At 48.0% G+C, this 72089-nt stretch overlaps 1 long non-coding RNA gene across 1 annotated transcript; it reads right to left on the bottom strand.

Moving 5' to 3' along the window:
• Positions 1–36444: 36444 nt before the first annotated feature.
• Positions 36445–44299, bottom strand: LOC134480634 (uncharacterized). Its single transcript, XR_015631894.1, has 3 exons — positions 44001–44299; positions 38367–38522; positions 36445–37731 (listed from the first exon to the last, which is right to left on the bottom strand). It is a non-coding gene; the product is annotated as an uncharacterized LOC134480634 (long non-coding RNA).
• Positions 44300–72089: the final 27790 nt, after the last annotated feature.

The raw sequence follows: 72089 nt of genomic DNA, 5'->3' as shown, positions 1-72089 counted from the left end.
TTTTGTGTGGGGATTGTAAATGTTATAGATCCCCCATGATGGAAGGCCGAGGGGTCAGGGGGCGCTGGGCTGCCCAGTGGGGGTGGCAGTCAGAGGGAGGAAGACTGTGGGCCTTGCTGTTCTGAGACAGCTCCCCAGTTGGAGATGGGGCGAGGGGGTAGAGGAAGTTTCAGTCACCCAAAGATTCATTCTAGGAGAAAGACCGAATCAGCTGTACTCAGGATAAGGGTAGGCTGGATGGGGATGTGGGAGCCCAACTCAGTCTGAAGGGGGGACATGTTTTTAGGGAGCTAGCCCCTAAGGGGTGTATTCTTGGAAATAGCTAACTTCATAACATTCACTACCCACTGGTTTTGGGCAGCCCCAGTCACATGAAAGAAACACAGTTTCCATACTAGGAGAACTTATATTCAGGTGAGAGTGACCAGCTCTGGCCTGGGAGAACTTTCCAGACTAATAAAAGAAACTAGATCCAGTCCTGGAGAGTATAGATTTTTAAAAGACAAAGTATCATCTGCAGGCAGAAAGCCACTCGTGGCTTGAGGGAATGAATGTGGTTTGAGTCTTATTTGTTTTCCAGGATTCAGAACATTGAAAACCCCAGCTCGCTGTTATTGACCTGTTAGAACCTAGACCTCTGGCCCCTAGGCCAGGAACTGCTTCCTCAAGTATGGTAACCATGGCTTCTCCCAGGCAGAGTTGAGATCAAGGTGGGGAGAAGGGCAAGCCCCCTGTTCTGCTGTGTGGCTCTGCGGGGAATGGCTGGATGTAGTCTAGAGCCCAGGAGAGTCCCCAGGAAACCCAATTGGAGCAACAAAATGGCTTCCATCTTGCTGTGTAACCCTTGAGGCGGGGACCATGTCTCTTCTCTGTCTCTGGGCCCCCTTTTTTAAATGTAAGCAGTGGAACAAAGATACAACCCCTTCTAATTCCAAGAACCAACGTGGAGAGGGGCTGGAAAATACACCCTGTCTCTTGGTTAAGCCCCTTGGTTTCAGCCCCTTTGAACTGCCCTTCCTTCTCTGTGGACCCAAGGGAGGGCCACAGCCCTGAGGGCTGGTGTGGAGGGGAACCAAAGGGATATGGGAAGAATGCTTGGCTTGGACAGGGCCTGCCTTAGCCACTAAGCTTTCATGATTATCTCATGATGAGATCACTAGAAAAACAGAGGCCTTGGGACTCCTGGAGAAGAGCCGTACTTGGCACGGGAAGATGCACAGGCCCCAGTGTGCTACCCACAGCTGTGGCCCACATCTGTCCAGTCAGGCAGAACTGCTTCGGCTCCAGGGGCAATTTCTTGGAGCTGTGACAGCTGTCCCTTTAGTTCCAGTGTTTCTTCACCCTTCTAACTGTATGGGAGGGCAGCCCGACACATAAACTGCCAGGTGGACAGAAGTACACAGTCCCTGGCCTCCACCCAGATGCTGCTGGCTCCGCAGTCCTGCTGGAGCTGAGGGTACAGGCTGAATTGGGCAACTGGTCCAGGGAGGCTCTGGATGTAAGAAGCCCCTGTCAGTGAAGACCTTAATCTCTGGGGACAATGGATCAGTGAGGAGGAGGAGGAGTCTCCACACTACTGATTGTAGTGCAGGATCCTTTGCTTAGGTGACAGCCCTCAGCTGTACCCCCTCACGAACTAGGGCCTCACATGGCCTCTCTTTTGGAATGGGATTGCTGGGGTGGGTGGGGGTGGAGGCAACACAACTTTAGTGCAGAAGGGTTATGGGGCCAGTGCTGTGAGCACTATCTTAGGGCATGGAATTGATTCCTCCTTTCATGTTCCTAAGCCTTAGATGCCCCTGGTACAACCCGCTGTTTCACAAGTGAAGGAACTGACAAAGGGCCAGACCCTCATCCGAGGGGATGTCTGGAGCCACCAGGGCCGCAGGGTCAAGTCTAATGCACTGGACTTACAGCTGAGTGCTGTCTTCCAGCACTGTCTAGTGCCTGAGGCCAGGGAGTATGTCTGGGGTTTCCAGCTTATTCCCTGCCGGCCTTCCTTGGACGTGCTCTGTGAAGTCTGGGAGCCGCTGGTTGTGAATGGATGAGGGAATGAGCCAATGAGTAGAAAAGAAAGCAGGCTAAACCGTTCTCCTCAGTTCTAGCGGGCCCTGGAGGAGCCCTCCTTCTTCGAGTAGCACCTCTCACCCCTGCATCATCTCACCCAGACGATGGAAGACAGGTAAAAGCCAGTGGCTGTGTCCCAAGTGTCTACAGGAGCCTACACTTCCTGGTCGTCTCCCCTGGAGTCTCCGGATGCAGAGAGCCCAAGGGGAATAGGGCAGGTGAAGAACCACAGTGTAGCATGAATTCGGCAATCCAGGAGGCAGAAGAGCCGTGCTTACACAGGAGGAGTGTTGGTAGATGCCCTCTGTCTCTGCCCTGGTCTGGGTAAACATCTCTGTGATGCAGCTTTCAACCCCTGAAGCTGAGCTTCTCTGCCTCTGTAAATCACCAGCTAAGGGCCTGGACTCTGGATGGAAAAGTGTGGGGCTCTGGTAGGGTGATTGACATCATCCTAGGAGCTTGGGGAGGGGCTGTAGGAACTTCACTGTGGCTCTTAGTCAACATCACCCCCCCACCCCCAACACAATCTGTCACTCTATTGGCAGAACAAGGAGGAATGCAGGCTAGACTCAAGCAAGAACCTCCAGACTCTGGGGTGGTTCAAGTACACAGGATCAGAGGAGCCATGGAGGCAGCACTGTGTGGAGATTAAGATGGGCAGGATGACCTTTCAGCAACCTCTTCCTGGACAGATGGCCGGCTTGCATGTGCTGGGCTCACCTGGACCAGGTGCTGCTGTGTATGGCTGATGTCTGTTGAGGCCTTTGGAGTCTGAGGAGGTTGGCTAGACTGGAGTATCCCACAATCCCATCTTCCCTGGGGTGGGAGCCTCCGTGCCAATGTCTCTAGAGCCAGAGGAGTGTGAGGACTAGAGTTGTAGTCTCAGAAGCATCCCGCCTATTTAGCTAGCCACTGTGCGCACCTTCAAAAGGGGGAGGTGAGTGACAGTGGAGAGCTAAGGGATCCCTACCCCTGTGCCCAGCCCCTATGGCTCCTACTGGGAGCAACGCCTAGGGTGTTGTCTTACCGTGGAGCCTTCCAGAGAGAGCATGTCTATGCACTATGTACATATTTGCATACGTTTAGATAAACTGGTATAGGAAGTTTTTTGATGTTCTATTCATTTCTTTATTTGTTCATTCATGTGTGTGTGTGTGTGTGTGTGTGTGTGTGTGTGTGTCTACTAGTATGAGTTTGTTCTCTTCTACCATGTGGGTCCCAGGGATCGAACTTAGGTCGTCAGACTTGGTTGCACGTACACTTACCCGCGAAACCAAAGAAAGAGTCATAGAGTAGATGCACTGTCCTAGACAGCCCTCCTCCCTCCCCTCTGCTTTCTGTGACAGTGCTGGCTATTAATCTAGGCTCTGTCTGTGCTAAGCAAGTGCCTTTCTACTCAGATGCTTTACCCCTGCCCCCAGCTGCTCTTTCTAACATCCATGGCATGAACTCCCCACTACAAGAGGGTGAGTCAAGGCAGATGACTCCTCTTCTTTGCAGAGGTAGGGCTGGGATGTGGAGAGGTGAAAAGACAGAGTCTGTACCAGTGAATGTGTTGACAAGTCTGTGAGGACCAGATGGATGCAGAGCTCTTGGGAAGATGCCTGCTGGTGCCCAGGTCCAAGATAGGGACAAGCCAGGGGATACCCTGAAGAGAATTCACCATGCCACAAGGTTGAACAGGCAGGGGCAGGTCACACGTGCACCCTGTGGCTTCCATAAGCCTTGCCTCCTGTTTGTTTGTAGAGACTCAGGCAGGAATCTACCCTCCTGACCCTGAGGCCTCAGGTTGCAGGACTCAGAGCTGCCCTGGGGACATGGAGCGGGCATCTGGTAACTGACCCCCTAAGCCTGATGCCCCCTGATCCTAAGGCCAGATAAGGGTGGGTCACGGGCTGACCTTGGGGCCTCAGGCCATTGGTAGTGGGAAGGTGCTGACACAGAAGCCAGCATCTAGGGCAGGAGGCCCTGGAAAGAGCCTCCCACCTAAAATGGAGACCCATTTCCTCTCATTTTTCACAATGTTGGCCAAACATGAGTTACTTTTGTTTTTGTTGTTGTTGTTTGGCTGGTTTTTTGTTTGTTTGTTTGTTTTGTTTTTGTTTTTGTTTTCCAGACAGAATTTCACCATGTAGCCCAGGCTGACCTAGAATTCCCAATCCTCCCGCCTAAGTCTCTGGAGATCTGGAATTTCCGAAGTGTACCACCAAGCCCAGAGACCCCATGTATTTCAAAACTTCTAAGTATGTGCATCTTAAGAATGCAGCCTAGGGATTGGGGATTTAGCTCAGTGGTAGAGCGCTTGCCTAGCAAGGGTAAGGCCCTGGGTTCGGTCCCCAGCTCCGAAAAAAAGAAGAAGAAGAAAAAAAAAGAATGCAGCCTAGGGGCTGGGGATTTAGCTCAGTGGTAGAGCGCTTACCTAGGAAGCGCAAGGCCCTGGGTTTGGTCCCCAGCTCCGAAAAAAAAGAACCAAAAAAAAAAAAAAAAAAAAAGAATGCAGCCTAATGGATTTTCATGAACACACTTACCCATATGGCACGCCACCCTACACACATACTCACCCATGGGTCACCAGTCTCTGAATGCACATTAACCCATGTGGTCACTATCCTACCATGCACACTCACCCATGGGTCACCCAACCTCATCTGCACCCTCACCACTGTGGAAACCTCTTTGCAGCATGGAATGTTGCTAGCCCCAGATTTCTTCATAACTCTTTCCCTGGCACCCCTCAAATGGGACGGCAAGCTCAAAAGTTATTGCAGTGGGGACCCCTCTATGTCTCGAACCCTTCACCTTGGACTGTGTCTGTGAATTCCGCTGTGTAATGGATGAAGCCATGGTTTGCTCTCTCAACATGTTGCATCGGTTTGGATTGTATGAATATACCCAATTTACGTGCACCCCCATTCCTGCTCTATGCAGAGCCCGGGGTGGAGCCCAGGGCACTCTACCCACTGAGCCACGCCCCCAGCCCTAGACCTGCCCTAGAACAAGAATATATTCTCCACCCAGAGAAAAGTACACAGGAGCAAGCATCCAAACGAGGCCTCACAACACGAACACACTGCACGTCCTGTGTACAGAAGAAGAAACATTATCTGAAGTCCCCACACCCTATTTGACATGTCAAACTGCCTTCCCAGATAAGCTTCTTCCTGGTTTTCAGAGGCATAGCTGAATCTTGAGTTTTTACAAACGTGGAAAAACATGGAATCGCATAGGACTGGCTTGCACTTGTTGCATTCAGCGTGGGGTTTGTGAGACTCGTTCAAAGTGTGTGTAGCCCCATGTGTGCTTTAAATAGTGCCGCATAGTATTTTATGACTATGTGGATGAGCCCATCTGCTTTTCTGCTGTTGTCTGTTGCACAGAGTGCTTTTCTGAAGTTTTCGAGTGTGTCTTGGACATGCACAACCTGCCCGTGGTTCTTGCTTAAAGCATCATTAGCAGGAGACAAACCTCTTAAAGTTCATCAAGTCAGGTTTTTATTGAAAGACTATTTTCAAAGGAGGCAGTTTGCTTGCTGGGCTCAGCCCAATTTGTCCACATTACTCGAGTCTCCTCCACTGCTGTGGTACCTCTGCTGCGACGGTGAGTCAGTGCTGAAATGTTAACAGTAACTCAATCCAGTTTACTGTGAAGTCGTGTGAGGTTTTTTTCTTTTTTCTTTTTCCTTTTTTTTTCTTTTTTCGGAGCTGCGGACCGAACCCAGGGCCTTGCGCCTGCTAGGCAAGCGCTCTACCACTGAGCTAAATCCCCAGCCCTGTCATGTGAGTTTTGATAAACATATTACTTCATGCTCGCCATTACACAGAATTATTTCATTGCTATAAAAATTCCTGGGGCTGGGGATTTAGCTCAGTGGTAGAGCGCTTACCTAGGAAGCGCAAGGCCCTGGGTTCGGTCCCCAGCTCCGAAAAAAAAGAAAAAAGAAAAAGAAAAAAAAAAGAATTAAAAAAAAATTCCTGGCCCCAGCTTTTCATTCTTCTTCTGCTACCTTGTAAGGTTTTTTAAATTTGTTCTTTTGATTTTTTTGAGACGGGGTTTCTCTGTGTAGTCCTGGCTGTCCTGGAACTTACTATATAGGCCAGGATGGATTCAAACTGAGATCCACCTGCCTCTACCTCCCAACTGTGCTTGTGTGTGTGTGTGTGTGTGTGTGTGTGTGTGTGTGTAAGCTCATTGTTTTGCTTTTTTTTAATGCTGTCTAGTTGAAATCAGACAGTATACTATTATTATTATTATTATTACTACTATTATTATGATGATGATGATGATGATGATGATGATGATGATGATGTTCCTTTTGCTTAGTGGTATGCATTTAAGTTTGTTGACACCCTCCCTCTCTCTTTTAGATAGGGTCTCTCTATGTAGCTTAGAACTATATGTGTAGACCAGGCTGGCCTTGAACTCACAAAGACCTGCCTGCTTCTGCCACCTGAGTGCTGGAATCAAAGGCATGTGCCACCACACCTGATCTCCCTATTTCTTCTTAACCTCGAATAATATTCTATCGTTTGGATTTGCCGTAGTTTATGCATTCACTGGGTGCAGGGTGTCTGGCTACTTTTGCGTCTGGTCAGCTTTGACTATAGCTGCTATGAGCTTCCATGTGCTTCGTGTATTTTAGAAGGTCTCTCTTCTGCTGGGTAAGCACCCTGGGGTGCCACCTCTAGGTATAGTGTGTTGAGTTTGTGCCAACCTGTTCCAAAGCAGTTCATATCCCCCACCAGCAGTGAAGAAAGGCCCCTGCTGTTTTCCTTCCTCGTGGCCAGTGGGTTTTTTTTCCGTTCATACTTGTGGGGTGTGTGGCGTCTCCTGATTGCCTTTGGTTGGTAGGTCTTTAATGAAGGCGGGGCCTCTTTCCTTATGTGTATTTTCCATCTGTATAGCCTGTGATGAGGAAAAGATTGTTCAAACCTTTTGCTCACTTTTCCACCAGGTTGTTTTTTCTTGTTGTTGACTTTTAGATTTCTTTGTTATTTGGATGCAGGTCTTTTTAATAGATTAGTCTCTTACAAACTCTCTCAGTAATTCACTTGGAAGGGGGGAGAGGCAGGAAGATCAGGAGTTCAAGGCCAGTCTTAGCTACATAATGAGTAGCCTACAAAAGATCAGCCTGGGCTGCTACAAGACTTCCTTTTAAAGGGGAAAAGGAGGCTGGTAGTGGTGGTGGCAGCCTTTAATCCCAGCACTCGGGAGGCAGAGAGGCAGGTGGGTCTCTGCAAGTTTGAGGCTAGGCTTGAACATGACTCACAGAGAGAGTTCCAGTACACCCCAGGACTACACAGAGAAGTCCTGTCTCAAAGCAAAGCAAAACAAAACAAAAGCAAAACAACAACAAAAACCAAAAAGGGCGAAAACACATTAAACTAAAATTTCGCATCGTACAACAATCGGGAAGCCAGATTGATTTGTCATGATAGAAGGTAACCATAAAAATAAAGAAAACAGCCGAACGTAGTGGCACAGAACCATAAGCCCAGGTCTCAAGAAACTGAAGCAGGAAGATTAAGAGTTCAAGGTCAGCTTGGATTACATAATGAGTTTGTCTCATAACAACAAATGCAGTCACACACACACACACACACACACACACACACACACACACACACACACACACACAGAGGCAAGAGGCCTCATGTCGTTCGATCTCTGCTGAGTCTTGTCCCCTGCTCCTTGGTCTAAGCCCAAGACTTGATTTCCCCTATTAAAAGGACACTTGTGGGCTCAGTGGGTAAAGGCACTTGCCACCAAGCCTGACAACCTGAGTTCTGTCTCCAGGACCCACATGGTAAAAAGAAAGAAGCCACTCCTACAAGTCATCCTTTGAGCTCTAGACCAGCACCAAAATGAGACCCCTATTCAGTCAGAGCCAGAAAGTGTGAAATATAAATAGTAACTCTCTGTTCCTCTCTGTTGAGTAGATGCTTCTCCTAAAGGAATCTCTGAGCATCCCCGATGCGGTTCACCTGCTGGCCCCACCCTTACTCACTCGCCCTTAAAACCCTTTGATCGCCCACCCAGTGTGAGCTCCAGCTCCCTCCCCCTGTACAGCCCTCTAACACATTAAGCCCAAACCTCCTGAGAACAGCTTCCTTCTCTGTTCCCACTTCTGCACTTTGGGACTCCTAGGATCAAAGAGAATCCATCTGTCCTACATGGCCATCTACCTCAGCTGTTTCTTCATCTTAAAAACATAGGGAGGAAGCCAGATGGGGTGGCGCATGTCTTTAGCAGGCAGATCTCTGAGTGTGTGCCAGCCTGGTCTACACAGTGAGTTCTAGGACAATCAGGGCTACACAGAGAAATTATAAATGAGTGAATGAATGAATGAATGAATGAATGAATGAACAAATTACAACAAGGAGGGGCTCAAGAGATGGCTTCTTCTTGCAGAGAACCTGGGTTTAATTCCCAGCACTCATACCACAGCTCAAATCTGCCTCTAACTTCCAGGGGATCCAAAGGCCCTCTCTGACCTCTGATGGTACCAGGCACATGGTTCACAGATACATATGCAAGTAAAACACTCATACACATAAAATATAATAAATAAAATTTTAAACTTTGTAGAGCAGGCTGGCCTTGAACTCATAGAGATCTGCCTGCCTTTATCTCTCTAATGCTGGGATTAAAGGTACTCACCATCAGGCACAGCCAAAAACTCATTGATTTTTAAAAGTAAAGGGAATAACACCACCTTCTGGGTCTTAGATCATCTTGTGTCGTGTGATAAAAGAGAGGCTGTTGTAGTCAGGGTTACTATTGCTATGATGAAATACCATGACCAAAAAGCAAGGTACGAAGGAAAGGATGTGTTTATCTTACATGTCCACAGCACTGTTCATCATTGAAGGAAGTCAGGACAGGCACTCACACAGGGCAGGGACCTGGAGTCAGGAGCTGATGCAGAGGCCATGGAGGCTGCTGCTTAGTGCTTTGCTCTTACGACTTGCTCAGCCTGCTTTCTTATAGAACCCAGGGCCACTAGCTCAGGGATGGGACTGCCCAGAGTGGGTTGGGCCCTTCACAATCAATCACTAAGAAAATGCCCTACAATCTTGCCTATGGCTTGTAGACTTCATTGAGGTTCCCTTCTCTCAAATGACTTTAGTTTTTGTCAAGTTGACATAAAACTATCCAGCACAGAGGCAGAGCAGAGTGACGAATCAGCACCATACCTGGTCCCCAGGGAAGTATATATAAGGAAGGGAGATCTCTAAGAAATGCCTGTGACACCCCCACCCCCACCCCATGAAAAGGAGCAGGAAGCTCTGAGATCCTGTCTAGCATCTCAGCATTACTGAAGAAGGGCCTTGGTCTGACAGGCTGGGAGGTCACGGCATAAATAAACTAAGTTTACATCCTGAGAGAGACTTGGAATGATCCTTTTTGGAGACAGTATCTCAAACTGCCCAAACTAGCTTCAAATTCACTATGTGTTTGAGACTGGCCTTGAACTCTGATCCCCCTGCCTACACCTTTCAAGTGTTGTGATAACAGGTATGTTCTACCTCACATACTGCCTTAGGATACTGTCTCAGTTAGGGGTGTACTGCTGTGAACAGACACCATGACCAAGGCAACTCTTATGAGAACAACATTTAATTGGGCCTGGCTTACAGACTCAGAGGTTCAGTCCATTATCATCAAGGCAGGGGCATGGCAGCATCCAGGCAGGTATGGTATAGGCAGAGCTATGAGAGAGTTCTACATCTTCATCAGAAGACAGCTAGGATGAGGGTCTTAAAGCCCATACCCACAGTGACATGCCTACTCCAACAAGGCCACACCTTCTCCAACAGGTGCCACTCCCTGGGCCGAGCATGTACAAACTATAGCAGATATTCTGGCCCAACCTCTTCATTTCATAGACTAAGAATCTGGAGACTGGAATTGCCAGAGACAGATTAGAAGCCTGTGGGACAGGCAGAGGCTTCTTGGTGCTATGAACATTGGGCGTAGATCCCTAATACCTGAGCTATGGGCTATCTGACTAAGGAGAAACCTTACTGTGTGACCCCAGACATGTATTTTTCTCACTCTGTGCTTTAGCCATCAGAAGTGGTTAACCTCTGTGACTTCTTTGGGGGCTCGTCTGGTTCCAAAGCACCTCTAAATCAAGAAGGTGGTTCTTGAGCTTGAAGGGAATGTAAGTCTGACTCCATCCAAACAACTAAGGTGCTTCAGAGAGGCAAAGAACAGAAGCAGAGAGGGGGAAGTGCCTGAATAAGACTGAGGAGGGACAGATGAGACCCCAGGGTGTTTGGAGTACACAAGGAAGCACTTTGCATGGGCCCAACTGGATACATTCCCTTCCCTAGGAAAAATTTCCCATTTCTGTTCTGTACACTATCCACTAAATGGAGAATGGAATTTATGGTGGATTTGTTGAACCCAAGGCTTCTCTCCTACTAGTACAGCTAGGGCCAGCAAGAAGGTCTGTGGGTGAAAGTGCTTGCTGAGCAGGCTGAAAGCCTGGTTCAGTCCTAGAGCCCAATCTTTGGTAGAAGGGAAGGAACCAATTTAAGAATCAACTTATGAACATTGCCCTCTGACCTCCACACATGCACCAGCATCTACATACCTTTCTTCTGCTACCAAAATAAAAACTTATTTCAAAATGTGAACGCCAGGAATATTTGACTCAGCTGGTAGAGTGCTTTGCCTAGCATGCACAAAGCCTTGAGTTCAGTTCCTAGCATCACATGGAGTCTCGGGATTCAGAAAGTAGAGGCGGGAGGATCAGGAGTTCAAGGTCCTCCTTGGCTCTTTAGCAAGACTGAGGCTACCCTGGGCTACACAAGTCACATGGAATGGTATGCTTTTGCTTCTGGATTTTGTACTTTAGATATTCCTTATGTGCTCCTGCTAAGTTTGGCCCTTCCTGAAGATTTTGTATGTATAGGTCCATCTGGGATGCTGTGTCTTGCGTGGGGGACACGGTAGCAAGGCTCTTGGATGGAACTTGGCTATCGCACAGTTGCATAGAGCAAGGCGGCCCTCCTCTCCATTATGAAAGACTCTGACTCTTAGCTACAATAACTCAGCCTTGTGCCAGCCCCTATTCAATAACTCTAGGTGGCCAGAGACATCAGGGCAAGTCAGCTAATTACTCAGAGCAAGGTTCCTGCAGTTTCTGGGCTATTTACCGTTCCAGTTCCTTATCAAGAAAGGGAATGGGAAGGAAACAAAGGTGGAAGGAAGGGATAGAGAGGGGAAAGCAAAGGAAGGTGAACTTGAAATGGAACCTCGAACTGTAAGAGCTCAAAGATGGCCTTGTTCACCTCTAGTCTACTCAGGTGTTTCCTTCTCTCACAGAAGAAATGGAGCCTCAAGAAGTGAAGCTGTGAATATCGCTGTCCCCGGTGCTGAAACACCTCAGCCGGGTCACTGTCCTCTAACTCACTCAGATACTGAAGGTCCCCTGTTTGTTCTCTCCCAGGAACTTAACCAAGGAAAAGAAGAAGCAGATCCTGAGGCAGAAGAGAGGTCACCGAAGGAGAAGGACAGAGGCTTCATAAAGGCATGGCGGCAGCAGCCTGCCAGAGAGAAGAGACTCTTTGACATTGTTTTCAAACAAAGGCAGTTATCTGGAAAAGAACCAACCACCATACAACTCTAGCCTAAATACGAAATGACTGAAGAAGAATAAGAAATGTGTGTCTCAAGTGAGGCAAGGCTGAGCATGTGTCAACACGAGCAAACTAATTCAGACGGGCATGCAAACACAAAGGGAGGAGTTGATGGGTTGAGGATCGTTACTCTTTGTTTTTCTCTTCTTGCCTGATGAAAAATTTGCAAATTTTTATACCGCCACAAAGCAATCAAAACTGTGATTATGTTTCACAATTTTGACAGCTAGTTTCATGTACTTTAAGTAGTTCTGTTCTGTGTTAGACAATTCAAACAATTTGCCTTTCCTCGGGAAGCTGAAGAAGGACCACACATACCTCCCTTCCCACTAAGCCTGTAAGTATAGCATGCATAAAAACTTATTTTTTTCCCCTCAGAATGACCCTGGAGGTAGACATTGCTTGAACTGATGGGCAAATAGAGTGTCAGACTGGTAGGTGCCTGTCAGAGACTAGGATTGCAGTGGGAATTCTGGTTCTGTATCCTGCATTCTAACCCCCCCTGGGGGGGGTAGTCTACCCCTTGATATCTTCTTGACCACAGCACAACTAGACCCAGGCTTCCTATTCTTGTGTGGACCCCTCCCTTCCCATCATCACCATGAGGTCTGGTGCATTTGCTGAAGGGATGGAGGAGAGAAAGTGAGCCCCTGCTGAGACCCAGGCTCCAGCCTCCTCCTTCATGCTCCATAGTTCTGATGGGGAGAAAGATCCAGTTTCCAGGCCTGACTGAAATCTGAGCCAGGTGCCCCTCCTGCTTGCCCCCTGTGTTTCTCTGCCCGGTGTGGGGAGGTGGAAGGGTTGAGGGCACAAGGAGAAGCATTGTTCTCCACTTCGCCTTGTGTAGCCATGGTGGCCCAGCTGTCAGCAGAGCGTGGAGGAGTTTGTATAACTTTGCTGGGGGTTAAGAGCAGGTCAGCGTGGGGCTGCAACCCAGGCCACTCTCCCAAGCCAGGCAGCCCCGTGGGAACAGGAATGCATACCTGCTGCCCATGCCCTGAAACTTAGAGGGCAGCCTGAGCCTCGGGGCATGAAGTGCAGACCCCAAGTTCCCCACTACCCTCCCCTAATCCTTAGCTTTGGTATAGGCAAATCGGAGAAGCCTGACTGGACAGAGGGCCAGGAACCAGGCTCTCCAGAACATACACTTGACAGGAGAGGAGAGGAGAGAAGAGCTAACATGAACTTGTGGATCTTACTGAATATCATTCATTCCTCATTCATTCATCTATCCAAGAAACAGGTGGAATGCTATACACAGAGAGACATTATCCTTGGAGTTTATGACCATTTTCACTCAGATTGCTGTTCAGGAGGTAAATGAGAGGCTCAGAGAGGGCATGAAAGGCATTTTTTCATCAGCTCAAACAGTGCCTAACTCTAAGGTTGCATAGCTGGTTTGAAGTGGTACATACCTCCCCTCGGCCCCATCCCCTACACCAAAGATGATAATATCTACCTATGGAGAGTAGGAAGTCAGATGGATGAGGGTGTCCTAGCAAGTCATCAGATTCTTTCCCCTGTCTCCTGACAAATTGTATGACAGAGTCATAGCAATTCCATGCAGCAATGTATTTGAGCAAAGCTCTTAATGGATTATCTTCTGGGAAGATTTCCAGGAGCCTATGAGCCTACCACATTGGGAAGTTAGCCTTGATAAATTCCTTCCTCTTTTGATTCATTTCCCCATTGGTCACACAGAGGATGTGAATGTAACTTGTGCTTCCGGCAAAGCTTTTCCCATTGCAGGGAGTGAGAAGCCTGGGACCCGGTCATGGATGTGAGAGTCCAGAGGTGTGTTCATACTGGACGATTTTGTCAGAGCTCCAAAGAGCTAGGTGGTTGAAGAAAAACACACACAGTGTAAGCAGTACTACAAGGGCTTACAGACGTCCTTGTATACTGTCTAGTTCATCCCTGGGGGTGGGGCAAGCAGTTTATTCTCGATTCACCCAGAGAGAGAGAGAGCTGAGGCTCTGAAGATATAGGTTGCTTAGGGCCACCGGGTCTGTGAGCAGCAGAAGCCAAAGTGACACTCAGGCCTCTGACCTCCCAGCAGAGCCTCTTTCTCAAAGAGGCCATGCAATGTGTGTGCCTGAGTATGTGCTGGGACCTGAGGCCTAGAATGTCAGGGGCAAGTGTGTTCCTTCCAAGGGAGAGAAATGCTTAGCTGGGCAGAGGCCCAGAGGCTGGGGAGTGGACGTGGAGGAGGGGCTTCTATCCGGCCAGATGTATGGGAAGCAGAGTGAGTTCATGGCTTGAGTTAATGATCCCTGCTACTCATATCACCCATTGGTGGGAACAGGTGGCCAGCGTGGAGCTGACCATCCGAGGTAGGAGGCTGGCTGAGTGGGGAGGCACCCTCTGAGGTTCATGCAGAGACAACATTTTAGATACTCTATCCCTAGGGAGACAGAGCCATGAACATATCCCACGGTTCCCATGGTGTTTCTTATCTTCTTTCAGATCCCAGTGGGCACTCCCCCACACCGTTGCACCTGCCTCCCAAAGGTCTCCCCTCCCAGCTTCCTCAGCCCTGGCAGAGTTCCACTCTACACAGAAGCCTGCCTCTGCCACTTCTCCTCACCTCCACCCCTCTCCCACCCTAGCCTGAGCCTGACCTCTTCACAGGCTTTCTCTACAGCCTGAGTCACAGCTCTAATCTGAATCACGGACTGTTTATGAGCTCCCCAGGGGTCCGCACCTCGGTCCTTGTGGTTCTCCTCTCAGCACACACCCCCTCACTCCGACATTGATCTTCCCTTCTCAAGACACAGCTGGTTTTCTGTCTGGCATTCATCCCCTTTGCACCTGACAAGGGTGAGCTTCCATGTCTGGTTGGGTAGGCTGGGATCAGGGCCAAGAGACGAAACTGGCTGTTGTTTCCTCATGCATGCTGGCCTCCAGCCACTCAGTACCTGGCGCACACCTGCACTGGCAGAGTTAACTGACACTCCGTGGGGATCCCTGCTAGGCAGGGTCTGGGCTTCTGTGTATGTTGTCTCCTGTTGGGGAACACAAAATCCTCTCATGTCTCACCAGTTCCCTCTGGCCCCAGCGTGACACTTGCTGCAGGGTGAGGCACAGAAGCCAGCAATGGCTTAGGAAGGAGACAAGACAGAGGCCCTGAGATTTGCTTTGTAGACCTTACACACTGGGGTTCCTGTGAGAGGACAGGTTTTGTCTAGACTATGGATGGAGAACTGGCACTCCAGAGAGTCCAAGATTCAGGCCACCCAGGGACAAATATCAAGAGGCCTTTTTTTCAAGACCTGAATTCCTACCCAGCCTCCAACCCCCGAGGAACAGCAAAGCAAAAAGCTCTAACCCCCACATAGATATGGATTTGAGATGACCCTGTTCCTTCTGCCTAGAATAGATACCCTATGCTCCATCCCAGAGAAAAGAAATTAATTCCTCAGGGCTAAGACTATCTGAAGAGCCCAGAGAACTGGCCACTGACCCAGATGTTCATAGCAGCATGAGTTTGTCCCCATAGTGAACCCCTCACTCTGGCAGAGTTCACTGGTGATAGGTCATAACTGGTCAGTACCTAGTGCAGCAGTAGAGAGGACAGAGTGGGATGCACTTCTGGCTGCAACTGAGGCAGGCTTGCTGGGCTCCTCCAGGTCTCCATGCAAACCGCTGAGCTCATACCACACATGTCTGTGTAGACTTATGCGAGGCCTCTTCAAACTGTCTTCAGAAAGCATTGAATCTGCTGGTTTTGCTAATGTGCTAGTTCGAGTGTCAGTTAGTTCAGTTTGAGTCAGGCCCAGATGTCAAGAGCATCCTCTTCTCAGTCCAGCTGCCTACAGCTGCCACTAGCTTCCAGCCCCACAGGAGACAAAAACAGCAGCTGTGATGCCCTAATTCCCCACCTGCTTGGTTGGTTCCCTTCCCAGCAGCCCCAGCATTTTATTGGCTCTGACTGACCTCTATACCTTTGTGGTGGTTTGAATGAGAATGACCTCCATAGACTCATAGGTTTGAACAGTTGGTCCCCTGTTGATGGAACTGTTTGGGAAGGATTAGGAGGTGTGTTCTTGTTGGAAGAGGTCTGTCATGGGGGTGGGGGTGTGGACTGAGGTTTGAGGTTTCAAAAGCTTATTTCCAGTGTGCTCCCCCGCCCCTCTCTCTCTGCCTCCTACTTGCTGACCAAGATGTGAGCTCTCAGCTGTTTCTGCTCCTGTGCTTTGTTTGGCCAATATGGACTCTGACCCTCTGGAACTGTAAGCTCAATTAAACACTTTCTTTTACAAGCGCCTTTGTTCATAGTGTTTTGTCATAGGAATACTAAGACAACCGTGAATCAGTCACTACGGTAACAATGGGTGACAAGTAACAGATTGAATAAATCCATCAAACTCTCAGGGAACATGAGAGAAGTGTTCTTAGGGAATAGGGGTGTCAGTTTGTGGTAGAAGAGCAGCCAAGAGCAACACCCCACCCCATCTCCCTCAGCAGAGAGAATGTTGTCCCCATTCACAGCCTGGCTTTGGAGAGAACCATCTTCCCTTCTTACCTCTTTGTCTTTTTCCATCCTGCTCCTGACTGTACAGCTCTGACTCCTGCACAAGGTCCCCAGAAGCAAAATTTGGTGGGCAGAAGAGTGGTTTCTTCTGCAGAGTGGGATGCACCTCTGGCTGTGACTGGGGCAGGCTTGCCCTCTAGGTCTCCACACAAACCACCGAATCAGAAGAGCTAAGCAAGGGTGGCCTCTGAGGCACCCAGCAGGGTTCCAGGGAGTCACTGGAGCAGCCCCTGCACCCAAGTATCCATCTTTCCTTGAGTTGAGGGGCTAGGTTTTTTATTCCCTCCTACCACATAGCCACTGGTGTCAGGCCTCCTAGGAGTGTCTATCCTCCAAGGAAGGCAGCTTCTGCTCACAAGGGCGGCTCTCCAGAGAGGAGTCTGCTGGGAGGCATTAGTGGCTGCCAGACGTAGCCTCTTCCCAGCTACGGCAGTTTCATTGTGCTCTCTATTCTCTTGAGTCTGAGCTCTCTTTCTGTGTAGCTATTCGAGTTAAATTCTAATTAAACTCTCTTGCCAGGTGCCTTCTGCATCTGAGGGCTCACACTGTGCCTTCTTGAGGCCTTTGCTTATCTGATTTGAGTGCCCCCTATGTAAACTTAGATACAAAAGATGTCTGTAAGATAGATGACCAACAAAAGATTAGCCCTCTCATATATAAAAGGTTTCATAGATCAATAATAAAATGTACAAATGCTGCAATATAAAAATTGGTCAAAGGGTATGATTAGGCAATATTGCCAAAAGAAAAGAAAGAAGTAATGATAGTCAATATAGATACGAGAGGGTCCCTGACCCCACTAGTAATCAAAGAAATTCAAATTAAAGCGGTAACTGGAAATCTTTTTTCACCTTGTAGTTGGTAATAATCCATGCTGACGCAGTGTGAAGAAAGGGCTGCTCTGTGCACTGTGGAGAGACGGCAGGAATCTAAAGAAGTTTCTGGAAGGTAGCTTAAAAGTTTCAGTAAACCTTATTATAAATGTACACGACCTTAGGCACTGTGCAAAGTTCAGCCTCCTGATAGCTATCCAAGAAAGGAAACCGTGAAAATGAAGGGATGGCTCTGTGGGTAACATGCTTGCCACCCAAGCATGAGTTCAGTCCCTAGGATCCACATAAAGCCGGGCACAGCAGCACAGGCCTGTGATCTCAGCACCAGGAAAGAAGAGAGAGGCTTGCTCACAAGCAATCTATCCAATCGTCAAGCTCCAGCCAGTTTTGACGAGACTGAAAATATAAGGTGGTGTGAGGGTTTTATTGTCGTGAAATGAACCCATGACCATGGCCATTCTTTTTCTTTTTTTTTTTTTTGGTTCTTTTTTTCCGGAGCTGGGGACCGAACCCAGGGCCTTGCGCTTCCTAGGCAAGTGCTCTACCACTGAGCTAAATCCCCAACCCCGACCATGGCCATTCTTATAAAGGAAAACATTTCATTGGGTCTGGCTTACAGTTCAGAGTTTTAGCCATTATCTTCATGGCAGGGGTATGATGGGATTCTGGTAGACATGGTGTTGGAGAAGGAGCTGAGAGTTCTACATCTAAGCAGGCAGCAGGTAGACACTGAAACAGACTTCTTCCAACAAGGCCACGCCTCCTAATAGTGTCACTCCCTATGGACCTATGGAGGCCATTTTTATTCAAACCACCACAGGTGGACATTTACCACCCTTGGAGAGCTTTTAGGGTCACCTTCTAGGAATTTGGCAGGAATTTGACATTGGCTAGGACAAGGAAGTAGGCTCAAGATGAGTACAACTAGGGACTGTGTTCTTTGTGTCCTGATGGGTCTTGTTAAGACTCTGGATATGGTAATCACGGGACCTTCCTTCTATGCTTTGTTTGTTCCTTAACTACTTTCTTTATGACTTAGGACTGACCATATTCTTTGTATGTACCTAGAATGATATAAAAGCAGACTGGAAAAAAAAATAAACGCACTTCAGCCTCAGCACTGGCTTGAGGCATGTTATAATTTTGTCTAATTGCCTTTTTCTTTTCAATCCTCCCTCCCTCCCTTTAGACCCGGTTGACTGACTGAGCTGGCTTGGTCACACCACCAGAGGGATGGAACTGTTAGCCACAGCATATAGACACACAGGTTGTGTGTGGTGCAAGCTTTTGACAGGTAGCAGCTAGGTTCACAGGAGCAAAGTTATCAAAAGAAAGGATCTGGAGAGAGACTATGCAGGAGACCATGGTGGAAGCTACAAGGCTTCACGTGACTGAGCCCCCAGAGGCTCTATGTCTAATAGGTATAATTGGTTACTAACACCAGCTCAGACCCAGGACCGGGGAGTGAGGTAGTGACTTTTGAGGCAGTGACAAGATCTCATGGCAGAAGGGCAGGTGAGGTGGGAGCCACTAGTGTTGCCTTCTGTGGAAGACAGTCTGCCACGGTCTCCCATGCTGAACTAGAATCTGGGAGGAGAGAAACTTAGAAATGTTAGTCCTGCCTTGAAATCTCGAAGACACCTGTGCATAAAGCTACTTAGAAGAGAGCCAAGAGACAAGATGAGAGGGAAACAGAAGAAAGGGGAAGGGAGATGAGAGAAGGGGAGGGGGGTAGGGAAAGGAGAAGAGAGGTCTAGCTTAGATCATATTCTTTGAGCCTGACTAGGCCTCCTCCCTTGAAACCAAATTCACCCCTTCCTTATCTGCCCTACAATCCCCCTTAGCTTAAGCCAGTTGGTACTGTTTTGTTTTTGTCTCTTGAGGCAGGGTCTCCAGGCTGGTCTAGAACTTGCTATACAACCAAGGCTGACCTTGAATTCCTGCTCTTTCTGCTTCCGCCTCTTGTCAAGCACCATGACTGCAGACACATGCTGCCATGTCTGGTTCTTGTCTTCATTTGTTAATCGCTTGAAGAGATACCCTAATCAGTACAAAAGAGTTTTGAAGGACTTTCCTCCTTTTAAAATACTCTGCCGTAGTGCTTGAGTGTTTCTGCAGTGAGTTTGTTATGTGTTTAGTGTTTAAAAATGCTTAGCAGCCTAAACCCCATAAACCGGACATGGTGATGTAGTTCTGTGGTCCCAGCGTTTGAGAGGCAGAGAGAGGACCCACAGAAAGTCACCCACAGCTGTGCAGTAAGTTCCAGACCAGTCTGGGAGTAGGGGAACCTGTCTCAGTCACCACCACCACCACCTTCTTCTTCTCTTCTTCTTCTTCTTCCTCTTCTTCTTCTTCTTCCTCCTCTTCCTCCTCCTCTTCCTCCTCCTCTTCCTCCTCCTCTTCCTCCTCCTCTTCTTTTTCTTCTTCTCCTTCCTCCTCCTCATCTCCTCCTCCTCTTTCTTCATCTTCTTCTTCATCATCATCTTCTCCTCCTTCCCCCTCCTCCTCTATCCTCCTCCTCCTGCTCCTCCTCCTCCTGCTCCTCCTCCTCCTCCTCTAACCAGGCTTGGTGGCTCAGACCATAGTCCTGGTGGATCAGGTCTTTTTCTTATTGATTTGACAAAACACCTCCAAAAAGAACTTAAGGAAAGGTGATTTTTGGCACAGTTTGATGGTACGTACAGTCCATCACAGTGAGAAGGTATAGTGTATAGAGCTTGAGACAGTTGATCAATTTGTATCCATAGTTAGAAGACAGAGAGATGAATGTTGGTTTTCAGCTGTTTTTCTCCTTTTTGTTCAACCAGGGACTCTGCCCCATGTGATATTGGCACCCACATTCAGGGTGAAACTTCTCTCTTCAGTTAAACCTTTCTGGAAACGGTTGGATGGTGGTGGTGCATGCCTTTAATCCCAGCACTTGGGAGACAGAGGCAGGTGACTCTGAGTTTGAGGCCAGTCTGGTCTATAGAGCAGGCTTCAGGACAGCCAAGGATACACAGAGAGACCCCGTCTCAAAAAACCAAACCAACAAACAAATCTTTCTGGAAACATCCTCATAATGCAACCAGATATGGGCTTCCATTATGATTCCAGATCTAGTGAAGCTGCCAATGAAGATCAGCCATCAAAGATCTACTCCTTATCAAGCATGTCCCTTTAACTGTAACACTCCGCCACTATCCCATAAAGGCTCATCTTCATCCAATAATGCAAAGTGCATTTATACCATCTCTAGAAGGCTTCATAACCTTAACACTCTTCTAAAGCTGGAAGTCCAAAAGGTCTTCTGAGACTCCTGTCAACCTTTCTTCTGTGAGCCTCTATAAAATCAAAACACAGGCCACATACGTCCAGTACACAGTAGTGTAGAACAAACACCCCTATTCCAAAAGGGAACAATGGGTACACGGCAAGAAAAGATTGACCAAAGCAAGACCCAAATCAGTGAGGTCACTGTCCATACCCAGCAGCTCCATGGCCCCAGCTGGCTCCACTCCATAGCGGCAGGTTTCTTTGGTGCCCATCCCATGGTCCTGGCATCTCCCAGCATACTGGGCTCTTCGTTGCAACCTAGACTTCACCTGCTCAGCCTTTCTAGAACCTTGATGCAAGCATTCGTTTTCGACTTGCTCTCATATCTGTCCTGCTTACAAAGCCAGTATCATTTGGTTGATGCCAAGTTCAAGATGTAGCCTAAAGCCCCCTTATGCCACAGTTACAGAAGTGTGATGTATATGCTTGGCCCAGGGAGTGGCACCATTAGGATCTGTGGCCTTGTTGGAGTAGATGTGTCACTGTGGGTATGGGCTTAAGACTGTTATCCTAGCCGCCTGGAAGCCAGTCTTCTGCTAGCAGCCTTCAGATGGTACAGCTACTCCTGTACCATGCTTGCCTGGATGCTGCCATGTTCCTACCTTGATGATAATGGACTGAACCTCTGAACCTGTAAACCAGCCCCAATAAAATGTTGTCCTTTATAAGACTTGCCTTGGTCATGGTATCTGTTCACAGCAGTAAAACCATAACTAAGATAAGAGGTTTCTGTGTGCCTTTGAGATTATGCCTCAGAAAGTACTTCCCTAGAGGGCTATTTTTGAGTAAGAACTTTGTTCTACTGCATTCTTAGTTCAAGCACTCTCCTTTCAAACAAATTTTGATTTTCACAATTGACTGGGGTCTGATTGGCTGTGGTCTTGCCCTCTGAGTGCCTTTCCTATTGCCCCAGTAAAGAGTCAAAAGTTTCTCTTTGGACTGGAGAGATGGCTCAGTGGTTAAGAGTGTTTAAAACTGCTCTTCCAGAGGTCCTGAGTTCAAATCCCAGCAATTATATGGTGACTCACAACCATCTGTAATGGGATCTGATACCCTCTTCTGGTGTGTCTGAAGAGACTGACAGTGTACTCACATATATAAAATAAATAAATCTTTAAAAAGAAAGAAGGAAGGAAGGAAGGAAGGAAGGAAGGAAGGAAGGAAGGAAGGAAGGTCGTTATGTGATTCAATTGAAACAATTGAGTGGCATAGGTATAACCCTATGTTCAGGCACAGTAATGTGAGTCACCAGACCAGTGCAAGAGCCAGGGCTTTAACAACCTTTATTTGTCTGTCTGTCTGTCTTTCTAGGTATGTATGTATGTATGTATGTATGTATGTATGTATGTATGTATGTATTATGTATAGACAAGGTTTCACCATGTAAGCACTGACTAGGCTGGAACTCACTCTGCAGACCATGTTGGCCTTGAAATCAGAGATCCACCTGCCTTTGCCTCCCAAGTGCTGGGATTTAAAGGCATGGGCCACCAGCAAGCAGCTTTGATTGGTGACCTTTCTCCTATTGTTATCATCTGATTGTCAGTGGAGCACCTCCACCCAGATGCAGCATCCTCACTGGTTCCCAAGCTTCCTATAAAGTTCAAGTACTTTCCAACCATGCTAACCATCACCCTGGTGTCTCTAGCACAGTGTGGTTTCTGCACCGGAACACTGCAATGTAGGCAGAAGAGCAGTGTGGGCAGAATCCTTCTGGTGGAAGTACAGCTGATGGGCCAGGGTTGGGGAATGGAGTGAGAGTTATTACTAACTGAAAGTAAAGAGGGTTTCTAGGCAGGAAGCCACACAGGAGACGTGGTTGCCATGATCCAAAGGAGGTGACTGCAAGATGGGAACCATGGCCTGAGGGATAATGGGAAACCGAGGTGAGAAGCCTACCTGGGAGGACCTGGGATGCCAGGATAAGGAGTTAGGTTTTATCCTGACAACAGGGAGGAGCCATGGTGCAAGGGATCCAAATAGCGATATCAGGGCAGATTTGAGATGAGGAGGAAGCTCTGGTGAGGATGTGGAGGACACCTGAGTGGGGCAAGTAGCTATGAGTGGTCCAAGTAATCAATAGGAAGGACCTAAACTACCTCATATCCTTCCTGTGGCATCTGCGTCTGAGCCCACTGAAGAGCAGGCATTCCTGACGACGCCTATGCAGAGGGCCTGTGATTGGACAGAGAGGACATCATCCTGCTAGAGCGCCCCTCATTCAGTTCTGTGGCCACCACCACACCCAGGTCCCAGGTCCTGGCTTTGGGTAGGTGTGTCTCTGTTCAGCCATGTGTCATCAACACGCAGGAAGATCTCCGGGACAGTATCAAGTCTTCAAGTAGTAGTGGTTAGAGTAATCTTAAAACCAAGACTTGACCTCACCCACCACAAGAGGGTCCAAACACTCTACCTGTGTTATCTGGGTGAGTCTTAGCACTTTGTGAGGGTTAAGTCAATGGACTCGCTCTCTCACAGATGGGAAAACTGAGTCTCCACAGCGTACCTGAAAATCTGCTTGCCCTCCGGCTTCAGATCCTCCAAAGACTCCAATCCCAGGAAGGCCCTGGCTTCTGTCCATACTCAAAAAGAATGCATCCCCACAATTATCAGCCTCAACCACCCTTCCCCCATAACCACCAAGCTGGGCAAGTTAACCTGAAACCTCTCTGCCCCAGAGCATCCTGAGATACACGTCCTCTTACTGGAAGCTGAGCTTCCCAGGGACTGGCAACTGGTTTTACTCTCAGTGAATATGACTCTTTTTCAAAGACAAACCCAAAGTCCAAAGGCTTCTTATATCTTTGACCACACAGTTGGTATTGGTTCAAGGCCATACGCTAGGGCTCCAGTCCATGCTTAACCAGGGGAAGAAGAGGAAGGGGTTGGGAGGCAGAAATTGTTCCTGAGCTGGAGGTAGATGAGGAAGAAAGAGAAGCACAAAGCCTTTTCTGGAACTCTCTCAAGTCCAGGCTGCCGGGAATGGATAAGAAATGGGTTCAGCCTTTTGGCAGAGCAAATTGAGCAGTTGTGGTGTGCAGGGCCTGCAGTGCTTAAAGGCAATAGCTGATCTAATCACCAGTCTTGTTCTCCGGGAGGCTTTTTGCTGCATTTTAGCACAGAAAAGTGTTGTCTTTCTCTCTTTTGTGGTCGAGCTGCTATTTAAGAAAGCAAAAAAAAAAAAAAAAAAAAATCGATATGCCTTCTCTGGCTTTCAGTCTTTCTCCCCCAAAAGGTGTTTCTTTGGGGAGGGGAGAAAGGTGGAGTGGGGGGTCGAGGAACGTTTTTGTCATTCATAAGCCACGGTGACAAATCCTTGACATCATTCGCGGGTTCTATCGATCAGCTCCATCCGCGGCACCAGAGGACAAATAGAAATCATTTGTCTGTCCAGGCTCCCAAACAACCCGAGACAAAGGGCTGCAGCAGCAATCAGCAGCTGGAGGTATTAGCAGCAGGTCAAGTTCGGAGGTCAGAGGTCAAACAGGTTGTCATCAGTTTCTCACAGCTATCAGAGGAAGGGCAGGGGAGGGGCGGAGTGAAGCCCACCACCATCACAGCTGGTTCTTATTAGCCCAATACTGCCTCTTTGTAAAGAGAGATGGGCCAGCTCCCCCAGGGACGCCCCGGGGTGCTGTGTTTCATGGGACGCCTGCAGGGCTGCAGGGCTGGGACATAGAAAAAAGGGACAAGATGGGAGCTCTGCCTCCTGCTGGTTGCCCATGCTCTCCCAGGGGGAAACTGAGTTACTCTGTCTCAGGGAGAGGGAGAGGGAGAGAGAGAGGGAGAGGGAGAGGGAGAGGGGGAGTACACTCTGGGGTTTCTTTAGAAGTCCAAGCAGTGAGTTAATCCCGTGAAGCTGGAAATGGCTTAGATGACCTGGGACACTAGGGTTGCAGCCAGGGGACAGTTGAGTTATTTTAAGTCAGTAGGTACTCAGCACCTGTTTTGGTTTTACCTCCCACTCTCAGGATGAGACTAACTTGGGGACAATGAATCTAGAGAAAGGTCTGGAAGGGTGGGGTGGCAGATCCAGTGGCCGTGGAGTGGCACACATAGCAGGTCACAGCATGGCAAAAACTTCGATGACATCCAAGTCTTGGGTGAGCACTTAGCATATAAGCCAAGGACTGGGGCAGAGGCGAGCTCACCTCTGTACCCTCCAGAACCCCAAGAGGCCTAATTATCCCATTTTTCAGATAGAAAGACCAAGACTGGAATATAAGATCACCAATATCACTCGTGTGTATAAAGCATAGGTATGGGACTGGAGAGACGGCTCAGTGGTTAGGGCACACACTGCTCTTACAGAGGATTCGTATTCCTTTCCCAGCAACCACATTAAGCATCTCACAGCCACATGCAACTCCAGCTCCAGGGGAGTTTGACATGTCTGCCACAGACACTGCACTCATGGGCACAGACACACATAATTTAAAATAATATTTAAAAATTAAACACACTGTAAGTTAAACACAATGTATCAAGGTCTTTGCCCCAATAACATGAGTCTGGGGTCATGCTAAGAGGAAAATGGCTGGGAATAGGAACAGTGCAGGATTTCCAAGGGCAGAGCTCTAGGGGAAGTTTTGGAAGACCAAAGAGGGAAGCCCTGCCTCTCCTCTTCTTCCTCCTCCTCCCCTCTTCTTTTTCTCCTCCCTTTCCTTCCTCTTCTTCATCTTCTTCCTCCTCTTCCTCTTCCTCCTCCTTCCTTCTCCTCCTCTTCTCTTCCTCTTCTTTCTCTCCTTCTCTTTTCCTTCTTCTCTTCTTCTTGCCCTTCTTTTTGTATCCTTCCCTTCCCCTTCCTCTTCCTCCCCCTTCCTCTTCCTCTGCCTCCTTTTGTTTTTTGAGACAGGGTCTCACTGTGTAGCCCTGGAGCTCACTGTGTAGACCACTCCAATAGAGCTTTAATCAAAGGCATGTGTCACCATGCTTGGCCTTTGCTGCTTGTTTTGTTAAGATAGCCTTCCTATCTTCCTATGCAACCTAGACTGGTCTTGAAGTCATAGACCCCTGCCTTAGCCTTCTGAGTGCTGGGACCACTTCCTTTTTATTCTGCATGTGACACAGTGCATCTAATAGAAGCCTTTCCATTGGTACTAGTTACTTTCATTGCTGCTGTGACGAAATGGCATGACCCATACAGCCTAGGGAAGGAAGAACTTATTTTGACTTATGAGGCTGTGGTGGGAAGTCCTGGTGGCAGGCACTGCCTCCACAGGCAAGAAGCAGCAGATGACGAATGTTACCACTCAGCTCCTTTCTCCTTCTTGTCCACAGAATGGTGACACCCACAGTTAAGGTGGATCCTCGCACTTTAATTAATCTACACTAGACAAAACACCTCACAGGCAGGCTGGGCTGTGGTAGCCCATACTTTTAATCTCAGCATTTGGGAGGCAGAGGCAGCTCTGTAGGTTTGAGGCCAGCCAGTTCTACAGAGTGAGTTCTAGGATATACAGAGAAACTCCGACTTGGAAAACCAAAAAAGAAAAAGGAGGAAGAGGAGGAGGAGGAAGAAGAGGAGGGGAGGAGGAGGAGGAGGAGGAGGAGATTGTTTTCTTTGATTAGTCTGTTAACATTGCTTTAAATGAGCAATATGTACACATAATTCATAATTCATAAAATTCATAACTAGGCTCAATAGAAGCCTCCCTTCATCTCTATTCCCAGGTCCCCAGTTCAATTCTCTAGAAGCATTTTTATACTAATAGGATTCTGCTCATTATCAAGAGAGATTCGAAGGTCAGATAAGTACATGGATCTATTAGAAGGGTTTTGACAGGTAGAGATGAAAGAAAGAGCAGGAAGGATACAAAAGTCATGCAAGAGACTCATACCTATAAAATTTTTAAATATTTTTTATCCAAAAAATATTTTTGGATATTTTTATTTACATTTCAAATGTTATTCCCTTTCCGGTTTCCCGGACATAAGACCCCTATCCCATCCCCCTCCCCTTCTTCTATAAGGGTATTCCCCTCCCCATCGACCTCCCTTTACTGCCCCCTGACATTCCCCTACACTGGGGGTCCAACCTTAGCAGGAGCAAGGACTTCTCCCATTGGAAACCAACAATGCCATCCTCTGCTACATATGCAGTTGGAGCCATGGGTCAGTCCACGTATAGTCTTTGGGTAGTGGTTTAGTCCCTGGGAGCTCTGGTTGATTGGTATTGTTGTTCTTATGGGGTTACATGTCCCTTCAGCTCTTTCAGTCCTTTTTCTAATTCCACCAACGGGGATCCCATTCTCAGTTCAGTGGTTCACTGCTGGCATTCGCCTCTGTATTTGACATGCTCTGGCTGTGTCTCATATAAATTTTATGTCCTTTTATTTTTGGATGATTCTTACAAGCTGCACATAATTTTAGTTTTGATTTAATTTTGTCTTTGTTTTCTAATAAAGAGATTTTGCCCATTTACATTTTTTGTTTAACTGACTTGGTCTTCTTACAGAGAGAAACCACTGTCTTTAGTTTTAATTCATAACAGACTCTTCCTTCTTTCCCTCACAGACTCTGCTCTCTAATCTTTAGTGCCTCTTTCCCTTTGCTTTCCTAGTGCTCAGGAAGAACGTTTCATTCCATGCTGACTAACTTAATTTTTTTAAAAAAATTCCATATATTGCAATCATTTTTCATTTTCATTTTGAGATCTTTGAGCCACAAATGGAAATATAAGCAACATCCACATCCCTACCATCCATGATCAATGTGTCAATAATCTTTACTGCCTCTTAGCTTCAAATTCACCTTCACTGTAGGTCTTAAAGTTGTCCGGTTTTGCCATACCAAACCCACCCCCAACCTGTAAATGCATCTCCTTTATCTGCTGTGCTACACTTTAAAGATAGAGGTCGTTAGAGGAATACTGCCTTGCTTCCATGATATCTCCGACTGCAGCATGTGGAAGAGCCCCTGGTGTTGTCTCTACAGTGGCTTACACTGGCTCCCCTGATTTCGTCGGCTTACCAGCTATGGGTGTCTATGGAGAGACATCTGTGGCGAAGTCATGCCCCCCTGAGATCGGAGTATCTCTTCTCAGATGAGGGTTTCATCTAAGTAAGTGTTCTTTTTTTTTTTTTTTTTTTGGTTCTTTTTTTCGGAGCTGGGGACCGAACCCAGGGCCTTGTGCTTCCTAGGTAAGCGCTCTACCACTGAGCTAAATCCCCAGCCCCTAAGTAAGTGTTCTTAGCCCTGGAAGTAGTAAGTGTTCCCCAATCTTACTGTGTCTCTCCCTCCACCCTTCTTTTCTTCCCTGTGAAGGTCCCCATACCTCCCTTAATCACCTTTTATTAGCTAACCCCCGTATACATAACCTGCCTTGTGAAGGGTATTTAGCCCAGCATTCTGTGCATACAAGGGAAGAGTCCTGCCACTGAGCAGCACTGGCAGCCCCCTATTTAACTTTTTGCGTGTGTTAAATTTTTCCAGGTTTCGTTTCATTTTGCTTTTTGAGACAGGCTGTCCTAGAACTCTATCGGTAGACCAGGTTGTCCTTGAATTTACAAGGATCTGCCTGTCTCTGCCTCCCGAGAGCTGGGATTAAAGGAGTGTGCCACCACAGCCTGGCTTTTTCCAGGCTTTTGTCTCTTGATTGGATCCTAGATGATAAATTTGTTAAAGTTGGTATTTTTGCAGGGCCTGGTGTAGAAATTCCCCTGGAGGAATTAAAAGGTGGCATGTCCACCTTTTAATCTTGTTTATGGTATATTTTGCCTTCAATAAGATATAATTTTAGGGGCTGGAGAGATGGCTCAGAGGTTAAGAGCAGTGACTGCTCTTCCATTGGTCGTGAGTTCAATTCTCAGTAACCACATGGTGGCTCACAACCATCTGTAACAGGATCCAATGGCCCCTTCTGGTGTGTCTAAAGAGGGTGACAGTGTATTCACATACATACATAAAATAAATAAATCTTTAAAATATGTGGCTATATATAATTTAGTAATGTTAAATATATTTTAAAGGGTCTTACTATGCTTTTCTTTTGAATATGAAATAATCACCTTGGGCTGTGAGCAATCTTTTCCAGTATCTCTTCTAATTGTTTTTCATGTTGAAGACACTAGAACATCTGTATTTTATTTTTGTGACTGGTGTGTCACACACAGCTCTATTATTAAGTAGTATTTCTTTCCCCCAGTGATTAGTGGCGACATCTCTAACATATGCTGTGATCCCCTATATAAATATAAACGTGTTCCTGGGCTCTCGGTTCTTCTGGTGTATTTATCTGCTCCTGTATGAATTAGGATTGAAAATTTCCAATAGGAGTCTCAACATTCTTGTGACTTCAAAATGAAAGCTTGCGTTTATGCCCATACTTTCTGAGGCAACTCCATGGAACTACTCAAGGACCCATGTTCCTTCCATCCTCAGGCTCAATCTTCCCTCGAAACCCACGCACCGACACATTTGAGTTCAGACTGCCGGGGGAGAGAGGAACGGACTCTGAAGACGGCAACCCTGCTGCTTTAAGGATGTAACTCGGAAGGGAGACTTCTCACGCTTGCTCAGATTCTATTAGCAAGAATACATTCTCATAGCTTCACCGCCCCCCACCCAGAAAAGCCTTAGAAGTGCCGTGCCCTGCTAAGCTGCCATGCGCTGAGCCATCGCTCTATCCGGAGAAGGAGACTCTAGATTTAGGTGAATAGGTGGTATCTTCACGATGCACCGTGGCCAACGTCACACTGTTTCAACGATTATTTCCACTTACCAGCCAGCTCCCTCCTGATCAGCGAAGGGCTCCAATGGCTCAAGCATCCTGCCTTACACGGCTTTAGGTATCCGTCGCTGACTTATAAACCACCCCAGGACTTAGTGCCTTAAACAATGAGCAAAGATGGTGGAGGTCAGAGATGACATCCTTGAGCCTAAGTTGCTATGCAAATGATTCCAACTTTGGCAACATGGAGCTCCATCAGTTGGCTTTCAAATCTCTCAGATTCCTTTTATATTTGAGCACTTGTAATTTTGGGTACTACAGGATACTCCAGACTCTATGTATTTCCCATCTTTGTTCTAGAATTCATCATTTCTCCACAGACCTTTTAGAGTTCTCTTAGGGGAGGAGTGGTATTAAAAACAGAGCTAGAAGCGCTAGCTGGAGTCGTTGCTGCTGGAATTCACTACTTTTAAGTACCAATGCTCTCATCCCTAGAACATTCCATATGCAAGCATCTGCACATTAAAGCGTTTCTCCAATTCTAAGTCATCACCACATACTCAATTACCCTACCTATGTGTAGCTTAGTGCTACGGTGAAGACCTTGACTCCCATTCCATAATGAATGCATCTGTTCAACCACAGTAGACAAGTTCATGGTTGTTATTATTTAGGTCAGTATACAAAATAGTGGATGGTAATGTGACATCTGCACATGCATGTGTCACACTTTGCTCTTATTTGTCCCACTGACTGTACCATCGCCACGTCCCTCACTCCAACGGGTTCCCTTTCTTCCTCCAGTTACTTCTCCTTTTGTTATCTATTCCATGTGTTCCCTTGTTCTCTACTCTTTCCACCTCCCTCAAGATCTCTCCCCTCCCCCTCACCACCACCCTCTTTCCAGCTTCTTGGCCTATAAGGGTAATACACACTTAGACGTGCACACACAAACACAGCAGTTTAAACCTAAGCGTCACACAGGAGAGGAACCAGGCAGCTTTAACCTTCCTGAATCCGGCTTATTTCACTTAACATAGTGAGTTCCCGTTGTATGCATTTCTGTGGAAACACAGTTTCATTTTCCTTTGTAGCTGCATAAAATTACATTGTGCATATTTTTACCCGTCTAGGCTGGTTCCATTTCCTAGCAGTGGCAAATAAAACAGAAGTGTAAGTCCCTCCACCGTATGTCAACCTACAGTCCTTTGGGTAAATACCCAAGAGTGCTATAGCTGGAGCATTTACTCTTCCATGCAATTCTAAATATTTAATTAATTATCACTGATTTACTCATTAACCATGAATTATTTAGAAATCTGATTTTTAATTTTAAGCCATGGAGAGGTTTGCTTTCTCTCTCTCTCTCTCTCTCTCTCTCTCTCTCTCTCTCTCTCTCTCTCTTTCATTGTAATTTGAGAACATGTTCTGTCTAAGATTGTGGGGGCGGGTACACACTTGTGATCCTGGTACTTGGAAAGCCAGGGATCCTGAGTTCTAAACCAGCCAGTTCTAGGGTACAGAGCAAGACTCTGTCAAAAGCAACAACAGGAGCTGGAGAGATGGTTCAACTGTTAAGTACTCTGGCTGCTCTTGAAGAGAACCAGGGTTTGATTCCCAGTGCCCATACGGTGGTCACAACCCTCTCTGTAACTCTAGTTCCAGAAAATTCCCTGCCCTCTTCTGGCCTTCTGTCAGCACTACATGAATATGGCTGACAGACACCCCTAACATCAAGTGCTATTTTTAATGTGCATTGATATTTTGCCTGCATTTGTGTTTGTGTGAGGGCATTGGATCCCCTGGAACTGAAGATGAAGTTGCGAGCTGCCATGTGGGTGCTGGGAATTGAACCCGGGTTCTTTGGAAGAGCAGCCAGTACTCTGACCAACTGAGCCATCTCTCCAGTCCCCATATAAATATAAATATAAATATAAATACAAATACAAATACAAATACAAATACAAATACAAATACAAATATAAATATAAATATAAATATAAATATAAATATAAATATAGGGATTGGGGATTTGGCTCAGTGGTAGAGCACTTGCCTAGCAAGCACAAGGCCCTGGGTTCGGTCCCCAGCTCCGAAAAAAAGATTAGAAAAAAAAATAAATATAATAATAATAATAATAATAATAATAACAAACAGTGCCCTGTCCAGTGTCCTGTGTGCTTTCTCTGGGATACTTTGGGGTTTCCTCTATGTCTAATATGTAGATATATTTCTTGCACATAACTGGAGAAATTATAAATTTAGATACAACAAAGGTTCACCATTAAAAAATGACTCTGAAAATGTACAAACTATTCAAATGTTTGGGGCAACACAGACTGAAGAAAATATTAAATTCATGCTGTTCTTCTGCAATGTAAACTCCTCAGACATTAAAAAAAAAAAACCAAAGACTGAAAAAGAGTAAACAAAAATGAAAACAAATATTGACTACCAGTGGTGGGAATGTAGGTGATTTTTCTTCTTCTCAAAATAGTGCGTAGGGGCTGGAGAGATGTCTTACTGGTTAGAGCACTTGCTGCTTTTCCAGAGGATGCAGGTTCGGTTCCCTGTACCCACATCGGGTGGCTCACAGCTGCACTCATCTTCAGTTCCCGGGAATCCAAGGCCCCCTGAGAGACTCCACAGGAACAAGGCACCCAGACAAAAATCTTAAAATAACAATGTTTATTTAATTTATAGGACAACAACAAAAAGTCCTGGAAAGATTGGTTTGATAAGTCAATAATGCATCAAAATCTTTAACTGAACAGACAGCTTTGGAACAGCTTTGTGGTTGGGAGTGTGCAAGGATCTGTGTATCCGAGGTTGAGAAATCAAGGTCACCTTCTCCAGGGACTGACTCCTCACTTAGGAGGGGCAGGGCAAGCACAGGGACCTTCCAGCACAGTAGACTGAGAAGGCCTCATGGATTTCCATGCATGGAAAGGTAGACTTGAGTGGGAGAAATAGTTTAAACTTCTCAAGGGATCAGGGGCATGTGAGTTCCTTGATGGGCTTGGATCCCAGGAACAGACTCAGGGAAGAAGAGAGCCAGTGACGAGGCTGGTAATTCTAAAAGTTGATGTTCATGATTTTATAATCTAATGATCCTTAAGCGTGCGATCTCATTGCTGCTTACCCATATCTAGATGATGCACACTGTGAGGAAGATATTACTACTTTCATATCCACATTTAGGAGGCGGGAATTAGAGCTGGTGAGATGGCTCAGTAGGTAAAGGTGTTGGCCCCACAGCCTGGAAACCTGAGTTTAATCCCCAGAACCCAGGTAAAGGCAGAGGAAGCCAACTTCACAAAGTTATCTTATGACCTCTGTATGTGTGCTATGGTGTGCACACCCTCCCCAACACACACATCATGACCACACATGTGGCACGCATAAATACATACGGATAAAAACCTCATACGCATAAAATAAGATAAATCCTTTAAAATGTCATTGTGGGGCTGGAGAGATGGCTCGGCGGTTAAGAGCACTGACTGCTCTTCCAGAGGTCATGAGTTCAAATTCCAGCAACCACATGGTGGCTCACAACCATCTGTAAGGAGATCCGATGCCCTCTTCTGGTGTGTCTGAAGACAGGGACAGTGTACTCGTCATATATAAAATGAATAAATAAAATCTTTTAAAAAATGTCATTGTGTATATATAGCATATTTTCTTTATCCATGCATGGATTGGTAGGTTAATTCCTCTTCCTTGCTGTTATGGATAGAGCAGCCGTGAACATGGACATGCACATATTTCAATAGCCGCAGAGCCCTTTTGGCTCCAGTTTCCACTGTACCTGTTGCAATTACGTATTCCCCCCACCCCCACATCCTCACCAGCATGTGCTGTCTTTTGTTGTTTCTGTTTGTGATAGCTATTCTGACTAGGGTGTAATAGACTCTCAAAACAGGTCTAATTTGCATTTCTGTGATAGCTAAGGATGTTGAGTTCTATATATATATATATATATATATATATATATATATATATCTCCATCAGCCATTTGTGTTGTTCCTTCTGAGAGCTGCCTGCTGTGTTCCTTAGACCATTGGTTAGTTGGAAGTTTGGGGTTTTTTTAATTCTTGCAGAAAATAATTCTTTTTAAATGCAATCAGAAAGAGCCACGGAGCAGCTCAGTGGGGTTGTCTGATTCAGCAAGAAGGATATTATAAGTGTCCTTTCAAAGAGGGATGAGGGGCTGGCAGTATGTATGGCTCAGTGAGGGACGTTCTTGTCACAAGTCACAGGAGCTGAGGGGCGTGGACTAACCCAGAAGTAGAAAGTTAAGCTAGATGCAACAGCCAAGACCCTAAAACCTGGGTGGTCTTTCGTGGAACTGATCTCTAGCCCTTCGCTGGCCACAGAAGGAGCCCATCCCGCTATCCCAGGTAGCAGCGGGCCTCAGTACTGGGGGTTCAGGGCCGTCACAGTCTGTGCTGGCATTCAGCTCCTTTAGAGTTCGTCAGACTTGCAGAATGAATTTATGAACGCATTTCTGCCTCTCACCTACAGCTTCTTGCCACAAAAGCCCCGTTCTCCATTCCTAAGGTCCAAACCCAGACATCCCTCCTCCTGCCCCTGTAGGATACCCCCTCCATCAGCCTGACTTCTCATTCCTTCTTCCTGCTCAGGTATCTGTGAGCCTGGCTCTGGGAAGAACTGAGGCCATTGGGCTCCCAACCCCATGCGTTGCCACCCCACTCCACCTCGAGTCAATACTGACTCTCCCTCGGGTTTCTCATCTCTCTGCTAAGCTGCACTCTTAACTAGCAGGCGTCTGTATCACAGACCATCTCAAATCTATTTTGAAAGAGGATTGGAAGGCACGAAAAAGATAGCTCATCAGTTCAGGGCACTTGTTGCTCGTGGCGTCTCACAACCATCTGTAACTCCAGTTCTGGGGAACCGATGTCCTCTTTTGGCCTCCATGGGCACCAAGGCACATACCTGATATACTTACATACATGCAGACAAAACACTCATACAAATAATAAAATTTTTTTTAAAAAAAAGAAAGGGTCGGGTGTGACCTCATCAATGACATAGCTGCTGTCTCAACAATTAGTTACTGTGACCTAACACAGTGTGCCAAATGTCATGAAGAAGCTTGAAATACGGGATTGGGGATTTAGCTCAGTGGTAGAGCACTTGCCTAACAAGCACAAGGCCCTGGGTTCGGTCCCCAGCTCTGAAAAAAAAAAAAAAGAAATTTAAGAAGCTTGAAATACAAAGGGTAATGGAGACAGCTTGCAGCTCCTGTCCTTCTATGGTATATGTTGGGCAGATACTAAGAAGTATACTCAGGGCTGGGGAAGCTATGCAACAGGAAAGCACTTGTCCAGCATACTCAGGGACCTGGGTTCAATACCTAGGACCATATTTTAAAACTATAAAAAGTATATGAGTGTCTGCACACACACACACACACACACACACACACACACACACACACACACACACGATAAGTACATCAAAAGAAGAGAGCACAATTCCGAGGGCCTACTCTAGTTCTGCACAGAAGGCAGGACAGGAACATTTGGTGAGCAGTTCGAAGGGTGCTGACACCCAGTCCAGCCTATAAATTTTCCCTTTAAGCTCTGCTTTATCCACATCCCACCAACTCCAATACAAAGTACATTCATTGTCATTGAGTCCTAAACAATCAACAATGTCTGTGGATTTTCTTTTACCCCACAGAGAGTGCAGGAGTGAGGTTCTCCAGTTCGAAGCCTGTGGGGCTTTTGTTAGCTCTCTTCCTGTGGTTGATTCCTAATTTTATTGCTTGGTGAGCTGAACACATGTTCCGTGCAACGGCAATTCCCTGGGATGTTTTTAAGACTTCCCTTGTGACCTAATAAGTGTTAACACTGGGTTGCGCTAATTGTCTAATTGAAAGAAAACACACCGAATTTTTGGGTATGTCAATGCCATTAGAAGGATTATGGAAAAGATCATGAGACTTGATATATGGAAAGGTTGCCCGAAAGAGCATCAGAAGCCGAGGGAAGGAATACATGAAGGTCTTGGGCAGAAAGGAGCAGTGGGTTTGGAGGCATCGCTAGAGAGAGCTAGGAGAAGGCAGGCAGTGATGGACGGGGTAGGAAGACAGATTATAAGTAAATGAAATACAAAGTAATATAAACAAACAACCAAACAGCTTTGCAAGACCCAATCACAGCACACACACACGCACACACGCGCACAGGCGCGCACACACACACACAGACACGCACGCACACACACAGACACGCACGCACACACACGCTCTCACACTCTGCCATGCCTGCTAGTGTCCATCCAGAACTACCTGGTGCTGGGAGTTTTGGGGTCAGAAAGTCAACTCCTGAAGCCAGTGCATCCTGAATCTTTGATTCAGCCGTGGGAAGCCTTTGTCTTTCTGTTTTTCCTTGGCCCAAGTTCCTGAGGTTAATACCAACTTCTCACAGAGACGCTGAGTTTCAGCAGGGTTTGGGGGACAGACAGCACACAGGTGCACAGATTTGCCAGCGCCCATCTAGGTCCTGCGTGGATCCTCTCTAGTCGACTTCCCCAACTCCCACCCCATAGGTGTAGGTTGAACTGCTCCAGCTACAGTGCTCTGGGGGCCCATGATTAGGGTGCTTGTCCAGGGTCAGCTGAGACTTTGGACGGCTCCGTTTCTGCACCAGTAAAAATGGACACAATAACTCGACCCACCGCCTGTTAGAGGAAGGGTTGGATGAGACAATAATTCACTTTAAGCACCTGGCCCGGAGCCTGGCACACGAGCGAGCGCTCGGTAAGCGTGAGTGTTATACGGTGCCGGGATCCAGCCCCCCACCTCCATCTCCGTCCCACTACGGATGCTGGCTAAATGGTCGTCAGGACCGGGACAGCATAGGAGATGGCCGCTGGCTAAGGGCTGGAGCGGGCCGATCCGCCCGATCCGCCCTCCCCGCCTCGCGCTTCATCGCTCTGGCCCGGCCAAGGGCAGCGCCAAGGGCGACCGCGGAGGGCGCAGCTGCCCAAGGCGGGCGCAGCGCCGCCCCCACCCCAGCCCGGCGCGGACTCTCCGGACCATCCAACTTCATTTCCACTTCAATTTTATCAGCGGCTGGGGAGCCAGGCTGGAGATAGGAGACCGGCCCTGACACGAATTAGCCCGCTGATTGCCCGATACGGCCGGGCCGGTCTCCTGCGCGCGCCGCCCTAGCCTCTCCTTTGTGTTCGCCTGGCCTCGCAGCCTTGGCTTCCCGCGGCGCTCGCCCCGCAGGCGAGATATTTTGCTTTTGGCGTCTCCATCAAACCGAGACCGGGCGTGCTTCCCCGGCTGGCACCCCAGCAAGGGCGGGCGAGGGGGACCGGCAGGTCACCTGGCATCCGTGTATTTGTGTGCGCGCGCGGCCGGGAGGGGGTGGCTCACTGCTCTTTCCCCGCAGCGCTTCTGGCTGCCCAAGGACAGGCTGCTACCAACTGGGAAGAGTATCCCAGGAGAAGTCTGTCTGGGCTTTTACAGGCCATCCTTCTTAATCCTCGCAAGAACCTTGGGAAACCAGATAGTTAGAGAAGGGAACTGTGGAGGTTCCAAGACAAGGTCGCAGGGCGCCTGAGCCTAGGTGATCAGTCAGGATCCGGGGGTTGAACTCTCTTCACTCCCAGAACCTTGGTGGAGATGGTATTTATGCAATTGGTATGTCACTCTTCTACCTACTACAGGAGCTGAACTTCCTTAAGTTTGTTGCAGCAGCCGAGTCGTGTGTAGTGAAGGTAATGGAGGCTCTAGGGCCTCAAAAACTGAGGGAATCAACTCCTTTCCCTCCTGTTTGCCTCCCACCAAAACACCACTTGCCCCTGTATCCACACCCTCTCTCTAGGTTTGAGCCAAAGCAAGGGCCCTTTATCTGTCCCTGCTAGACTAGCTAGACTGATGGTGGAGGACCAGGATTCCTGACTGTGATGCTGGGGATGGGGCGAGGAGGTGTCCGAAGTCCATTCCAGTGCCCGCAGTGGGAATATAGTAGCTTGCCTGGCTCCCTACCTCTATTTCCGGGGTGCTGCTGGGGGAAATTTATGTCCCTCTCAGGTTTGGGAACCAATCCCACACTAAAAAGAAAGAAGAAAGAGAAAAAGAAATGATTTTAATTTTTTTTAGGTCCAGAAATGAAGCAGAAGTGAGTAAATTTTAATGAAACGGTGCAAAAATGACATCATTTACTCAGAAATCATTAATTTGTCAGCATTAATATTTCAGCTACAACATTGCCTGTCATTTTGTGCCTGCAATGACTGATAAATCTATAAAAGTGTGCTGCTAATTTACTGAATATTTATGTGCAGTGTCATTGGCAGAGTAAGAATGGAATTTATTTCATGCCGAGTTCTGCGGGAGAACATTCCCCACAAACCTTGATCCTGGTGGGTGGGGGAAGACAGGGGGAGCCTCCAGGATTCCTGGAAAACTGATGACAGGGAATGCATAGAGAGAGAGGGTCCCAGGCTTGGACCCCAGTGCACACAGGAGGGACACCCCTTCCTCTTCAGCTCTAGTGGCACAATGGAATCCCTCCAGTCGCCACAAAGGCTCCCACCCTCAGGAGGAGTCCTGAGTTCTACGTCCCCCACACCATCATCAGGAAAGTGGAGAGCAGGTCCCAGGGGTCCAAAGGAGATCTGGGAAGAGATGGAGTCAGGCACCTGAGTGACTCTTGTGGCTCTGAGAAGGGTCTCAATGTCCCCATCTGGATCACAGGACACTCCCAGTCCTTGCCCAAGTGGTTGAGCAGAGCCTGCAAAGCGCCCCAGGGAGGACCAGCAGAGAGGAATGCCAAGGGCAGAGCATCATCGGTTGATGCTACTTGAGCTTGTCACAAGCCACACTTCCTGGTGACTCTCTAGTCCTAGCAGTAGCTAGGGGTGCGAGTGGGGGATGACTGTTCGTTGAAATGCTGCCACTTTACAGAAGGCAAAGTCAAGGATCTCAGATGGGTGCCAGCTGCACACTGAGCCCTCGCTGGCTCTTCCCCATCCCCCAGCTCAACAAAGGACAAATCCGGAGTTTTGTACAATTTTGCTCAATTTCCTGCCTGAATGGCACGGGTCTGACCCTCTGCAGGTGCTCAGGAAATGCTCTTGGAATCAATAAAGGATGCTAAATCTCCCATCTTCTGAAAGTTCTGTGTGTGCCCTTCCTGCCTCCCCACACTCCATGGGAGCTGCCTCAGTGGCCTCCTGTCATTCTCCTGATGCCTCTCCTGTGGCTTTTTTTCTCTTCCACCCACTCCGAGGAGATTCTCCAGAATGCTTACCTGGACTACTGCAGTAGCACGCTCCTACTCACAGTCTTTCTCGCCAGGGCATTGATGACTCATTCCTTTAACTCCAACACTTGGGAGGCAAAGGCAGGCAGATCTCTGAGTTCAAGGACAGCCTGGTCTACACAATGAGTCCCGTGATAGCCAGGGCTACACAGAGAAACCATGTCTCAAAAACAACAGTAACAATAACCAAAAACAAAAACTAGTCCTTCTGCTTCAGTTTCTCTCCTCTAACACAACCAAGCTGTCCTGTCTCCAGGAACTCACTCCCTGGCTCAGAAACCTCCAGAGACCCTTTGAGGCCATCAGCCAGCCTTACCCTTGTCTCTCACAAACTCTCACCATTTCACACACACACACACACACACACACACACACACACACACACACACCACACACACACCACACACACACACCACACACACACACCACACACACACACCACACACCACACACACACACCACACACACCACACACACACACACACACACCACACACACACCACACACACACACCACACACACACCACACACACACACCACACACACACACCACACACCACACACACACACCACACACACCACACACACACACACCACACACACACACCACACACCACACACACACACCACACACACACCACACACACACACCACACACACACCACACACACACACCACACACACACCACACACCACACACACACACCACACACACCACACACACACACACCACACACACACCACACACACACACCACACACACACACCACACACCACACACACACACACCACACACACACTCACACACCACACACACACATACACACCACACACACACATACACACCACACACACCACACACACACACACACACACACACACACACACACCATCTCCAAGCCTCTGCTCTCCCATCCACCTGGTGTTCCCCCACCTTCCATGATACACAGTGAAATCCCCTCTGCCCTTCCAGCCTATCTCGCCCTTCCACCCTTTTTCTTGGCAGCACCATTTGTCTGGGAGTCACCTGTTCTTCCATCCAGTGCTTGGTAAGAGAGCCTGACAAGACGAGGAAGGCAGGGGTGCCCAATGGCTTCACCCTCAGGACTACATGTGGCCTTGAACATCCCTATCTATGAAATGGCCTGGTGCAGCTCTGTCCAAGTCTGTCCCGTGCACATTTGGATGACAGCACCTGCTGTACAGCAGCGTCTCAATAAATAGCGAATGACAGAGCTCTAACCGTCTGCTTCATGCCAAGGTTCTGATGTTCCATAGTTTGGTGTTGTTTATAGAGAGTCTTGGTTGGGGTTTGGGGAGCTGCTTTGCCACCTACATGGAGAAGTGACCCATGGGTTGGACTCCCCTATCCGTGGTTCATACCTGAGGAAGGTGAGGCTAAGATGTTGGAGGACTTTAAGTTTGTACTGAGGTCCTCCTCTCTAAATCAGGGCTCTCCCGCTGTGACCCAAAGCTTTCTTTTGCCTCACTGTTAACATAAACCCCAAACCAGTAGCCTGCAAGGACATGTAGGATTAAGATCTTCAGTCCCTACCAAATTCAGTGTTCCTGAAGCAAAGCCACATGTCTTCTGACTGTCCCTTCAACACTCTGCACTCCCTGCCACTTCTTTATTCTCCCTATGTACTAGAAGTTGAGCCTAAGCCCTTCCCACGAGCTAAGCATGTGCCACACTGATACATCCACAACCCTTTTTAATTTTTTTTTTAAAATTTGAGATGGGGTTACATTAGGTTGCCCAGGTTAGCCTCGAACTCACTATATGGTCCTAGTTAGCCTGGAACCTGCCAGCCTCCTGCCTAAGCCTCCTGGGTAGCTGGAATTACAGGCCTGTACCATCTCCATTCCGACTTCTTGACCCTTCAACTTGTTCCCTGTACGTAGCCTCAGGGTTCCTCCTTCTCAGACTCTTCTTGTCCACCAAAGCTTAATAGAGGCATTTTGTGACGTCAGTCACCTCTTGTGGTTTTGTACAGCATTGGCCTGTTTCTTGCCTATGCCCTACATCATGAGGGTGGAAATCGATATCTCTACCCTGATTGCCTGTGTCAGGCCTCTGGAACAGCAGAGTGGCTGTTGGTCAGATGGATCTGGACCCTACAGTTCTGCTTAGACATCGGAAAGCAGAAGGACCAACTCCCCACTCCCCAGAGGCCCTGGCTGTCCTGGCTGGCATTGGTGAGGAGGCAAGAGTGGTCGGGGATGGGGCACCAAGAATTGAAGGGGGCATGGACTTCCGGGAGCTAAATCCAAGAGAGGCCAAGCTGGAAGTCACTGCCCATCTTCTGCCCTCGCTCCCCCCCACACCCACCCCTCCGCAGCCTCACACTCATTTCCTTCCCCCAGCCAGTCTCATTTACTTTCCCTAAAAGCCGCTGGAGGAGCCAATATGTACGTGATGAATATTTCATCTCCTGTATGTGGGTTGGCGGGAGAGCTGTGATCACCCGGGGAGGGAGCGCTGCCCAGCCATGCCTGGGAAGAAGGGGCTGAGAAGGACAAGGCTAGCAATTGGATCTCAGAGAAGGTTCCTGAACTCACCCTCCTGCTGACCTTGGTATGGGAGACTCGGGGAGGGTCTGGTTGGGCACCCACACTTCCTCCAGCTTAGGAACTTTTAGTTTTCTCTGCCTTCCATCAGTATCCAGGGGAGGACTCTGGCTCGGGATCCGGGGTTCTGGCTGTGAACACCAAAGATGCTCGCATAGACATAAGCATGCCCTGATCTTCATCTGTAGTGGCTTCAAACTAGGAATGCTGTGAACTGTGCACCCAGGGACTCTGCTGGGGAGCCACCATCTGGGTAAAGAAGGAAGAACAGCTAGGGCCTTCAGAAGGAGGGGTGGGGAGGGGTGAACCAATTCTTTATGCTCACCCTTAATCCCTCCATCTCTCTCCAGGACCTGGCTTAGCATTGGCCAAAGCTCCTTCCCTGGTTAAGAAGCAGTTAACCCTCCTTAAGCCCCAGCTTTCCTGCCCGGAAACGCATGGGTCATATTACCTGTTGAGGTCATTCTGACGGGACAGCATGGTGCCTGACAGGTCAGGGGGCCAGGACTCACAGGTTTGAGTGTGACCACCACACACATACAGACTCTATTTTCACCATAACCATCGCAATTACCACCATCACCATCACACCAACACCAACACCAACACCACACCACACCACCATCATCATCATCATCACCACCATCACCATCATCACCATCATCACCACCACTGTCACATTTCATCCACCTCTGGCTAGAGAACAGAGGTCTACAGTCACCTTCTCCCCCAGGGCCTCTCTCCATTCTCATGCTCTTGCCTCCACCTACACCTATCTTACACCTTACACCTTGCAGCTCCCTGATGAATGGGGTGGAAAGGAGGTTCCTCCTGGATCTCAGCCTGAGGAAAACAAATGGCCCTTGTGTGTCCCCTTCATTGTGGGACTGGCCCTCTGCAGCCAGATCCTGCCCTTCCCCCACTGGTCAGGAGCAATCCCCTCTTGTCTCCACCCACCACATTACCCTCTGAATACTCTCATTATACCATTACTAATTAGGGCTGCTCAGCAAATTGGCGGCTGCATTAGAGGGAGACAGTGTGCGGGAGCATATGGCATAATATCGTATTAATGAACACTCTAAATTCAAACCCGGGTCAGCTGCTCGCTTCTTGCTGGTGTCACCCACACTGCAGGGAAGGAGGGGGCGGAAAAGCAGTCAACCTTTCCCTGGCTTTCCTTGCCTGTTTCCAAAGGTGCATTCCCCAGTGTGGGCTGGCTAGGCCTGGTTGGGTGGAGAGTGGTCATTTCTGGCATGTGGGGACAGAAACTGGAGTATGGATCTAAGCATGGGCTGCAGGAGGGCCTCCCCTCACTGTAGACAGTGGACATACATAATTATAACTAACAGTAGCCCAGGGTCCAGGGCCATGATGGCCACCTAGATTACCTTGGTGTCCCCCAATGCACCTGTCGAGGGAGCTCGGCACAAGAAGCAGAATAAAGGACACAGTTCAGGGTGCTTTCCCAAGGTCATGGTGGCTAAGCTGGAACCCCAAAGCCTTGCTTTTCCTGCTCTGTTCAAACCCATTGGAGAGTGGTGTTGACAGTGATCACAATATCCCAGGAGTGACAACAGTCTTCCTTCCCTTTCCCATGATGCACAGAGAACATGCAGTGTGCCAAATACAGGGGATAGTCTACATGTCCTAGGGGAGATGTGCAGTGTGGGTCACTTGGACCACACTGGGTCAAGGTGCACCCCAAGTGAGATTCTGTGAAGAATGGGAATAGTTGAGGCAAAGGTGATATCTGTCTCTTTTCTTCCAGGTCAAGTAGAACAGGGTCCACCAATGTCTGGGTGCCCAGGACTGTATCCCTCTGAGGTGTCCTGATTGCTGCCTCTGAGCAAGTGTGGGGACGTTGCTAGGAGAGCCTCCTCTTACACCTGTTTTACTATCTGCAGGCTGGTGTCAGCGACCTGACAGGATGGCTGGTCCTCAATTTACTTCAAGGCTGAGCTGACTGCTCTATGCCTGCTGAGCCCAGGGAGTGAGGGACTGGTCCTTTCCATAGCTTCCATCTCTGCTCAGACTCATCTTTACTCTGCACAAAGGCTCCCTCAATATGGTCTCCCTAGGACGCCTTCCTTTGCTGACTACGGAGTTCTTAGTGTCTGAGAATGTCTTAGAGACTCCTTCTCTAAGGTATCCCCACCTCGAACACTGGGTCTGTCTGTCAAAGGGAAGTGTGGAAGAGCTTGGACATATTTTCCCCCAATCAACACAAACAGCTCCCCCTGTCTGCCCAGCCCTAGCCCCAGGCTCTGGGAGCAGGACTTCCAGGAAGAGGGATCTTTGGGATAACTCAAGTGTGTGTGTGTGTGTGTGTGTGTGTGTGTGTGTGTGTGTGTGTGTGTGTGTGTAGGGGAAGTGCTCTGGACTAAGACTCAAGGTGGAGTAGATTTCCCGATGAGCCACTGGGTAAGCCCCCTACAGGCTTTTCTCTAGCTTCATCTTTGAGAACTGAGTCCCCATCCCCTCTTCCCCTGCAGCTCCTATCTTCCTTTGCGGGAAGGGGGCAGCATGAAGATCTGTAGGGCTCTGAGGCCCCAAAGGCCTACTAGAAGGGTGTGACAGGGCTTCCTGTCAGAGCACTGGAGTCTCCTGGATCTCTCCTCTCTCAGGTCTGACAGGGACATGGAGTTGTGGTCTGCCTTGGGAGGGGCGTGTGATGCAGACTGGATGTGGGCAGGGATAAGAGTAGTGTCAAGGCAGCAGAAATTTGATCTCCACAGTCTACCTGTGGTCAGCAAAATCGCTATGTCCATGTTACTTTAGTCAGGACTGTGGAGTACCTTTGTGAAAGACCCACTGGTTGGATCTAGACTGACCTTACAGACCCTCTAGAGTCCCCCAGTCTGCTCTGGAGCTTGAAGCCCTTTTCTTCTCCAAAGCCTCCTGCTGGACCCTCTGAGGCAACAGAGGAGGCAGGATGGGAGGCAGGGTGAAATTCCAAGGCCCTCTCCCAGATCCCTAGAGTCTGGGTTGGGGTGACTTCGCTTACCTAGGCCTAGTGGAGTAGGGTTGGAGGACCCTGAATATACCCACCTCTAGTTCCTTGGCTGGCTTCTGAGTCCCTGGCTTTGTCTGCCACCACTCATTCCACGGTCATAGGATCGGTTTCCTTTGTCTCCAAGACCTGCAGATCATTGCCTTGCTCCCTACAGGTCTCCCAGCAGGGAAACCCAGGAGAAGTAAATAATTGTCACCCTTCCCAGCCTGGATCAGCAGGGCAGAAGGTGGGGTGACATCAAACCATGGATGCCAATTACTTTGTCTGCCCCTACCAAGCCAACCCTCTCCACTCCCCACAGCGGGAGCTCCCACCTCCTGGCAGGGAAGTAAACAGGCCAGAGAGGTGTTGGCAGAGCTCTGGAGTTTAGAGGGAGGTGTCCAGGCTTGTCCATGAGGTGGTGTGCCCATCCCCCCTCTGTCTCCTGGAGGCAGTGTTGCAGCTTTGCCATGACACATTAGACTGTGTGTGTGTGTGTGTGTGTGTGTGTGTGTGTGTGTGTGTGTGTGTGAGAGAGAGAGAGAGAGAGAGAGAGAGAGAGAGAGAGAGAGAGAGAATATCAGCACTACCTTGAGGATAGGCTATGGCTGAGCTAGCAGGGAGCTGAGCCTGGGACTGGAGAAATAAGGTGAGTTTCTCAGGTGGTAAGACCAGCTTAGCAGAGCTCCAGGTCTGCTCCCCTGTCTTTCCACGTGTGAAACCTCCCCCTCCCCCACCATGGCTAGAACTCAGTTCAAGGACTCACTGATCCCTGAACCCCAAACTAACATTTCATATGTACATTTCACTGACTGGGTGTGAAGCACAAGAATGAAACCAGCTACATAATTTGCAATTCCCAGTGCAAAACAGAAGTGTAGGGTCCTTTGTTCAGAAAGTATTAAGAAGAGAGCATTAACGCATTAGACCTTTTAAGCTCAGGGCTCTGTGCACAGTTCACCAGTCTGTGAATCCAGTCCTGGTTATGAGGTCATGCCTGCTCCTTCAGCAGCCAGAAAACTTCACATATATTCTAGAAGTCTCCCTGCCTGGAGTCAAGATACCACTGTCACAGACATTCCCTCCATATCCCCTGCTAAGAGCAGTCAGAATTTCTTCAGTTTGGAGAAGAAAAACCAGCTTGGTATCCTGTACATAGGCTCCCCCCAGGATCAATGGGGAGCTTCGGGGATCCAATTAGAGATAGATAGATAGATAGATAGATAGATAGATAGATAGATAGATAGATAGATAGATAGATGATAGATAGATAGGCAGACAGATAGATAGTTGTTTGCCGGGGGCTCTGACACCCAAGGGAGAAGCCGCCCAGAGCCAAGGATCTGTCACATGAGCTCGCGCTCTCTCTCTCTCTCTCTCTCTCTCTCTCTTTCTCTCTCTCTCCCCCGCTCTCATTTTTTAAGGCCAGGTCTTACTTTGTAGTCCAAGTTGACCTCAAATTCACTCATAGCGTCAAGTCCTCCCTTCTCCCACCTCAGCCTTCTGAGAGATGGAATGATGGGCACGAGCCACCCATCATGCCTAGCTAGCTCTGTGGGTTTCAGAAGAAACCAGGATCCAGGCTTTTCTGGATGCTGTGTTTGCTCAGTGCTTCCAGTAAGAAGGCTTTTACTGCTCACTTGAGTGGTTTGCAATGCAGAGACCCCTGTGGCAAGTGTTCCCGTGTTCACAGCTGCACATACACGTGCAAGAGCCCAAGTGTACAGTGGGAAGGTTTACCCACCTCACACCAATGCTGCCCTAGTTGGTGCCCTGGCCTCCAAGATGGAGGGCATGTTCCTATCCTCAGGCATCTGCATTGGAATTCAGGCCCTTGCCAACCTGTTCCCTGCTCGCTAACTATAAACTATCTGATTTATATTCATTAACCAGTACTAGACAGCAGCAGGCACGGCAAACTTCAGTGGGGGACATGCCTCCATCGACAGCCAACTACATTCAGTTAATTAAGGGGCTGTAATTGTTGTACAGGACAAGGGTCCCCAGGGCACAGGCTTTGTAAATAACTACCCTCTACTGCCCCCATCCCCCACCCCTCCCTCCCTGCCCAGTCTCCTTCCCAGATCTTAAAAACCAGGTAAAGGAGCTGAGGTTACATAGACTATGGAAAGAGGCAGAGCTTGGGGTGTGGTGAGAATGTATATGATCCCTGACCTAAGGTGGGCTGAGGAGAGGGTCATCAGGACAGAGGAACCTGGGTTTTACTGCTCACACTGACCAAGGCCAAGTAGGAGAGCCTGCCTCGTGTGTGCAATGGTGCTTATGTGTGTTCACGCATGCACTCCTAACTTACACAGGCTAGGTGCTCATGCTATTGGCTTCTTGCCTGCTTGCCTGTCCATCCTCTGAGCTCAGCCTAGTCAGATGGGGTCAGGCAGAGAACTGAATAGAGTCATCTCACCAACGCAAAAACTGGAAGGACATGGCTTTTATAGGCCTCTGATAAAGGGCCAGGCATGGTGAGGCATACTTGTAGCCCCAGCCTCTTAAGCCAGCCTAGACAACTAAGTGAGACCCTATCTATAATTTAAAATAAGAATAAAAAAGGGGTCTGAGGATGTAACTAACTCAGTTAACAAGTTCTTATCTAATAGATTCAAGGCCATGAATTCAGCATGGGGAAGGGGGGTGTGCTTCCATCGACAGGCTGACTACATTCAGTTAATTAAGGGGCTGTAATTGTTGTACAGGACAAGGGTCCCCAGGGCACAGACTTTGTAAATAACTACCCTCTACTGCCCCCTCTACAGCATGGGAGGAGGTGTTGAAAAGAAGAGACAGAGGGAGGAGGTAGTTGTAATGAGCAAGGTTCATTCCCTTTGGAACTCTTGGACTACTGGGTAACTTACAGTTCATTAGTGGAGGGGTAGGTCCTTTCATCTGAACTTAGAGGTGGACAGGGCGAGATCTGTGGACTAATGAGGGACATGTACCCATAGAAAACAGTGACAAACAGATGTCACACAAGGCAGTAAAGATCCCAGAAAAGGGCCATAGACACCTTACTGAGAGAGACAGGTAAGGCTAGGGACAAGAGCTTTGACTCAAGGGATAATCCAACCTCAGGAGCAAATAAATTTGAATGGAGCTTGCACCTGTTTGTCCAAGTGCCTACTTGTGTCAGGGACAAAATAACAGACAAGGTTGCTGGTGTGGGTGGAGGCCAGATATGGATGTAGTTCAGATGTAGGAGCACTTGTCACAAAAGTACAAGGCCTTGGGTTGGATCCCCTGACACAAAAAGAAGAAGAAGGAGGAGGAAGAAGAGGAAGGGGAGGAGGAAGAGGAGGAGGAGGAGGAGGAGGAGGAGGAGGAGGAGGAGGAGGAGGAGGGAAGAAACAAAATGAGATAGTGTGCTTGAGTGTATACTTGTGTGTGTGTGTGTGTGTGATAGCTGTGCATAGTGTTCTATGACACATGCATGTTCTCCAAGTATCTGCTGAGTGAATTTTACATTTCAAACACTCCCTGAGCATAAAATAAAGCTGCAAATGTGATAGAAAGGATTTCTGGCCTTACAGAATTTACAGAGACCAGTCTGTATGTGTGGGAATATGTGTACATGGTACATGTCTATGCCCTGTGTTCACACGTGTGTGTTTACATCCTGAGAGTGCATTCCTTCATTCTGTTCAGGGTGGAGAGAGGCATAGCTCCCTCTTGGAACTGGTAAACGGCACACTCCTGACTTCAACCCCTTGCTATGGGAACAGGGAACCTCCATGGGTTTTCTTATCAGCCTGAAAAGGGATCAGCTGTCCACCAGTCTCTGAATAATCACCCTGAGCCAAATCCTTCCTCCCTGGCAAAGCTGGAATCATCTGTGTCGAACCTCCAACTCACCCCCACTCCACTCAGGTCAGCTACAACCCTCCAAGTGGCTTTTGACGAGATATTCCAGAAGTGGGTCTTTCACTTGAATCTGTCTGATGGAGTCTAGCAAAGGAGAGAAAATAAGTTTCTCTATCCTTCCCCCAGCCTTCCGCCCCCATTCCCACCTATCAGCCCTTATCTGAAAGAAAAATTAGAGCGTTATTAGGAGTTTCATTAGGGGTGAGCAGGTGGAGAATGAAATTACATCTCGGCTCCTTCTCAGCCCCTGTAAGTATTAAGTGGTTTGATCAATGGTGTTCACACAATTAATTCTGCCTGATTGCAGAGAGTGGCTTTATCGACAGTTAGGTTTCCCCAACTTTGTCTAGCATCTGAAAGTGCCTTCAGGATGCGTGGAGAGTGGGGCTGAGGCTGGTGGTGAAGCCCTTTGCTGAATGCCACATTCAGCTCGCATATCATTTAGGAAATGAAGGTATCATGATAAGATTAAATGGATAGTTCCAGACTAGAGGAGGCAAGGCAGTCCACCTCCTGCCTCCTGTTTATCCTCGTGACCAGCATTCCCAGAGTAGAATTAGCCTCCTTGGGGTGGTCAGGCAGCATTCTCTCCATCTGGCCTCTCTTGTGTACTGTCCCAGGTAACTCCTGATAACTCACTCAAATCCCAGCTGCTTCTGTTTAACCATGAACTTTGACTGGGTCTCTGAGGATGTGGATGGCTGCTGGGCACAGTGCTTTGTGGAATACATTCTTTGTTTTAGAGTCAGCTAGCCTCAAACTTATAGATAATATGAGCTCCCCTTCCTTCTCCCTCTACCACTGAGTTACATCCCCAGTTCCCCAACTTTTAATTTATTTAATTAGCAAGGTTTTGTTTTTGTTTGTTAGTTTGGGGTTTTAGTTTGTTTGTTTGGTTGGTTTTTGGCTTGTTCATTTGATTTGGTTTTCTTTTCTTTTCTTTTTTTTCTTTTTGTAGACAAATGGCCTCAAACTCATTATATCAAAACTTTTTGTTACTGTTTTGTTTTGAGGCAAGGTCTCTCTATCATGTAGCTCTGGCTGTCCTGGAACTCTCTGAGTAGACCAGGCTGGCCTTGAACCCCCAGAAAGCCACCTGCCTCTGCCTCCCTAGTGCTAAGATTAAAGGCATGACACTACATCCAGCTCAAAGCTTTTTTCTTAAAGACAAGGTCCCCTGTAGGCAAAGCTAGCCTTGAACCCCTGATCCTCTTGCCCCTCTCTCCATCTGCCAAGTGCAGGCTTGTGTTACTACAACTGCTAAAAGACAGTTTATATTTTGATTTTATGTGTGATTGAGATGACCCCAGGGCCTTCCTTATGCTAGGCAAGTGCTTTGCCAAGAGACCATATCCCCAGCCTGACCTTGAACTTCTGAGCCTCCTGCCTCTAACCTTCAGTGTACTGAAACTATAGAATATCCACTCAATTCTAGAATCAACCTATATCTTGGGAAGTGGCAAGGAGGAGGGTGTCTTGGGCTATGGGTACAATGAGATGCTGGGAAGGGACCACAGAGCAAGGTGAGGGGAAGGTGGACGAGGCTGGAGAATAAGGCAGAAGGTTCTAGTTCTTTATTCTTTGAGCCTCACCAAGGGGCACAAACCACTTGAAGAGACCTCTAAGCTGGAGAAACGGTGTGCTTTTTAGTCCCTTCAGCAGATAACAAAGCAAAATTTGGAAGTCCCACACCAGGAGGTGGTGGCACTTCTGAGAGGAAGGAGAATTGGCCTTCCTGATCAGAGCCTCCTCCTCCTTGAGGGGAGCCAACATCCAACATTATACTCAGCTGCACTTTTCCTATCAGGGCCATGAGACCCCTTCTCACCTGTATCTCCCAGGAATTCCTGGCATGACCCTTGCCAGTTTAGACAGGGATGACAGACCATACCTCCAAGTCCTGAAGTGCCCCAAAGCCCCACAGGAGGAAAATGATTCTAGGCTTTGCCACCCAAAATGTGTGCTGAGAGGAGAGGCCATTAGGTTGGGGTCTTGTTGACTCTGACTGTATCTCTTGATCTAAAAAGGGTGAAAGAAGGTGGTTATTGAGCTGTGTAAACCTTTATTTCCAGCCCCCAGTCCAGTCACCATAATAACCAACAACAAGGAACAGATATAAGCTTCCTATGTTTCTCTGGTAGACTATCAGGTAGCCACCAACAATATAACAACAGTATTGGGTTGGAATAATTACTAAAGGGGAAAATTGGGATGAAAAGGTATACAAACCCAGTTTGCTACATGTGCACACATGTGTGCACACTCGGGTGTGTGTATCAGGCCTGTGCTGAGTTGGATTTGAAAGCTATAGAGTGACAATACTGATGCTCTTTGTTTATGGGTGGGGCTCAGAGCACGTAATGCACTCTCGGCCACGCAGTCAGTATGAGGTGAAGCCAGGATGCTGCTTGACACGGCCACTCCGACACCCGTGCTTTTAACTGTTGCTTTAGTTGTTTTCATCCATAACTTCTGCTGCACTAGGGATTGAACATAGGGATTCACACTTCAAGACGAGCCCTCTACAACTTAGCTCTCTTCTCAGCCTCTGTGTGTGTGTGTGTGTGTATGTCTATGTGTGTGCACATGTGTGAGTGTGTGTACACATGTGTGAGTGTATGTACACATGTGTGAGTGTGTGTACACATGTGTATATGTACACGAGTATGAATGTGTGTACACGTGTATGTCTATGTATGTACACATGTGTGAATGTGTGTATGTATACATGTGTGGATGCATGTACACATGTGTGAATGTGTATGTGTACATATGTGTGAGTGTGTATATGTACATATGTGTGAGTGTATATACACATGTGTGAGTGTGTGTACATACACATGTGTGAGTGTGCATATGAAGACCAAGGTTAAATCTTGGGTGTTGATCTTTAGGACTTATCCATCTTGCTTTTTTTAATTAATTAATTAATTTATTTATTTGTTCATTTATTCATTTGGGTGAGATATGCACCCACATGTGGAAGTCAGAGAACAGGCGATGGGAATTTGTTATCGCCATCTACCATGTGGGTCCTGGGAATTGAACTCACACAGGTCCTTAGGCTTGGCAGCAGGCACCTTTACACACTGAGCTAACTTGCCAGCCCTCACTCTATTCTTTGAGATAGTTTCTCTCCCTGAGAACTGGGACTTGCCAGGTAACCCAGGTTGACCTGGATCAATCGATCGATCGATCGATTGATCTATCTATCTATCTACCTATTTATCTATCTATATATCTATCTATCTACCATCCATCTATCATCTATCTATCTATCTATCTATCTATCTATCTATCTATCTATGTATCTATCTATGTATCTATGTGTCTATCTATCATCTATCATCTATCTATCTAACTATGTATCTATGTATCTATCATCTATCTATTATCTATCTATCTATCTATCTATGTATCTATGTGTCTATGTATCTATCTATCATCTATCATCTATCTATCTAACTATGTATCTATGTATCTATCATCTATTCATCTATTATCTATCTATCTATCTTGAATAGGGTCTTGCTAAATCGCCCAGGCTGGCCTTGAACATGAGGTCCTCTTCCCTCAGCCTCCTGAGTATCTGGCATTCCAGGCGTATGTTACCAGGTACAGCTTATGCACTGTCCTATAACAGCGTCAAGACAGACCCAGCAGAGACTCAGAAACATCAGAGCCCAGAAGAAACCCTGGAAAAATCACTGGTTTCTCTCTGCCTGCTTACTCAAGTGGAAAAGCGGAAAAATCATTTTAAGCAGGTGCCTTGAATTTAAGAAAAATGCATGGAATTACGTTTCTACAACGCTGAACCAAAGCCCCGTCAGGGCCTGAAATGAGATTTTATGTTTTTCTCGTTCTGGGCACAGGGCCATCAACGGTGCCACGTGCCAGGCTGCTGAGGGCCACTTGTTTGTTAAGGACATCAGGGGCTGGTGGCTGTCTGCCTACGCTGGCCCAGCCTAACCCTGCCCTGGTGAGTGCCAGCTGTTTGTGGTCTCTCAGAGGGCTGAGGCTCTGAAAGCCTCCATGTGGGCACCTATCTAGCGCCTTGCTGCTTCAGATATGGCCCCTAGATGCTGGCCAGAGCAGCTCTGGGGGTTGTCAGGAGTACAGAGGGTCCTGCCCGCCCGCCCAGTGAGCAAGTGTGGAATCTAACTAAAGGTTTACTCCCTACTGCTTTCTTTCCCAGTTTGGCCCCCAAGTCTGCACAGCCACGGGGAGCCCGAGAGCTGAGGCTTGCCCGAGGAGCCGTGGTGGGGGTAGGGGAGGAGGAAACCCCGACTGATCTTGAGCAGCCTGCCAGCCAGAGCCAGAGAAGGTGGGGGCAGGGAATTTCATCTGTCAGCAGATCTTTCTGGAAGGAGTGTCAAGGTGTCCCTAGCTCCCTCCCCTCCCGTGTGGGAACCGAGTGTGAGAACTCTGTGTGCAGAATGCTAGGGCAGGTGGCCAAGGGCATTGGGTTTACCTTCCCCGAGGAAGAAGCCCCACCACTGCCCTGCCAGGCTCACACTCCCAGAGCTGATCCGAAAGGGCCAGAGCTGTTTGTCGCCAGAACAGGTCCTCCCATCTTTCCACCTTAGCAGCCTCGACTTCTGCTGAGACATCTGTTCCTCCTGGGCCTTCTCCCGGCCACCTGGTCCTTAGGACAAGCCCCGCCACAGTCAGACACCTACTTCTGGCCCTTTGTGACTCCCAGCACACCATCTCCTTAAAGAGACACCTGCTCAGAGTTTCCCCCAGTGTAGTTGCCTGGAGAACGAACTCAGGCTGCGGGCATTATGGCGGCCAAGAACTATGCCCGCTGTCTCCAGCTCTGGCTCACGAGAGCCCAGTAGCATCTGCTGCTAAGGCCTGCCACACTCTCATCAGCCAGGGACTTGCAATAGCCTGAGGCCTAGGGCCCAGCCTGAGCCAGCTGAGGCAGAGCTTCCTGGTGAGGAGTGGAGAGGAGGCCTTAGCTCCTTTTTCTTTAAAAACAAACAAACAAACAAACAAACAAAACAAAACAAAAGCAAGTTCTTGTGTAGTCTTGGCTGGCCTTGAACTCACTGTGTAGCCTACAATAACAGTGAAGTTCTGATTCTCCTGTCGCTACCTCCTAATTGCTAGTGTTATAGGCATGTGTTGCAATGCCTGGTTTATTTGATGCTGAAGGTCAAACCCAGGGTTACATACAAGCTAATAAGCACTCTAGAAATGGAGCCTCCTCCCAAGCCTATTACATTTCTTTTTTGTTTTTGTTTTTGTTTTGTGTTGTTGTTGTTGTTTTGTTGTTTTGTTTTGTTTTATTGTTTTGTTTTGTTTTGATTTGTTTTGACACAGGGTTTCTCTGTACAGCCTTGGCTGTCCTGGAACTCCCTCTATAGACCAGGCTGGTCCAAACTCAGAGGTCCCCTCACCCTCTGCCTCCCAAGTGCTGGGATTAAAGGCATGCCAACCTTAATACATTACTGTTGCTTAAACGCTAACTCACACCACATACAAGGAAGCAGCAAAGCAGTCTGTTCTCCTCACTTTGCTGACGAGGAGGCACATCTATTCAGTAAATGATACCGACATAGCAGCACCCCTTTGAGAAGTCCTTGCCTGAGGCCTCTAGTGGACCGATAGCATAGACCTGGCCACCCACAGGACCCTGAACATCAGTAGATACCTCCTCTCTTAGCTACTGGCTGTAGATTACAGGTGAGGTAACCAAGAGCAAAGAGCACTGCCCTTCAGAGTCTGTGTCACGTTAGGCAAGTTACCCAATCTCCCTGATAGTGGATTTCTTCACCTCTACGTCAGGGATGATGCTGCTGGAGAATGTCCAATGCGGATAGAAGGATGTTCAGTAGAGTACTGCTACACGGATGGGTGGGTGGATAGAATGACGGAAGGATGGAGAACTGGAGGGATAAATGGAAAGGATGGATGGATGGACGGATGGATGGACAGATGGACAAACACTTGAGCTGTTTCCAGGAAGGGATATGGGTTGCTCCATTTGGAAGTCTGAAGACATACAAACCAATCCTAAGAGCCTTGTTCATCCAAGGTTCCAGGCCTGCAGGAAGGGGTGGAGGCAGGGAGGCGTCTCCTGTCAGAGTCTATCCACACAGGTGAAGCCGGGGCCTTCAGTCATGGTGTGACTAACTTGACAGCAGAATAAGCATTTCATCCATCTTGCTGTTCCCCTGCAGTGACCCTGACCTCATGGAGGGAGGGGCTGGGACACTCATCTTCCCTTTCCCTCACTGGAGCCAACCAAGGTACCTGTGGGGTCACAGAGATGCTGGCATGGCAGCATGGTGAGGGTGAGGGTGGGGGAGACTCTGTTCAGCAGTGAAAGTGAAGAGGGTGAGAGAAGGTTTCTCTGTGGCTCCTGCAGGGTTCAGCAGGTCTCCTCTCCTCCCTCCCAGCCCTTTTCCTGCCTCCTAACCCTCTGCCTGCTCAGCCACAGGCCTCCCCTTTCTTAGAGCTGTACTTCCTGGCTGGCCTTCCCACCCACCCATGTCATCCTAACCTCAGCACAGACTCCCTCACTCCACTGGGCCCTGCCACAGGTGAGACTGAGCAGATGGCTCCTGCTGGCTCTACCATCCCCGTTCTGACAAGACAAGACTCCCACTGTGACAGACAGAAACGTCCCTTGGGCTCTGAGCTGCCATCCTGGGGCAGGAGGGGTACTGGCTGGCATTTCTTCCTTGAACAGGTACAAAAGAAGCCACACGAACACAGCCTGCCTTTGAAGCTTGCCTTTGAAACCTGCACTCCTGGGTCAGTGCCAAACACAAGCCCCCACCCCCATGCCCCCAGTCATCCTCTGGAAAGCTTGGGCACCGCTTCAGATCAAAGGGTCCTAGCCCCTCCTCTCATAAAATCTTTCTAGTCCTCCAGTTGCAGTGACTCTCAGACCCAGGCCTCAGTACCAAGGGTCCTCAGCGTGGTGGGTGCAAACGAAGACCTCAGTAAAAAGCAATGTGCAGGCTCCTAAACCTGCATTGGGTTTCTACTAATCACCAGCTATGTTCTCCCATGTAGGTACCTCTCTTCACTGACATTACTTATTCAGACTCCCATTTTATAGGCGATGAAACTGAGACTTAGGGAAATAAAATAAAACTGGAGAATAAAAGACCTACTGGTCCCCAATCAGGGATAAGAGGTCATTTCTAAAAGCTGGACCTGATGGTGCAGCTCTGGAATCCCAACTGTTTAGGGGGCTGAGGTGGGAGAATAGGAAGTTTGAGGCTAGCCTGGGCTAAAGAGAGAATTCAATGCTAATTTGAGCACCAAGTAGGGATTTGGATATAGCTCAGTGGTAGAGCATTTGCCTAGCACATAGGAGGCCCCCACCGCCTTGGGGTGAATATGAATATATTTTATTACTTTGTAAGAGACTTTTATTTTCTTCTTTCAAATGCCCTAATGACCTTGGGCCCCTCTCCTCCCTCCTGTATGCACCCCTACAGGATGGACAGACAACCAGAGATCTCCTAGGACCCCCTACAGGATGGACAGACAACCAGAGATCTCCTAAGACCCAGCTTTGTAAGGATTGGAGAGCTGGTGGCACAGGAATATAGCAGTCTTACACTGACTTCCTTAGATGATGGAGGTTCAGCGCCTCCCCTCCCCCACTCCGCTGCCTCTCACCTGACCCCTCACAGGCCCTCTGCTTCCTCTCTTCCTCCCACCACCTCACCTCATCTCCTGGCCGCTTACCTCGCTCCAAACTACCTGATCAAAGGCAAGAATCTGGGAGCCATTAATGAGTTCCTTCTCCTCACTCCCTCTCCACCCATTCCTCTGCCCTTCCTGCCAGCCCATAAATAACTCTTTCCCCAGGGGAAGCCAGGATGGGTGGGAGATGAAGGCCCTGCATCAGTTCCCTGAGGTTACAGGGCAAGCTAAGGTCCGGAGAGAGGGCTACAGTGGAGCTGGGGCAAAGGCATTCCTTAGACCTTCACACCCTTAAATAGGGAAGAGATTTTACTTTCTCCCTCAACAGAAGTGTCTGGAAATAGCAACAGATAAACTAGAACTCATGCAAATCAGCACCGTTCACTAGAACTTTCCGTATGTTGAGCATGCTTGGTGTTTGAGCTGTCCAAAGTGGCGCCAGGAACCATGGCTGCCAAGGTCCCATACAAAGGTCATCATGATTGTGATCGACGAGATAAACTTTTGGTCCCATTTTAATCCATGCATATGAGCGTCTATATAGCCGCATGTGGTCAGTAGCTGTCCTGCTGCATAGCCCAGAGCTCTCAGCTCAAGTACCACAGCTTCTTTCTAATTTTTCCACACTCAAATTTCCAGTCAAGCTCCCTTAAACTGAGGTTTCAGTATCGAGGATCCCAGTTTACTTTTGGCATTGATTTTATTTTAGGGGTGCCCTATAGCATGGATCTGACTATTGTGTAAAGTCACCCCACTTGCTTATGTCTGAAGTAACAAATCACAGGAAGAGAATTTCATGCATTTTCGAGATAGGTTGCTTCTGGTATGGGTCTGGAAGGTTAAGCAAGGGGGACTCTCACGGAGGAACACGGAGGGATGAGGGAAGGACACACCACGTGGGTGTGAACAGCACAGGCAGACACTCAGAGGAGAGGTTGAGTCTGATCAGGACCCAAATCTAGGGTTACGAATGCATACAGGCACAGGATACCCCAAGCCTGTGAGCACCCATCTCTTTCTCTCTCTTTGTCACACTCTGACTATTGTGTAGTTTTTACTGGGGGCACCATGGCCTCGTTTGCTGGAGAAGGAGGCTTGTCTGAAGCGATGAGAAGAAAGCAGGGAGGGCAAGCAAGGAAGGCAGCCAAGGTCCTCCAAGCCACAAGAACTGAACAGTGGTGAACAGACCCTCGTTTCCCCATCAGAACCTCTCTGACAAAGACACCCATAGGGCCAGACAAATGCTCAGGCTGTTTATTACTCAAACTCAAAGAAACTTAGTGTCCCAAAGTCCCTATCAAAAGATGTGCCCAAGGGGTTGGGGATTTAGCTCAGTGGTAGAGCACTTGCCTAGTAAGCGCAAGGCCCTGGGTTTGGTTCTCAGCTCTGGAAAAAAAAAAAAAAAAGATGCGCCCAAGACCTTCCCTCACAGCCGCCTGCTCCAGCAGCTGGTGAGGAAGAAGGTTCCTCCTCTGTGCCCACGTTAAGCATTTAGGAACTAGGAAGCCAGAAGATACAAACTGCAGCAGATTAATATGTCAAAGAAAGAAATTAATTTGAGGAGCTAGCGAGATGTCTCAGAAAGGCCTTTGTCACCAAACCCAATCCCCAGGACCCACAGAGTGGAAGGATAGAACCAGCTCCTAAAAGTTGTCCTCTGACCCCCACCGTGTGTGTCTTGGCATGTGCACACCCACACACGTACACACATAATAATAAATGCAATAACATTTTTTTAAAGTGAACAGAGGTGGTACATGCCTCAGAAGGCAGAGGCAGGCAGTCTCTGAGTTCGAGGCCAGCCTGGTGTACAGAGTGAAATCCAGGACAGCCAGGGCTACACAGAGAAATTCCGTCTTGAAAACAACAACAACATTTATATAATAATAATAATCCACACTTCAGCTTCCACCAGTCCATAACCCCAGCCCATGGGGGATTCAATGTCCTCTTCTGACCTCTGCAGGCATTAGACACACATGTGGAGCACATACACACATGCAGGCAAAATAGTCATACACATGAAGTAAAATAAGTGAATGCGAGACTATCTCACACTTTAAAATAATGATGATGATGATGATGATGATGATGATGATGATGATGATGATGATGATGATGATGATGATATGACAGAAAGATGGGTAGAAGGTGGGAACAGGTTGTTGGCTACAAAGAATTCAAGCAAATGACCAAAAAATAGGAAAAGACCATCAACCCTACTAGCAATCAATATAACACAATTTAGACAAGAGGAGACCCCACTGCACATATGTTAGATTGGCAGAACTTAAAATTCTGGCACTAGCCATATATCGAGGGGGGGAGCAGAACAACCCAACACTATTAAGAAAGTATCATTCACAGGCAGGGAGAGTCTAAACTCAATCAGTATGACTACTTATTTATGTATGTATGTATTTATTGTTTTCCTCTACCTGGGATTGACTCTAAGCTCTTATGCATGGTAGGTAAGTACTATTGAGGACCGCCCCTGGGACATATTTATTTTTTGTTTATTTGTTTGTTTGTTTGTTTGTTTGTTTTGTTTTAAAATTTTGAGGCAGGGTCTCAAAACTAAGTTAGCCAGGTGGCTTTGAACTCACTCTGTGGCCCAGGCTAGCCTTCAAGCTCCTTCTACCTCAGCTTCCTGAGTGTCAGAGACAACAGGCCTATGCCACCAAGCCCAGCTCAATGCAGGTTTTTCAAAGGGACCATTTCTCATACAATTGTTGCATTATAGACCTCTGTGGTAGCCATTTCCTCTAGACCTGGCCACAGAACTTGCTTGGACTAATGGGTTATTAGCAAGAATGAAGCCAGAAGAGAGATTTGGGTTTTGGTTTGTTTGTTTACTTGCTTATTTATGTATTTGTGTCTGTGCATATGAGTGGGCATGCAAGGTGGGGTCAGGGGTCAATGGTGAGCATCCCCCTTCATTGCTCACCACATTAGCTTTTCAGATAGATCTCTCACTGAATCTGCCACCTTGACTCTAGCCAACAAGCTCCAGGAACCTGCCTATCTCCACCCTCCTGTTATTAAGAACTTTGTTTATCGTACAGGGTGCTGCTTTGTAGCCCAGGCTAGCCTAAAACTTTTTGTTTTGTTTACTTTTTTAAGGACAAGGTTTTACATAATCCAGGCTAGCTTCATGAATTTGAGGCTACTGAATTGTAGGTAGCTGAGGATGGCTTTGAACTCCCAATCCTCCTACCTCTGCTCCTGGGTGCTGGGATTTTTAGATGTGTTCCACCATGCTTAGTGCAAAAGAGAGAGGTCTAATAACCACTTGCACAGAGTGACTTTTGCCCTGGAGAACACACCATCTCTTAGAAACCGTGAGGAAAGCCTGATCCAGCTCTGTGAGGAGGTCATGGCATGGAAACTGAAGAGAGCTCTGACCCAATGTGTACACTGCTAGGGATGTGCCTCAGACTTGTAGCAAAACCACAAGCTGTCCCCACTGTGCCCTGCTTGATATCTTTGTGTTTGTGTTTATGTGTGCACAAGTGTGCATGCATGTGGTCACTGTTGGTGCACGTGGAGGCCACAAGTTGATACTGGACACAAATCTTCCTCAATCATGCCCTGTCGGAGGCAGATTCAGTTTCTCACTGAATCTGGAACTCACTGGCCTGACTACCCCTCTGGTCATCAAGCCCTGGCTGCTCTTGTCTCTGCATCCCTGGCTCATTGCTGCCCTTGGCTTTTTCTAACCTGGTTTCTGGGGATCCCAACTCTCAGTTTCATGCTTAAACGACAATACTTTACCAGCCGAGCCATCTTCCCCAGCCTGCCTGCTTCCATTTTGGTTTTTGGGTTTGGTTTTATTTGCATTTTGTGGTGGTGGTCGTTTCAAGGCAGGGTTTCCCTGTGTGGCCCTGGCTGTCCTGGAACTTACTCTGGCTGGCCTCTTGATAGCTGGGATTAAAGGTGTGTGGCACAATCACCGTGCCTCTTTTCTACATTTTTTAAAGATTTATTTTTATTTTGTATGTATGGGTGTTTCGCTTGCATGTATGTCTGTGCACCATGTACTTGCCTCATGCTTCTAGAGGCCAGAAGAGGGTGTTAGATCCCCCGTGGAACTGAAATTACAGAGGGCTGTTACCTGCCATGCAGGTCTGGGAATTGAACCTGGGCCCTCTTGGAGAGCAGCCTGTGCTCTTAACCACTGAGCCATCTCTCTGGTCCTGAATTTCTAACCCACAGAATTGTGAACAAATGAAAAGAATGTTGTTTTAAGCTGCAGGTTTTGGGGGTGGTGTTTATGACATTACAAGAGATAACAGATAGGCCTGTCAGCCAGCAATTCCATTCCAAGTTATATGCCCTGAAGAAACCCTCGTATGTGTGCACAAGGAGAAATATACGGAGCGCTCGTAACGGTGAAGGATAAATAGAGGCATATTTCTCCATTCAATCCATGCGGCACAGAACTCACTCAACAACACGGCTAAGCCCCAAAACCACACTGATCAAAACACCTCTGGTGAGGAGGTTTACACACAGGATGCCACTGAGCTGACACTTACCCAGAAGCCCATAGACCACAGGAATCACGAATTCCTAATTTGAAGTTTGCATAGGGAGGTGGGAGAGTGGTTACCCACAAGAGGGAGCGAGGAGGGCGCATCGCTAGAGGAATGGAGTTTTCATTGCACCTCGTATGTTGTTTCATTTCCTTAAAATATATGTATCTGAGGCAAATATGGCAAAATGTTCAGATTCAACAAAGCCAAGCGGAAGAGGTGGGGGTATTCATTATATCGTGGTTTATAGTCTACTCTGTGTGTGAAATATTTCATAATAAAAAATCTAATTTAGAAAAATAAGAATGGGATGGGAGGCTATGAATGGCAAAGGGTAATTTAAGATGAGATAGATACAGAGAGAATATTCTGGCCCTCTGGGGCCTAGTCCCAGCATCCCCAGCCATTGCCGGCTGCAGTCCGCATGAGCCCCTAACACCCTCCCTCCTGCCTCATCACGGAAGCTCCTGTCAGCTGGGGGTTGGGAGGGGGATGACTTCATATCACAAGGTTGCTTCAACTTGGTAGTGAGTGGGCAGGGAAGTGGGTCATGGTGGTAGACATCTGAGTGAAGAGCACAGAAGACTGAGGCAGAAGAATCACAGGTCTGAGGTGAAAGCCACCATGTCTGGTTTAAAACTTCTGGGTTCTGTTGTTTGGTTTTGATTTTCTAAGCCAGGACCTTGCGGCATAGCCCAGACTGGCTTTGAGTTCACAATCTTCCTGCCTCTAAATGCTGGCATTGTGAGTGTACAGCAGTACACCCTGACTCCAGAGGCATTTGCTTGAGGGACTGTGTGCCGCCCAAGGGCCACACAATGCCACCCCATGCTGGAGGAGAGAAAACCCTTGTGTCTGTGAGGCTCGAGGGCTTCACAGAGAGGACTTCCATGATTTCCAATGGACAGAACCCAGTGTGGGAGGGGCCGCAGATGTGGATGGGAGGTGGGTAAAACAGGACAATGTGAGACTTCAAACGTCATTAGTCATATTAACTTCCATTTACTGAGTACCCAGAGTTCTTGAGTTCTGAGGTTATCCCCAGCTACTTAGTAAGCTCTAGGCCAGCCTGGGCTACATCAGAACTTATCACAAAATCAACCATAAAAGGTACTGGAGTGGTTACGGGTATGCACTGCTCCTGCAGGGGACCCAAGTTTGGTTCCTAGGGCCCACAACCACCAGTGACTCCAGCTCCAGGAGAATCTAATGCCCTCTTCTGGTCTCCTCAGTTACTACACACATGTGTACCAGCCCACATAGACACAGCACACACATATATACACACAATGAAAATAAGGCTGGGTGTTGTGGCACACACCTTTAATACCAGCACTCAGGAAGTAAAGGCATGTGAGTTTTAAGCCAGCCTGGTCTACAAAGCAAGTTCCTGGACAGTCTGGGATACACAGGGAAAGCTAATCACACAAGCAAACTTAAAATAAAACTTTCGACAAATCAAATACTGTTTTATTTGCCTCTTGCAAGGAAAATTACTAGTACAGTTTTGGGGAGGAGGAAAGTGAGTTCAGAGAGAACTTGCCTAAGTTCCTACCAGATCTGAATCCAGTGTCTTTTTCCTCTGTCACACAGCCTTTGGTACTAGCTGGCAGAGCACAATACTGTCTTTGTTACGGAAGACAGCCATGGTTCTTGCCCTCCTGGACTTGCCTTCTAGCTGGATACATGTTGTCAAGATGTGAACGAGGAAGGCCAGCAAGATGGCTTAGTGAGTAAAAGTATGTCTGGCTACTTTTCTCTTGCTGTCATAATACTCCATGACCAAGGCAACTTAGTGTATTGGCGGTCACAGATTCAGAGACTGAGTCCATAACCATCCCAGTGGGGAGCATGGCGTCAGACAGGCACGGCACTGGAGCAGATAGCTGAGAGCTCATATCTTGAGACAACCATGAGACAGAGCGAGCTAACCAGGAAGGCTGTGGACATTTGAAACCTCAAAGCCCGTTCCCAGTTATATAACTCCAACAATCCTTTCCAAACAGTTCCAACAACAGGGGACCAAGTATTCAAACATATGAGCTTAGGGGAGCGTTCTCATTCAAACCAGCACAGGGTACTTGCCACCATGCCTGAAGGTCTGAGGCCAATCTCTGGTACCCAAACTGAAAGGAAAAGCTGATGGTTCCCAAAGGCTGTCGACTTCCACATGTACAGCATGATGTGCATGCACACAAGCACAGATAAACAAACAGACAGACAAATACATGGTTGTGGTTCTTTCAAGTCATGACAAGTCATGTTTAGGAAGATAATAAAAGCAGGCCATGTGGCTAAGGCACAGCCACCCATTCTTCAGCAATAGAACATGTCAGACACTCTGCCAAAGACCATGAACCACCTAGAAATGCTGGGAAACATCCCATGATGGGTACAGGTAAGTAGGAAAACATTTCAAAAAAAAAGTCCTAGGATGGAAACCAAAGAAAAGGAACTGGAAGTGTAGTTCAGGTATGTGCCAGCTTTGACGCCCACCACAGAAACAAACAAAAACAAAAGCCCAGAAGTCTTCGCAACCAGTCTCAGCAATGTGATTCTAAGTTGTAAAGGCCTTGTGGGGAGCAGAAGGAAAAATGAGAAGATGGCCAGACAAACAGACGAATGCATGTGCCAGACACACCCATGCATGCATGTACCACAAAACCAGGGTCTGTGAGAATTGCCACCTCTTGTGAGAGGGAACAGAAAAGAGTGTACTTACATAAAGGAAATCAGCAGAGAACTGGGCCTCTCCAACCTTCATCTGGACTCCAAGAGGAAATGAAAAGGCCTTTAGGCCTCTTGGTGAGAAAGCTAGAACCCCAGGGCTTCCTCATCTGAGGCTGATCATCCATTCCTCAGGGCTAGACAATGTGAAGCCATCCACGGACATGGAACTGAGCCAATACCAGCCTTACAGATGAGCCGAACACAACCTCTGCTAACTGGAGGCATCCATCCAATCCAGCCCTCCCAGATCTTCATGGACAAAGCTCTCCGAGCATGAACCCAAATTCTAAAACCACAGGGCATGCCAGGAAACAAGTCACCAGGAGAGTCTGCAAAACCAGGCGCCCCAGACTGAGATCAAACAGAGCAAAGCAAACGTATCTGTTTAGCATGCTTAAAGAGGAAATGCTTGTGATCTGAGGTGACTGTGCTTGTGACTGGATGGTCACCCCGAAGAGCTTTCTAGGAAAAGGCTTTTGAGCAAGACTTGAATGAACTGGTCCTGCAAAACTGTGGAGATGTGCTTGGCAGACTGCAGAAATGGCAGTGCATGAGCCTCGGTCAGGAAGAACTTATCTGAGGGAACAGAACAGGACGTGTTCAGCGAGTGCAATACAGGCCACAGAGAGATGGGAACCCATGCTGTCTGGATTTTATTCTAAGAGCTGGGGGAAGCCTGCATGGTTTTCAGAAAGAGCAGAATAAAATCTAACTTGCATGTTTTTTTTCTCTGTGTGTACTTTTTTTGTTTTTGTTGCAGTGGTGGTTTTTGTTTGTTTGTTTGAGACAAGGTCTCTTGTAGTCTACATTGGCCTAGAACTTCCTCTGTAACCAGGATGTCTTTCAACTGCTGATTCTCTTGATTCCACCTTCTGAGAGATGGAATTGCTGGTTTGTATCTCCAGTCCCACTTACGTGCAGTGCTAGGGATCAAATCCAGGGTTTTCTGTGTGTTAGGCGAACACTCTCTCATGAGCTGTAGTCCCAGCCTCTAATCTTTTGCAAAAGATCCCATTTGCTCAATGGTTAGGAGCACTAGCTACTCTTGCAGATTATCTTGGTTTGGTTCTCAACACCCACATGGTGGTTCACAATTCATAACTCCAGTTCAGGACCCTCTTCTGGTCTTTGAAAAGGCACCAAGAACACATGATGTGCATATACATAGATGCAAGCGAACATTCATACACAGAAATTAAAATAAATCACAAGGTGGTGGTGGCACACACCTTTAATCCCAGCACTTGGGAGGCAGAGGCAGGTGGATCTCTGAGTTTGAGGCCAGCCTGGTCTACTGAGTGAATTCCAAGACAGCCAAGACTACACAGAGAAACTCTGCTTTGAAACACCAAAGTCAACCAATCAATCAATCAGTCAACAATCAAAAAGAAAAAGACCTAGCTGAGTGACACACACCTTTAATCCCAGCACTTGGGAGGCAGAGGCAGATGAGCTGAAGGCTAGCCTGGTCTACAGAGTGAGGAAGGAAGCAGTGAAAGAAGCAACTGTCCCCTCATCAACTGCTAGGACAGCTCCCTTCTCTATATCAACTGCCAGGACCCTCCCATCTCTATATCAACTGCCAGGACCCTCTCATCTCTATATCAACTGCCAGGACCCTCTCATCTCTACCCGAACCTCCTGGTGTGTGTCCTATGGGAAGTCAGGGACACAGTCTTGAAAAGATAAAGGGTTGTAGATGTGTCGTAGATTTCTCACCAAGAGTCTCAGCTGCAAGGAAACTGTCCCTACAGTTCCCAGAGGAGGGACAAAAAGAGAAAGAAGCTTCAGAGGACAGCCAAGGTCCTTGATCTGTTTCAGGCCCAGTGAAGCCACCATGTGCCTCTCCTCACAGGCCTCACAGAAAGTATGTGGCCAAGCCCAAATTGGAAGTCTTCAACTCCAATGCTCTTGAGAGAAACATCTGGGTGCGGCCTTCCTGCCTCCATTTGGAGTTGACCTTAGCCCATCCCCTGGGCCCAGCTACATTCAACTTACCACTAGGAACCTCAGAACAGAAATGGAAATAAGCCAAGGACCAGCCAGAACAGGGTACTCTAACCCATTAATGTCTTAAGCTGAGCACCCCAACATCTCCACAAGTTTCCTGGGCAGAGTCCCCTGGAATGGGGTGCCTGGGAGGAACTTTATAAAATTCTCCACAACCAGCCAAGCGGAACCCATTTTCCCTCACAATGCAATTAACAGCACCAACATTTACAAAATATGATTACAAGCACTTTGGTTAAGTAGAGGAAAGTATATTAGATAGCAGTGAGGGGTTGATCTTAATGTGCATTTTTTCGAGAGACTTGCATTTTCTTTGTGCAAATAAAGAGGCCCTAAATTCTCCATAGGCACTAAAATCAATGCACTGGAACCATGATAACAAACACAGGCTCCACTTTTTGCTACATCCCCCAATTAATTAAGCCTTTCACGGGCATGTAATTAGGAACATTAGCAAGTCATAAAATTGCCGTGAGTCTTTAAATTATGTGCTGGCCCTCAGCAATTTGTTTTTAATTCCTTCTGAAGACAATGGTACTGCGGGGCCCAATAGATCTTCATAGCAGCCTACTGTGTTCGGCTTTATGGTGCCCGCCTGCCTACCAGGCCTCCTGCCAGCCTGGTGCCCACTGCAGCTCCCAGAGCTCAGGAGGTGCCACAGCTCTGCCTCCTCCCTATGCCTTCTCCCCTTCCTCCCCCTCCTCCTCTTCTTCCACTTCCTCCTCCCCTTCCTCCTCCTCCCCTTCCTCCCCTTCCTCCCTTTCCTCCTCCTCCTTTTCCTCCTCTTCCTCTTCCTCCTTTCTCTCTGCTCTTTTCTCTCCCCAGTCCACTCTCTTTACTCTCCATTTCTGCTGCTTCTCCCTGCTTTAGTCCCCAGCCTGTGCTCATTCTCCTCACCCTTCTCTCCTTCCTCCCAGTCACAAGCTCTTTCCTCTCCCCACACCCTGACAGGGTCCCACACTGTAGCCCAAGCTGGCCTCTAACTCAAAGCAATCCTCCTGCCTCTGTCTCTACACGCTGGTATTACAGATGTGCGCCTCAACCTCGTCTTTGTATTTATTTTCGTCTTTTATTTCTCCCGTTCCCCTCCTCTTTCCTGTCTCTTCTCTTTCTTCCTTTCTTCTCTGTTCCTTTCCTCTCTACTTCCCCTTTCTCCTTCTCTTTCACCCCCTGCTGTTTTTCCTCTTCCTCCTCCTTAGTCGTCTTCTTTCTCCCCACCTCTGTCTTTTCCCCTGCTTTTGCTTGTCTCCTCCTCATCCCTAGGTTCTTCCTCCTTGCCCTTCCTATGACCCCTTAGGACTAAGCCAGGCACACACCACTACCCCTCCTCCACCCTTCCTTCCACTGGCCCCAGCTCCTGGTCCTGTCGTTCCCCATCCATCCACCTCATGAAGGACCAAGGAGGCCATCTATCCTGACCTCTTTGATTTGTGGCATCAGTTACACTCACTGGGTGCCAGGCCCTGTGAGCTCCCTAGAGGTGTCAGAGGGAATGAGGGGCAGAGGTTATGACCCTACCCTACTCCCACTACTCAGCCTTTTCTACAGAAAGGACAGTGGGGAGAAGCAAAAGGCTGTTGTGTTTGCCTAGCTGTGTAAGCTTCCTGAAGGGACTGTGATGGCCTTGTACTCATCTGCCAGGACCCCCTGGATCCAAGAAAGTCATCAGACGCTGGTCCATACCCACACCACCCCAGTGGTTCTTGCAAGCCTCAAAACTTAGGAGAAATAGATCTTTGAGCTCAGTCCTCTACATGCAGCTCTCTCCCTGCATCTCCAAAGCCTTTCTTCCCAGCCAGAAGTAATTTAACCATCTTTATTTGCTTGTTTGTTTGTTTAGAATAAGTTTTTAACTTCTCGTTTTGGCCTGCAAGGCCCTCTGTGACCTGGCCCAAGCCATTCTTGCCTGCTCCCAACTCATTTCACATCCCTGAGTTTCTCTTCTTTGCTTTGTCATATTAAGCATATGCTGTTCTCTTCATCTAAGATGCTTTTCCACTCACCACTCTTCCTCAGGAGACTTTACTGAATTTTAAAGACTCGGGTCCAATGTAATATTCACTGGTCAATTCTGACTTGATATAAATGGCTTCCAGGATTCCCTATATTTGTCTTCTGGAACCAGAATTACAGGAGGACTTCCATGCTCACCTGGAACTTATGTAAATGTCTGGGGATCTGAATTCTGGCCCTAATGCTTGCACATCAAGAGCTCTAACCACTTAGCACTCCCCCCACCCAGAGTGTGAATTCTAACACACACAGAAGCAGGAGGCCCAGACTGATGAAACACAGTCACTAAAGATCTATGTCACCCACTCCCCAGGTACATAGGCCTCCTCTGCATAAAGTATCCAGGCAGTCAGGCATAGAGGCTCATGCCTATAACCCCAATACTTAGGAGGCAGAGGCATGAGGATCACGAATTTGAGGACAGTCTTGGATTCAAAATGAGGTCTTTTCTCAAAAAGAAAATTGGGAGGGGGGTTGTAGCAAAGTAGGTGCCATTGAGATGGCTGAGCCAGTAAAAGAGTTTGCCATGCAAGCCAGACACCGGCAAAAAGCAGCTGGATGTGGTAGCATGGATAAGAAGCCCCTTGAAGCTTAAGGGCCAGCTAGCCTGGAGTCCACAGCTTGCCAGAAATGTCAAGAATGACCCTGTCTCAAAACAAAATAGGTTAGAAGAACTTTCTGCTAAGAAGTTGTCATTTTTGTGGTGCACCCTTTTAATCTCAGCACTTGGAAGGCAGAGGTAGGAAGATCTGAGTTTGAGGCCAGCCTGGTCTGCAGAAGTTCCAGGCCATCCAAGGCTATATAGTGAGATCCCACATTGAAAGCCTAAAAAACAAAGAGGAAGAAGGAAATGAATAAAAGCTTAAAGTGAACTACTGGTTATCTGGAACAAGATAGTCAACTCAGTCTTTTTAGTGGAGAGATCCTGTGAAATCTTTGTGGACAATTAGAAGCAGTGGGTCTTCTATGTGACTTAAACAGATTCAGAAGTGGCTAATCTCAAAATTCGCAGAAATGTACAGAGAGAAAGTGGGCATTAGGGAATTTGAAAGAAGTACACTTTTTAGAGGATATCTGCTTGTTTTTCCATATTCCCTGCACCATGGGTGATTTAACAGGTATGAGTAAACCTTTTATTGGAATAGAAAACATGTTCAGATTATTTTTCTTGTTTTTTGAGGCAAGTTCTCAAGCCATGGCTGGCCTTGAACTCAGAGATCTGCCTATCTAGGCATTCTAGCCCCCTCCCATCCCTCGCACACGTGCACACACACACCCTCTCTCTTTCAATTAAGTTTGTAGAGTGTGTCCATTAAAGATTATATTTAGTTGGTGTCAAAAAAAAAAGAAGTTGTCCTTTGACCTCCACAAGAATGAGTACTATGTCTGCACTCTTACACACATCTTGTACACAAATACTATTACTTCTACTACTACTACTACTACTACTACTACTAATAATAATAATAATAATAATAATAATAATAATAATAAAAATAAAATGATACATAAAATAATAATACAAAAAGTAAAGGACTCAGGCAAGTGTGAAACTTCTGTAGGGATTCAGGACAAACAGGGTGGCCCCACCCCCACCCAACCCCTTAGGAGGGACACACTTTTTTTCTCTACCCAGCATATGTAAGCCCTTTGTTACTTGTAGTCTGCAGCCCCTTAGACCTTCTGCCACAGGGAAGGCCTCTTGCTTGGCTTGCTCACAGGGCACTGGGGCTCACTGGGCTCATCTTGAGGCAGCACTATTCCCTCAGGACCCGGAGCTGGGACTGGGAGCCTGGAGAGCAAGCAGTCTAACCTTGAGTGAGTGTTTTCATGTCGTCTGCAGAGCGCAAGGCCTGCAGAGACTACTCGGTGCAGACATATATTACATGTAGAGCTTTTTATCTCTCGCATGCAACCCTACCTATCATGAGCCTCGAGTTTTATTCTCGCTGGTGGGACAAAAACCACCTCCCGCTGCAGCATATATCAAGGGAGAGATGCCGAACTTTCTTTACATTAATATAGATAGCTGTTTAGGACTCATTCCCCAGCCCTGGACCCTCCGTGCACCTGTCCTTCATCTACTTGGCTTGGCATCTGGCTCAAGTTTGGTTTATTTAGAGCCCAGGTTGGCGAGCTTTTCCATATTAAAGGTGCATTTTAAAAGAGCATTTTCTATTCTAATTTGGGGGAGCCAAGCTCTTCAGGGCTTTCGGGAGCGGTGTCCACCTGATTTACATTTCTCCCATTGGAGCCGAGCTACAGACACACATTAGAATGTAAATAACAGTGATGGATACATGTATCTTTAAAGATCCATTTCCTCTCCGTTTTTTCTCTCTTTGAGGGGAGGGGACAGGACAGGGCTGGGAGGAGATGGAGTATCCAGGCTGTGGGGCAGGGAGAAGGAAGCAGAGGGAGGATGTGGTGGGTTACTTGAGAAGGCTGACTGTGGGGAAGAGCAGTTCAGAGGGCTGCGCACTTCTCTGAGCCTAAGCATACCCAGCTATGGGGAGATCACAGTCATCCCACACAGAGCTGTGCAGAGAATAAACCCAGGGTCCTGCATGAAGCTTGACACCCAGCAGGCGACCAACAGCACACATCAGCATTGTAAATCTGGTCTTCTGGTCAACCACCTGCTCACTGCACCCAGCCAGCTCTTGGTCAGTGTGTTTTAGTTGACTCTGTCTGTTCAATGCCCTGCTGTGTGCTGGAGAAAGATGACCCCTGAGGCGCAGCTCTCCATCTCTACCCAACCACTGCTCCCACAAAGGCTCCTGAGAAACCTGTTCCCTGTGGCCTCTGTGTAAGCCGTGTAAGCCATACGTCAAAGCTTTAAGTGTGAGACCTTCTTATCCCTCTTATTCACCTGGATCCATCCCACTTACCCTCTTTCCAAGAAGCTTTTCTGAATCCCTCCCACTGGATCCAGAGCCTTCTCCTGACCCCCAGGTACACTTAACTTCCCTCCACCTACCGCCGACAGCCCATTCTGGAACTTGTGTTTCTATCTTTCCTACCATCGTGCAGCCCTGTAACAAGAGGCACTGTGTCCATCTTGATCACTATTCTGATCCCCAGCCTGGCACACAGTAGGTGCTCAGTAGATATTTGTTGCATAAACAGATCCCTATGTAACCAGTCTAACACATGGTGCTCTATAGGTGCACAACAAATGTTTATGAAGCACAAGGATAGTGTTGATGCTTTCACAGGGTCCTGATCTAAGGATGGAGCTTCGGATGAGGTATGGGGGTGTTGCAAAAAAAAAATCAGCTTGGCCAAGGCAGCTGGGAGAGGCAGGGGCGTTTCCCCGAAGCAATGCCATTCAATGGGATCCTTGAAGATTACAGCTGTCCCAGAGGAAGGGGAAGAGACATGGAAGGAGGCAGTAGCTAATAGAAACAGAAAGAGATAACCTTTTCTTCCTGGATCTTGGATGGAGGTATTTGATGATGGGGAGGTGGGACGGGGACCCAACTGGGACCTGTTTTTCAAATATGGACACTGGTCAGTTAGGACAGTAAAGAATGAGGTGAGGGAGGGCAAGGAGCAAAAGGCAGGGGATAGAAGGAATGTCGACCTCCCTCTTGTCAGGGTGCATGAGACCAGGCAGGGATAGAGTCTAGTTCCTAGACCCTGAAAGAAGTCAAGAGGACAAGTATAGAGGAGGAAGAGGAGGAGGGGGAGGAGGAGGAGGAGGTGGAGGAGAAGGTGGAGGAGGAAGAAGAAGAAGGGGGGAGGAGGAGGAGGTGGAGGAGGAGGAAGAGGAGAAGAGGAGGAGGAAGAGACATAGAAGGGCCCTCAGAACCTCAGTTTCCACAAGTCAAGAAGGCAGGCAAGTGGGATAGGTTTGGAAAACCAAGTAGAGAAAGCCTGTTGCCCTTCCTCAGAGCGAAGCCCGTGGGTGACAGTACAGAGTGGGAAAGACTGGAGAGGGGAAGGGGAAAGAGATTTTATTGGCAGAAACAGGAAATGAAGGAGAGGAAGTGGGAGACTGGAGGTGAACCCTGAGGGCAGGGGTACAGCATGGAGATACAAAGAGTTTCAACAAGAGGCTGAAGGTTCTAGGCCGGAACTGGGGCACGGAGGAGACAAAATGAAGATGTTATTTCATCTTTCCAGACAGACGGGGCCAGATGCAATAAGGAGAGTGGCGGAAATTCTCACTGGAGCTGCTGGTTTGAAAGAATTTGTCCCCGGAAAAAGTTATCAGTCAGCTCTGAAGACCTGGCTGCCTCAGAAGCTGCTCCATCTTCCCCTAAATTCTCTCTCCTTCATCTACCTTGTCTCCCTGACTCTGTCTCTCTTGAACTAGGCTCTGGGTTTGTTTGTTTGTTTGTTTGTTTTTTCCCCAATCTGGACCTGGAAGAGACCTAGCAAGAGCTGGTCCAGAGGAAACAGAGGACCTGGGGAGCCAGGAAAGGCTGGTGAGTGTTCATAGCAGGCTGGGCGTCTCTCCCAAGTCTGTCAAGAATTGAATCTGGTCTCCCTGGTCCAGACTGAACTGATGCCAGGGATAAGTCTGGTTTGAAGGCTCCTCAGCGCAAATAAAAGGCTGAACTCCCTGCCTTTCCTAGCAATCTCTTTTAATGGGTGTGTTTCATGCTCCCCACATGAAGACAACCTGAACACCCTCACCTTGGGCCGTGGCTTGGGTGGCCAGCGGGAAGGTGTTCACTTTCATCCCTACAGAAACTCCAGTAGTTTGTACTTCTTAGAGAAGATGTGGCTGGAGACAGCTTGGGATTAAAAGTTTCCTTGGAGCCATTAGGAGCTTTCTTCTCTCTAGTTCTGACTCCAGGCCAACAATCCTGCCTAGGAGAGGCTGTGACCAACACAGACAGTAGAGCTAGCTACTAGATAGCCTGGGTGGCAGGCCAGATGCCACAAACTGGACCATCAATTCTAAACCATCTTTGCAGTTTTTTCTTATCTGTACCACACCCTTCAAAGTTTAGGGGACAACCCTTTGGGACACCTGGACCCCTTCTTCATGTGCCAGCCTTGCTTTTTCCCTGAGAGTCTTGGGTGGGAGGGGCCGTGCTTGGCAGGAGCAGGGAGCAGGGAGCAGGGCCAGGCCATGTGTACAGAGAGGCCTCAATTTCACAGGGCTTGCTCCTGAGTGAGTTTCACATAAAAGGATTAAGGCAAGAGGAAGTGCAGAGGAAATGGGATGTTGGACACCTTGTTAAACGGGCTGTCAGGGCTCCCGGAGCGTGGGTGCTAACTCTATTCCCTGCCTCCACACAGAGCGGGCCAGACCATTACCTCAGTGATCAAAGATAGGCCAGTAGTCAGGAGCCTTCT

This window comes from Rattus norvegicus, chromosome 10 (assembly GCF_021556685.1).
Source record: "Rattus norvegicus strain SHRSP/BbbUtx chromosome 10, alternate assembly SHRSP_T2T, whole genome shotgun sequence".
In the NCBI taxonomy this organism is placed as follows: domain Eukaryota; kingdom Metazoa; phylum Chordata; class Mammalia; order Rodentia; family Muridae; genus Rattus; species Rattus norvegicus.
This window is presented reverse-complemented; position numbering and strand designations above follow the sequence as displayed.